The sequence below is a fragment of the Lepus europaeus genome, chromosome 13 (genome assembly GCF_033115175.1).
Source record: "Lepus europaeus isolate LE1 chromosome 13, mLepTim1.pri, whole genome shotgun sequence".
NCBI classification, from domain to species: Eukaryota; Metazoa; Chordata; class Mammalia; order Lagomorpha; family Leporidae; genus Lepus; species Lepus europaeus.
Genome location: NC_084839.1, coordinates 93328659 through 93400747, shown reverse-complemented (window position 1 = coordinate 93400747; position 72089 = coordinate 93328659).

Here is a 72089-nt window from a genome sequence, read left to right as displayed (position 1 = left end):
CACGCAGTTAATTTTGTAAGTCAATATAACTGGATCATGGTGCCCAGGTATTTGGTGAAATGTTATTCTGAATGTCTCTTTGAGTTTCTTTTTGTTTGTTTGTTTTAAATACTATGAGCATCTAATTTGGTGGACTTGAGTGAAAAAAGAGCTCTCCATTTTGTGGATGGGTGTCACTCAATCAGATGAAACCCTGAGTAGAACAAAGACTGACCTCCACAAGGAAGAAGGAATCATGCCAGCTGACGCCTTGGGACTAGGAACCAGACCTTCCTTGGATCTGCAGCCTACCAGCCCATCCTGTAGAATTCAGATTCAACAAGTCTGCACAATCTATGAGCTGACTGTTTAAAACAAACCTGTCTAGACTTGTGTATACACAGCCTATTGGTTCTGTTTCTCCCGGGAACCCTGCCTAATTTGCCTTTTTTTCTAGATAACATTTGAGGAGGCGATTAGACTAAAGAGAGTTAGGAGGGCATGAAGAAGATAATGGAAGAGAAAAGTGTGAGTAAGGAAATTGTTTCTTGGTGCCAAGCAGTCTTTATATCACTTGTCATTCCTTTCTGAAAATAATTATATTTGGCCACTGGCAACTGGACACACATCTCTTCTGTTGAGACTGTCCTTTGTTTTACATGTTAATTAGAACAAAAAGATGAAAAGACAATTGTCATTGTCTTTGAACCTAGGCTGTGGCAGGAATTGTGTGTGTGTGTGTGTGTGAAAGAGAGAGAGAGAGGGAATTATTATTTTAATAAATCCAGAAGGGAGATAGGGGAAGGCAGAAAGAAAGTTGTAAGTTTCATATTTCCAACTTGAAAACCATTGTGGGAAGTATCAATGTCCTTCAAAGGACAGAAAAAAAAAAAAACCAACAAAACACAAACTTGAAAGAGTGCAGGATATGAAAACGAGAGGGTGTGATGAGCTGCTGAGTGGAGAAGCTCAGCACATACAGCGCCCTGGGGAAGGGTGGATAAACAGAGAGAGACAGGAGGCTTCCCTTCCGGGCGCCACAGCAGGGCTGAGACCAGGCTCCGCTCCTGGGGCAGGAGGTTCACGCAGCTTTTCCTTCTGAAAACTTGGGAGGTGGCAGGCAGCTGTCCATCCAGGTCTATTGGGGAGCCACATGTGGAAAGAAAGATAAGCTACAAAAGCACTTTTCAGTGGATCTTCAAGGGTAGCTTAGAGGAGAAACCTGAAGGAAGACATTAAGGATTTCCTGGAAAAAGGCAGGGGTGGTGTTGCAGATTAACTGAAAATCCTGGAGGGTGGAGACACAAATAAAAACACTGGGAGGCGGCTGGAATATTTTGGAAGCAAACTTCACATAGAGGAGGTGCTATGGAGTTGTAGCTAGAATCAAAAGGAGAAATTCTGCTTAAATCTCAAGGTGAATGCCATGTCCAAGGGGCAGCTTAGGGACCTTTTAAGTTAGTTGACTTATATTGAGATGTGATCCCCATGCCCATATTAACAATGTAAGGCAATGGAGGCAAGTATGAAAGATGGCAGTACTGTAACTCAGGAGAGAGTAATGGTTTTGGAGTATATTTCAAAGAATGCTGACATGCTTCGACGAAATTATACATCAACCTGGAAGAAAAAGTGGACGTGTAATAAAAACGAGCGGTGACAGTCTTTCTGAACTCCCCCAAACCATCTAATTCTATGAATAAAATGCGTCCTTATTGATTTTAGAATCCTGGTATTCCCATGCACACAAAAAGGCGGAACAATTGGAGAGCAGGCATGAATACCAAGAGGCTAAACCTGTCGCAAGGGTGAGTTAACACTGGAAGGAAAAAAAGAAATCCAGTTTTTCTGTGCTTACTGATATTTAACATTTTTAAATCTCAAAGTTGCACTGACATTTTATTTTTGAAGCAGCAGAGGTGACTTCAGACTTAGAACACAGGGGTGGAAGATGGCTCTTCCACATCTGGGCTAGTTTCAAATAGAAAAACACATGAGTAGGGATGGCCAAGGACAATCTGTGTTGGGGGGCATGCTTTATGCTGAAGCATCTAGACCAGCACAGGGATGTAATCTACCTTTGTAGACTGGGCAGGAGCGTGCGCAACCTGTCCCGGGAGACCCCTTCCTTCTCATTAAACGTCCTGTGCCAGTGATATCCATAAAATGTGTTTGCTTCGGGGATGAGGAGAGAGCCGCTTCCTGCCTGGTGTAGACATTGCTAGACTGTTACCCCTGGCATACACTGTGCCGCGGTTTTAATTAAAGCATTTGAATGCTGGCAGGTCAGTGTTGTTAGAAGGGATGTCTGATTAATTGCTTACTTCTTTGTCACAGCTATAAATGGGATGTCGTGAGGGTACATGTTAGAATCCAAACAAATGGACTCCGGAGCAATCAGCTCCTTTCACTTCTAGTGTGAGATAGCACAACAGCCAAAATTGCACTGGTCATCAAATGATCCCATTTAAAGATGCTATAGGTTAAAACTGCTCCCTTGTGATGGATGGTGGGCCAGGACAACCCTTGATATGCCTGCCACCAGCCCCAAGGTACAGGCACCATTCAGCAGGTAAGAACTCTGTTCCCAGCCAGCCAAATTAATAAATGTGCAAATTAAAAAGGATGTCAGAGCACTAAAGAAACATCTGCTAACCAAAGTAAAAAAGTAATGATGATGATGATAAATAGAGAGAGACAAAAGGGACTTCTGCTTCAGGCAAATTTCCATCCAGCTGCACCCTTCTGTAAGGAGCAATCAGAGTCACCCAGGAGAATCCCTACTGGTGAGGCATTCAGAATTCTATCTCTCAGCATCCAGGTGATAGACTTTCCGACTATTGACACCTGAGAAATATATGAGCCGACACCAGCAACTGTGCCTGTTCACTTTGGTTCAGGGTATCTCAAATGTAGCATTCTTGACATTTGCAGTCATATGTTTTTTGTTGTGGTGGTGGCTGTCCAGTGCTTAATAGGATGTTAAACCAAACCTCTGTTTCTCATGTACTAGACATCTGCATCCCTACCAGTCTCTACATTAAAAAAAGAAATCATCACTAGGCATTGTCACATGTCTCTTGGGAGGTAGAACTGACCCTGGTTAGGGAATACAACCCTAGATCAACTTGCTAATACACAGTGTGTCCCATTGTCATATGTAGTGCAGGACAAACAGCATTTACAGCGGTGCAAAGGCGGGACTAGCTCGTCAAGGATTTATTTGCAATATTTCTGCATGGGAAGCAATCAGAGTTGAATCGCATCTTGTGAATCATACATTACATGTGATAGTTGACAAGTTCTCATAAGGAATTCAGAACATCCACCTTTTAGAAATGCAAGCTCCTTTGCATATTGGTACACAGTCTCCTATTTGTAATACTTTCTCTATATTCCCTTCTGCAGGAAATTTGGAACAGGAGTCATGATTTTCGCAGTACAATGCACAGTTTTGGTTTTCATGAAGCAATCCATCAATGATGTTTTTCAAGACTTATGGGATGAAAAAAATATGTAGTGGAACACTCAAAGCATTCTAAGGTCTTGCCCATAAACTTCCTATTTAGAAACTATGCAGTAATTGCTAATTGTAACTGTGTTCCAAATCTCTGCAACCAGCTGTCTGTGTTTTCTGCTGTTGTTCAAGAAGCAGGTGAAGTCAATACTAATTTTTGGAATTTACACAAGTCACCTGGGGAGATTCAATGTCGATTATTTGCCATGACAGTTTGCTTTACCTATGTATTCATTTCTTAGAAAATGGATTTTCTTATATCACATTGTTCATAACAGCACAAGTTAGAATTGATATGTGATGATAAGACCATTACTTCACAAAACTAAAGAGGGCAAAATGAACAGCAATGATAGACAAATGTTTGGGATGTTATAAATGTTTCCTTTCCCACTAACAAATCAGTCCTTGGCCATTATTTCTATTTGTAAGGGCTAAGTCTATTAGTCAAATCAATGTAGCACAATATTTTCACAAAAATATACAAGTAGGGGCTGGTGCTGTGGTGCAGTAGGTTAATCTTCCACCTGTGGTGCTGGCATTCCATATGGGCTCCAGTTCTAGTCCTGGCTGTTCCTCTTTTGATGCAGCTCTCTGCTCTGGCCTGGGAAAGCAGTGAAAGATGGCCCAAGTGCTTGGGCCCCTATACTTGAGTGGGAGACCCGGAAGAAGCTACTGGCTCCTGGCTTTGAATCAGCACAGCTCCAGCAGTTGTGGCTAACTGGGGAGTGAGCCAGCAGATAGAAGACCTTTCTCTCTGTCTCACCCTCTTACTGTCTGTAACTCTATCTTGCAAATAAATAAATAAAATCTTAAAATATATATATATGACAAGAACATTAAAAGACTCCTTCGTATAGTCTTCTATCCATTTCCAGCTTATTAAAATATTGAGCATTAAGAATACTTTTGAAAAATTTATTTGAAAGCCAAAATGACAGTAAAATAGAGTTAGAAGGCACACATGTGCACGCATGCGTGAGATAGAGGAGATAGAGAAAGAGAGAGACATTCTTCATCCACTGGCTTACTTTTCATATGGCCACAGCACACAGGTGTAGGCCAGGCTAGAGTAGGAGCCAGGCACTCCATCCTGCTCTCACACATGGGCTCCTGGCCAGCTTCCACTTGCTTTCCAGGTACACTAGCAGGAAGCCAGATCAGTGTGGAGCAGCCAGGACTCAAACAAGGCACGCTGATATGGTATGCCAGTGTTAGAAGAGGTAGCTTAACCTGCTGCAACACAACGCCCACCCCAAGAAGAAAATAGATGGGTTAAAAACCATGGTGAAGCTGGCATTGTGGAATAGTGGGTTAAGCTGCTACCTGCAATGCTGGCCTCCCATATGGGTGCCAGTTTGAGACTTGGCTGGTCCACTTCTGATCCAGCTCCCTGCTAATGTGCCTAGGAAAGGAGCAGAGGATAGTCCAAGTACTTGGGCCCCTGCCACCCACTTGAGAGACCCGGAAGAGGCTCCTGACGCAGCATCAGCCATTGCACCATTTGGGGAATGAATCAATGGATAGCAAACCTCTTTCTCTGTCTCTCCCTCTCTCTAAGTCTCTGTAAGACCTCTCTCTCTCTCTCTCTCTCTCTCTCTCTCTCTGTAACTCTGCCTTTCAAATAAATAAAATAAATTTTTAAGAAAATAAATAAAAATAAAAATCATGGTGAGGGACTGGAGTTGTGGCAAAGCAATTAGGCTGCTACTTGGAATGCTCACATCCCACACTGGAGTGCCAGGATTCAAGTCCTACCTCTGCTTTCCTGCTAATGCATACTTGGAGGCAGTAGATTCAAGCTCAAGTACTTAGGTCCCTGTCACCCACATGGGAGACCCGAATGGAGTTCCTAGCTTCTGGCTTCATGTAGGCCCAGCCCTTGCTATTGTGGGCATTTGGGAAGTGAAGCAGCAGACGGAAAATAGATGGAAGATCTCTCTTTCTCTTTCTTTGTCTTTCTCTCCCTACCCCCATCTTTCAAACAAAGCAAACAAACAAAAAAGCCATGAAAAATGGACACAACAATTCAGATTCAGTCCCCTAGTCCTCACTCCTATGGCCACACATAAGTAAGCTTCAGTAGAAGTCATACTTTAGAAGACTGTAAAACTTAATCAGAGCCTCACAAATCAGAGATTTCCTACAGCAAAAATAGTCCCTCTCCATTGATATGAAACCATTGGTGAAACATATTATAGTTTCTGGATGGATGTAAATATCCACTGTGGATGTCTCGCAGCATATGAAAAAAATCCCCTGATAAAATATGGTACTTACCATACCCATTACAATATGCTTAATCTGATCCCTTGTGTGACCAGTATCACAGCACTCTTTCCTCCCACTTGGCTTAGGGGGTTTTACCCCAACACTTCTCATTTAACTGAACTATCTCAAATTTATCTTATAAGCTGATAGGAAAAACAGCAGATGAAAAGATATGTCAAGGTCCATAATATTTGCAGGCTAACCTCTTGCTCCAGATCAATTGAGCAGTCTACAGAAATTTGCACAAGATTTGAGTAAGCAGCCAGACTTCAGGATATTTGCCCAGATGCAATCTTGTAGTCTTTTTTAATTCATCCAGCCTTAACAGAAACCAGATAGTTCTTGCATCTTGGATTAAAAAGTAGTGAAGGATGCCAATGTATTTATTAGTAAAATTCTGAGGACCCTTTGTATAGTATAGGGATATTAAAATTATACTCATTTTTAAAAGTAGATACATTGAATATTCATCCATGCATATGAGTGTACATTCGGCTGCAAGATCATAACAATCTGGTAGAAATTACTATTCAAAGTGACTACTGAGGGAATCAAAGAGTCATCAGAACTTGAAAGCACCTTGGAAGATCACCTAGGAAATTTCCCCTTTCTTTTCAAAGGGAGAAAAGAACTATCTCCCACTTTTAGAGAGGTTCCCTAGAGAGGAGAACCAACAGGCCTCCAGATCGTCTCAGTGGCCTGGATGATTTGCAGCTGTCGTAACCTAGGACCTCTCCTAGGACACTCATCCCCTTGTCAAGATGCAGGGAAATGCAAGTCTTCTGTGGCTACTGTTGAGTGCTATTTGTGTAAAATACGTACACGGTTAAAAAGCATTTGCTTTGATTGGCTGTATGCCATTACTGAGTGTCCAGAGAGCTGGGCTTTGCAAAGAGCTGGGAAACAGCTGTAGAGATGAGGGTCAGTGACCATGTAACCTTCTATCATGCCAACTGGCCAAGAAAACCATTTTTTGTCTACTGCAATTAAATGATGATGTGAAGCTAAAAGAAAGGTATACTTTTCAGTAAATGGATCCCAGGTCAGATACATGACTTAGGACAGTTGAAGTACGTTCCAACCACAACATCAAATTTGATAGAATGTTCTGCCAAGGGAAAAAAAAGTAATGCATAGCACTCAAGAACAGGTAGCATGTAGCTCACAGTGATACAACAAAAGGGACAATGAACGCAAGGATAGCTGCTTGGGGATTATTAAAATATATAAATTAGAAGACTGGGAAATGAATAGACCTATAGATGAATCATGGACATTTTAAAGGATATGGAAATTATGCTTTTTAGGTAGCTGTGTGACCATACGTTTTGACATGGGTTGCTGTCTTAGCCAGTCTGTTTTTAAAATTTCTGTATAATATCTAAATTTGGGCATTTTATAAAGAAAAGAGGTTTATTAAACTCACAGTTTTGGATGCTGGAATTGCAGACAGCACGGTGTCGGTTCTCATGAGGTGTCCTCTGGCTACGATGCATCATGGTGGTGGCATCACATTGGTGGGACCATGTGCAAGAGAGAGATAGACAATATGACAAGAGAGAAAGCCAGAGAGTGGCTGGGGTCCTATGACATCTATGTTAATCCCTTCCTATGGCAGTGTCCCTAATAACCTAATGACCCCGAAGTAGCTCCCACCTCTCAAATGTCCCATCGCTTCTTAACATCACCACACTGGGGACCAAGCTTCCAGACATGAACCCTTGGGGAAGACATCCAAGTCATATTCAAACCATAGCAGGTGGCCAATTGAATGTGTTGGAAGGAAATCTGAGTCAATGTGTGAATACTTGAGATTGGGCTCTTGCACAATTTTGTGACTTTAAGCAAGTTCTTTTTACCACTCAGCTTCTATCTCAGTGTACTGAACTATGTGAAGCCAGCACTTTTTATCTGCACTTAGTCCCTTCCTTCCTTGCACTGGGCGTGTCTGACTCAGAATGAATGTGCAATCATTAAAAACAGCTGTAGAACAGGCTGTACATCAAAATCCTATCAGTGAAAATCAGGCCTGCAGTGGTGAACCACCAACTAATTTTTAAAAATTCATATGCAGGAATGTATTATAACCTGAATCTCCAAGCACTGTGTTTGGGTAATGTTGATTTATTAGTACAGTAGAATTCCACTAATTAGCACTAATGACAGGGGAACCCATTATGGATTATAGAATTTTGCAAATTAGTGAGTACATGAATAAACAATAAAAACCAGGAGTCCTGCACTGCAAAGTGTCCTTTTCTACTTATTTTGACAGGAAAGTGTTTAATGTTGATTATTTATGATAATTCCTCATCATCCATTGCTAATGTTGGATTTTGTTAAAAGAGGCATTTGTGAGGATTAATGGGATAATGCTTATGAAGCATTTGGGCAAAAGGAGCAACACAACTGCAAACCATTAGAATGATGGTACCTGACGAAGTCATAGAGATAGAGCAAGAAAGCTGAAGTTTTAGTTGAGAAGTGCAGGAGGAAGTTGGATTTTTTTTTTTTTTTTTTTGGTAGGGAAGGTATTGGAATTGTGAACTTACTAGAGAATGAGTAATGCTATCACTCTTGAGTGACTCTCACATGTCTCAAAAAACAGATCTCAGCCTGCATTTTCCGTCTAGGTTTCCAGGTGATTATATGCATTATGTTAGCTATGATGAATGCCCTAAATTTTTGGTGATACCACCTAGCAATAATTTATGTACTAAAATGTTTAATAGACATGAAATTCAGAAATGAAATGGCACAAGGACATTATTTAAATTCTGTCTTCCTCTGGGTTGGAATATTTGATATTTCATATGTATTTATGGGAAATCTCAAGTGTGAGGATAGTGCCCAGAGTTGGGCCACATGAAGATTTAGTCTTGGGAATGCTGGATCTTGTAAGAAGTCATGAGTTAGTGACCATGAGTTAGGACTTGGTATGATAATGTGTGAATAAATACCAAAGCTGCAAGGGAGTTATTCTGCTAACTAAAGAGGTAAAAAAGCATGCAATTAGGAACAAAATTTCAGGTTGCATAGGTCAGGAAATGGGGTTTGAAAGCATGTTGTGGTAGGCTACAAAATTTTGCATCTCTATAAGTAAATACCAACAAATGATGATAATGCTGCTTATAACGAAACATTGCTACAAAAATCATTCAAGGCCGGCACCGTGGCTCACTTGGGTAATCCTCCGCCTGCGGCGCCAGCACACCGGGTTCTAGTACCGGTCTGGGTGCCAGATTCTGTCCCGGTTCCTCCTCTTCCAGTCCAGCTCTCTGCTGTGGCCCGGGAGTGCAGTGAAGGATGGCCCAGGTCCTTGGGCCCTGCACCCGCATGGGAGACCAGGAGGAAGTACCTGGCTCCTGGCTTTGGATTGGTGCAGCGCGCCGGCCGCAATGTGCTGGCCATAGCGGCCACTTGGGGGTGAACCAACGGAAAAAGGAAGACCTTTCTCTCTGTCTCTCTCTTTCTCACTGTCTAACTCTGCCTTCAAAAAAAAAAAAGTGATTCAAATGTAGCTTGACTATGATCACCTCTGTTTGTTTCCTATGCATTCACTGGCATTGGATGCTGCCTACCTACCAGTGGATGATGAAAGCACTGTTTCTCACAGCATGTAGAACCAAGCTGGTCATATCACATTTAGGCCTTTTATGAAGACAGCAGATACACTCATCTCTCTGTTCGTTCATAAACTGGTATTTTGCAAGTTTACCAGCTAGCAGTTTTGATTATCCAGAGGGTAAAGAAGGGAGGAAATATTCAGTTGGGCATTAATGAAGGGATGAGAATCAATATTGAGAACAAAGAATTCAGGGACTAGAAGATTATCTTTCCTTTTTGTTGTTCTTTGAGTTTCTAACAGGAGAGAATGCTTCCCAGAAAGCAGGGAGGGAAGTTTGGTATTCAAATAGATGCATGTATTTTAAAATTGCTCACTGTGGACTGGCTTTGCGGCACAGTGGGTTAAGCTGCTGCCTGCAATGCTGGAATCCCATGAGCGCTGGTTTGAGTTCCAGCTGCTCCACTTCTGACTTAGCTTCTTGCTAATGCACCTGGGAAAGCAGCAAAAAATGACCTAAGTGCTTGGGTCCCTGCAGCCCATGTAAGAGATCTGGATGGAGTTCTAACTCCTGGCTTCAACCTTGCCTGGCCCCAGCCTTGTGGTCATTTGTGGAGTGAATCTAGCAGATGGAAGTCTCTCTCTCTCTTTCTCTGTCTCTCTCCCTCTATCTCTTTAACTTTCCCTTTCAAATAAATAAATAAATCTTGTAAAAAAGTTATCCATTGGTACTTGAACATACAGTTTAGGTAACTGTTTGTTAGATCTAAAAATAGCAGTGAAAATCCTGAATTCTTTTATGGCTTTTATTATGATTTTCATTTTATGGCTTCACATTTTTAAGTGGTTGTCCACACACACACACACACACACACCCCACACATGCACACAGAGCTGTGAAGAGCCCTAGGTTTTTGTATTTCCATACCTCCTGTTGCTTGTGCACACCTTGGATCTAGGGAACAAGAGGGCTTGGCTCCACTCCACGTCTACTCTGACTCTTAAATGAGAATTTCTTTTGATGATGTATGTAACCTTGTTCTAACTCAGTTTTAAAAAGGATATTGATTTGCCAAAATTTTTGCTTCTTTGATGTATTAAAAAATCACCAAAAATATCAAGATATAAAACATAATTAATACTATGCAGAAGGTTAGCTGCATAGATATGTATCTGTATATATGCTTGGGCTCTCATTTACTTTCTAAACTAACCAACCAACCAATCGTCATAGAAATAAAAAAGGATATTAAAAATCATATACGGTTATAGTGTTCTTTAATAAATCACAGCAACCATTCAGCAAAAGTATATGACTTCAGCATTTTTAGGTCCTAAACATTAATTGCTAATATGCATAAAACGTAAATATTAGATATCAACTATTTTTCCAGCTGTCTATCCTAAAAATTATAAATTATTCTTTTTTTTTAAAACTAAGCTTAATGATAAATGGGAACATGTGACCATGGATCCCAAATCCAGCTATATTTAACTCATTAAAGACTTACCAACAATTTTTGCTGCTGTTCTGTATCTGTTTAATGTACTCCCCCCCAAGAAATTAGAAAATTAACAAGAATAAATGGAATCAAAATCCTAAGGGTGTTAACTGAGTCTGATACCAAGGGTTTATGAATGTTAGATAGCATTGGAAAACGGAAGAATTAATTTTGCATCCTTAATATGTTTGTTTCTTGGGCCAATTGCATTTCCTCTCAAACCATTAGTTCTCAACAAAGCACCTAGATACAATCAATTGATAGAGAAGAACACTGCCTCAAAATCTGCAGAGAACTAAAAATAATTTATTAAATTTCACTCATGAATGTGAATGATACATGTCTAGAAAAAGAAATTCTGTATTTCCATCACATGAGCATTTCCTGTTTTTTTTTTTTTTTTTTTTTTTTTTTAGAGATAGAGGACTTCTATCTGCTGGTTTCCTCCTTAAACGTCCACAATGTCTGGTGCTGTACCAGGGCTGAAGCCAGGAGCCAGGAATGCCATCCAGGTTGCTCATGGGTGGCAATTATCCAACGACTTGATCGATCACTAGTGTGTCCCAGAGTCTGCATGAGCAGGAAGCTGGAGTTGGAAACTGGAGCTGGGCATTGAAACCAGGTGCTCTGAGAGGGGATGCTGTGATCTAACCACTAGCTAAATCCTTGCTCCTGCTGGGCATTTTGAAGGGGATTACTTCTGGGCCAATGTTCCTGTTTCAGTGTTTTGCTATAATATTGCTACCTGTGACTTCAACTGGACCCATAGTTCTAAAAGATTCTAATAGGATTCAGTGTTGCCAAAACATGGCGTACTGTCTTAAGTGGGAAACCTGGACACATCAGGAGACTTCACTTTCTATGTACACACACATGCCTACAATCAGGGAGCACACAAATAGATACACACACACCAGGAGGCATCATATAGGGGAGGTATTTACATGTGCCATGTGGTAGACATGGATCAAGAGCATACTGGGAATGTGGAGGCCAGGAACTTCACCACTCCATGTACCTGATTATTTATCTGGAATCTTCCTCCCTAGCCACACTCTTCTCTGGAGTGCTTTGAGCCCAGTTCTCAGATTTGAGGAATTACATATTTGAGCAACACTTGAGCTGCCAAAATAATTGAGTTTCTTCTTTTTCAGGTGTACTTTTCTGTGTGAGCACCAAAAAATGAATTATTATTGCACAGAGTTTTTGGCCTTTTGAAACCTACCACTGTAAAACCAAACACTCGTTTTATTGGGGAGCTGCCAGTGTGCTGAAAGCATGAGTACTGTTTAATTGCAACTTGAATGTTTTGGAATAGGTTAACGCATTCAGGAACCCTTGACTATGAAGTTGTCTTTTGTTTGTTTGTTTCTTGCAGCACACAGAGAATGGACGAAGCCATGCTTAAGTTGGTTTTTTCAGGCCATGCACTTTTGTTGTTAAGCAAAGGTGAAGGTCCAGATGTGACGAAAGTGTACTGTTTTCAACCATGGAGATTGTTGAATGATGATCTGCCTTTACATCTCTCCTCACTCGAGGACCACACTGGAATAACATAATCTCAGGTAGCTCCCTTTTTACTTTTTTTTATTCTAATTCAGGTACTTAATTAGGAATCAGATAGACAGAGAGCACCCACCAGCTGCTTCACTCCCCAAATGCCCCAAATGGCTGGGTCCGGGCCAGGCCAAAGACAGGAGCCAGGAGTGCAATCCAGGTCTTCCACATGGGTGAGAGGAGTCCAATTTCTTGAGCCTTCCACACTACCTCTCTGTCTGTGTTGGCAGGAAGCTGGAGTCAGGAGCCAAAGCAGGGAACAGAACCATGGTACACTGATGTGGGACATGGGCATTCTAACCACCAGGCTAAATGTCCACTCCCGCTGTTGTAATTATTCTCCAGGTTGCTGTTGGGAGCTTTTGCTGGTTGGTTTCCCAGGCCAATACCAAGGAAGGATAACTTCTCTGTGAATAACAGAGTTTGCAATGATTCTAGATAAAGATTTTTTTTTTATCAAATGTTTTCAGAAGAAAAAGAGGAAGTAGAAGGGAGACCTTGCAAATCTTTCAGCTTCTTTGCCCTGCTTTTTGGAGGAAAAACCAGATAGAAGACCATTTATTTTACAGGCACTTGATCATAGCTCTCTCTTCCCCTCCAAGAGTTGGAATAGATTTCCCAGGACAGTAGTGATAACTGAAGATAAAGTATATGTATGCCTACTAGTTTATTTTGTTGCTCATTCATTCCTACCCAAACATGTCAAAAGGGCAAAAGAATGAAAATAATTGTCCCATGTAGGTTTTTAACAGGTTTGTTAATAACAGTACCCATGCAGAAACAATATCTGTAATTTATACACTTGAATAGGTGGCTTTACTTAAAGAATGTGTTCTTGAGTCCCTGAATTTTGGATCATATTTTAAGTGCACCTCAGGATTTTTAAAGTGATTCTGTATTCATACGTTTTTTTAGGTGAAAATACCTCTGCTGAGTTAATATTCGCTAGTTCATATTTTACTACATCTGACTTTTCACACATTATGGTTTTAAAGCAGGGCCCACCTGTCTTGAACCCTCGCAGCTTCTCAGGTATCAAGCCTGGAGGAGGCTGCTCCACATACCTGGGAGAGGTGGGAAACATCTGGCCCATTCCCTCAGCTTCCCATGGATATTTTCCAATTTTCTTCTCCTACTGAGACTTCCCCACACACTCACAGAGATCAATCCACTTCCCTCTCTTTGCGCAGTATATGCACACTTTTATTTGTCCTCTGCCCTTCTTGTATTGGTTATCCCTGATTCCTGAATTAAATAAAATTTCCTACTCCAGGTAGAATGGCTATTATCAAAAAGAGAAACAATAACAAATGCTAGTGAGGAGGTAGAAGAAGGGGAACCCTCACACACTGTTGGTAGAAATACAAATGAATACATCCACCATAGAGAACAGTGTTTGCAGGATCCTCAGAAAACTAAAACTGGATCCACCATATGCCTAGCTAACTCACTTCTGGATGTCTATCTTCAGAAAATGAAATCAATATAAGAAAGCAATACTGGAACTCCCATGATCATTGCAGAACTGCTCATAACTGGTACAATAAGGAGTCAACCCTTGATGTCCATCAACGGATGAATGACTAAAAATTACGTGTTGTGTATACACAGGGGAACATGGCTCAGCCTTGAAAACCAATAAAAATCCTAACATTTGCATGAAAATGGATGGAAGTGGAGATGATTATATGAAGTGAAATAAGCCAGCCACAGAGAGACAAATGCAGTATGTTCCCTATCCCATGTGGAAATTAACAACAAAAAGTGGATCTGAACTTAAAATTGTGGTTACTAGAGACCAGGAAGATGGGGAGAAAAAAAGGGGGAGGTTGCATCCATGGCACCACCACACAGATGGAAGTAATAGGTTCCAGCGTCACACAGCACAGTGGGGTGAATGTGGATCACAATGCAGGATTCCATACCGTGCAGAGAACTGTGGAAGAACTGGCATGCTCCAAATACAGAGGAACGCTGGGAAGGTAGGGATGCTGACTAATGTGATCAGTCTCTGCTGTATGCACGTGTTGAAATACTGCATGATGTTCCCTAACACCTCACAAATATTATATGTGAATCAAAATTATTAAAAATAAAGAAAAGAATGAAAAAAGACTTCTTTTATGAACATGGATTTTGTTTCATCCCTACTTCAGAGTGATTCCACTGGAGCTGGTGGTTAGCAAGTTCTTTTTTTTTTTTTTTTTTTTTTTTATTTGACAGGCCAAGTGGACAGTGAGAGAGAGACAGAGAGAAAGATCTTCCTTTTTCTGTTGGCTCACTCCCAAATGGCCACTGCGGCTGGCGCACCGCGCTGATCCGAAGCCAGGAGCCAGGTGCTTCTCCTGGTCTCCCATGCGGGTGCAGGGCCCAAGCACTTGGGCCATCCTTCACTGCCTTCCCGGGCCATAGCAGAGAGCTAGCCTGGAAGAGGGGCAACTGGGACAGAATCCGGCACCCTGACTGGGACTAGAACCTGCGGTGCTGGTGCCGCAGGCAGAGGATTAGCCTATTGAGCCACGGCGCCAGCCGCAAGTTCTCAACTTGTTGGAATATTATTGTTTTCCAGCCCCCAAAATAGTCTTTGCTTAAACCCATAGGTTTCTAACTGATTAGAAGGGATCCTTGGATGAAGCCTGATTAGCTTACATGTTTCATGTAATTCCCTTTAAAAACATTTTCTCTGCTTCTAAAATGTGGTTCTTTCATCTTTGACCGTTCAGACTCACAGGCCAAATGCGTTCTAGTGGAGAAAATAATGTCAGAGGCCCCACACAGGCCTGCCAGGCCACTCCTCACTGCTCTCCTTTTAATTTTTACAGGGCAGGCTTCAACCCCTTTTAGACACCAAAGAGGTTAATCAAACCTAAGAACGTGCCTTCAGCCACAGGGCAGATCTCCCGGCTACAATCCGAGGTTCAAACCACAGATAACTGTGAAATGCTCTTTTCTCATCAGAAAATTCCCCTGGAGTGAACTTTTTTTGCACATCAAATACTTGTGTCCAACAAAACCCATCTAGAAAGGAAATTTCTCTTGGATTTCTCTGACAATGGTCTTTTTTCCCCCAGTGGTGTATGACCAGGGTTATGAGGCTTAGGACTAGAACTCCCAGCAAGGGTTTTCTTTGCTTACCACTGGGAATACCTAAGTTTTCTGGTATTTTCCAGACATTCTTGATGGGTATCGAGTGTGTTGGAGCCTGCTGCACACACTGATGAGTCTTTCTGCTGCAGGTGGTAGGGGCATCTCTGCAGGCACCTCCCCCCAGTCATCAGCCCAATTGCTGTGTAAAAGCAGCAACCTCAGGGACCCTACAGTGCAGGGCCATGCATAGAACAGGCCTGGCAGCACTGGGAACATTTATTTGCTGCCATGGTAGTTAATCTGTAGTGTTTGTGGGTGGCAAGAACTAAGAGGGGGAGTGAAGACCCAGCGGCTTCCACTAATCCAAGTTCATAAACTGGAACCCGTCTCTGCCGATGTTTGATTGGGCTGTGATAACATGTTTGCCATTGACTGAGTGGCTTAAAAAGCAAACAGACATTTGTGACAGCTGTGGAAGCTGGAAGTCTGAGATCTCATGTCTTTGAGGGTTTGCTGGCGACTCCTTCGTTGCTGTATCCTTACACGACCAAGGAAGCCGGCGCTAATTCTATCATGAGTATGCATGACCTAACTACAGCACAAGGCTCAACCTAACATCAGCACCTGGGGGTTAGGATTTCAATATATGGACCTTAGGGCAACACAAATATTCAGTCTGTAGCACTCAACCCATAAATTCTACCCTTGACCCCCTCAACATAGCTTTTTTTAAGGGATGATCTACCTACACATATGAACCTTTGATATATTCCTCTTGAGAAAACAGATATCTCAACAGAAAGCCTGACTTGGCATCAAAAAATTGCTCAGAGGTGGGGGTTTGACATAATGATCAAGATACCACCTGGGATGCCTGTATCCCATATCAGAGTGCCTGCTTTGTTTCTGATTCCAGTTCCCTGCTATTGTATATTCTGGAAGGTAGCAGATGCTGACTCAAGTAGTTGGTTCTCTACCACCCTCGTAGGAGGCTAGGATTCAGTTTTGTGCTGCTGGATTTGGCTTGGCCCAGCCCTGGCTGTCATGAGCATTTGGGGGAGTGCACCAGCAAGTTCTTCCTCTGCCTTTCTCTTACCTCTCTGACTCTTCCTTTCAAATAAAATATTGTGTTTTTAAAGTGCTGTCCACAGTCATGTTTTATCACCTCTTCTCCAGCACTTATAATAAAGTGAATTCCTCCCTTCTTGAATATGGTCAGCACAATGCCTTGCAGAGAACAAAAGGCTGCAGGTAGTGGGAGTTAAGTACTACCTCTGGTAACAGGGCAGGTGCTACTCTTATTCCCACTCTACAGAGGGTTGCAGATGAAGACAGGTCCAGAGCAGAAAATGAACCTGCCTAGGAATCTCCAGCTTTGAGTGATGGAGCATGGATTTGGTCCAGCTCTCTCACCACTCTGTCCACTGGACAGTGCTACCTTGAGTCCCCCAGCACTGGCCAAAGAAACATTCCTACAACATGTCACTCAAGTACCTGTTATTTGTACACCACTTACAGGACATGCAAGGGACACACATGTTGAGTGGGACAATTCTTGCCTCTCAGGAGCTATAGTCAGATGAGAGGAAAAGACCCAAACAATGGAAACACAGGGCAGGGTTTAGTAAGTGCCAATGAGTGATACCCACATAAAATAATGATTTAAAACAGTGATGTGTCCAAACAGAGAAAGTATGGCAAGATTGCTTGTGAGAAAAATTCTGAATGGCAATCAGAATTTTGAGGAGGGGGGCTTGGGTAATGGAATTCAGACAGAGGGAGCTGCATAGGAAAGAACAGAGGCACTGGAAGCATTGATGAGTTGCCTTTTTGACTCCATGAGTTCTGCATTCACAGATGGAATCAACAGCACATTGAAAAAAATGCACTGAACATGAACACTTTTTTTCTTGTCATAATTGCTTGAATAATACAGTATAACAAGTGTTTATAAGTCATATAGAGAGGATACAAAGCATACAGGAGGATGTGGATGTGCATAGATTCTATGGAAATATTACGCATCTGAAACTTGAGAATCTTCAAATTATGGCATCCAGGAGGACTCATAGAACTAATTCCTCCCATACCAAACAGAAATGGTTGTGTGTGTGTGTGTGTGTGCTGTAGAATGGAATTTAAACAAAGAAGATGGCAGTGTAGCTAGAAGGATAGACTGAGGTCTGGACTGGGTGGGCCCTTAATACCCAGCTAAGATGAAACTGAGGATCTGAGACAAGAAGGGAAGGTAGAAGTGCAGGAGGTTTTGAGGTTGAATCTCAACATTTGGCAATGGTTTGGACGTGGGAGAGTGGCAAGTGTGGTCGCTGGATGCCTGGGGGACTGTGATGGCAGTGGCAGAAATGAAAGATGCAGGAGTAGATTCTGGTTTGTCAGTGTGGTTGTGAGCTGTTGAAGTTGGCTCTTAACAGGATATCTGTGAGGCCACGCTGTGGCCTGAAGCACTGACATCCCATATGGGTATCGGTTCAATTCCCGGCTGCTCCACTTCCTATTCAGCTCTCTCTTGCTATGGCCTGGGAAAGCAGTAGAAGATGGCCCAAGTCCTTGGGCCCCTGCACCCACATGGGAGACCTGGAAGAAGCTCCTGGTTCCTGGCTTCAGATGGGTGCAGCTCCGACCGTTGTGGCCATCTGGGGAGTGAACCAGCAGATGGAAGACTTTCTCTCTCTCTCTCTCTCTCTCTGTGCCTCTCCTCTCTGTGTAACTCTGACTTTCAAATAAAAATAAATAAATCTTAAAAAAAATAGGATATCTGTGTGAGGGGGTCAAGCATTTGTTGGAATGTGGATGAGGTTTTTTGAAGATGTGCTGGCCCTGAGAGAAGACTTTTCTTTTGGGAATCCATTGTCTAAGACTGAGATTGACAGCCTGGGAGAGAGTCTGTATTGGATGAGTATAGATTACATCACCAAGGCAAAAAATGATGTTGAGCAGCAGACATTTGAGAAAGAGCTGTTTTTCCTGAACTCCTGTATCCAGCCATTTTCTGTCTCCATTAAAAAATATCAGAGGATGAGTAAAGAGAAGAGGCTTTCCTAGCTCATAGTCATGGAGTTTCAAGGGCAGGACAACAGCGTCTGCTCAGCTCTGGTGAGGGCCTCATAGCTGTCTCACACGAGGTGAATATCATGGTCAGAGTGCATGCCAGAGTGAGAGACAGCATGATGAAACAGGAAGCTAGAGGGATTCAAGGGTCAACTGATTCTTTTCACAATAGCCTGCTATTTTGGGAACTAGCCAAGGAAATTAACCAAGGACACACAAGAATTAGGTTACTGTTTTCTGAGAGTTGCACCCTCAATGGCCTAACCACCTTCTAGTAGGCTTCACCTCCTAATGATTTCAGAATCTCCAAACACCTCCACAGTGGGGACCAAACTTCCAGAACACTAACTTTTGGGGGACATGAACCATAGAGGCTTCTTTGTCTACATAAATCCATAGACTCCCCAAACAATGCAATTACCCTAAATTCCCTCTCTGGGAGTTTCATAACCAAGGAAGACTGACTCATCACTGGGCATGAGAAGCTATTTCCACATCAAAACAGACATCATCATAAAACCATAGTATCTCCTGTTTATTCACCTAATGTTTCATTTATTTTTTCCTTAGAGTCATGAATTTTCCTGTAAATGTCATTCTTTCTCTAGTCTTCCCCTATTAGAATGGCAAATAAGTCCCCAATTCTAGTCACTGCCAGCCTTAGTTTTCTGTGAACTCTGTACATGTACATAAATAAGAACAACGACCTCAAAGACTGAATATAAGAATACTGAAGGAAATTTAAACATGGATTTATTATACTTGTTTGAAGGGCAAAGACAGAGAGAGAAAGAGAAAGAGAAAGAGGAAGAGAAAGAGAAAGAGAAAGAGAGAGAGAGAGAGAGAAAGAGAGAGAGAGAGAGAAAGGTTGACTGATTCCACTCCTATCCTCTGGCTCATGCTCCAAATCCCCACAACTGCTGGGGTTTGGCCAGGCTGAAGCTGGGAATTAGAAACTCAGAACTAGTGCCCCATATTGGTGGCAGGTACCTAAGTACTTGAGCCATCACCTTTTGCCAGGAGGAGCTGGAATAGCAAGTAGAGCCAAGATTTAAACCCCTGACACTCCAACATACTGTGTGGGCATTCCCAGCGCTGTCTTAAGTACCGCACCAAACACCCATCCCAGGATGTTTTTTCTCTTCATGATATCATCATTTAATGAAATAGAGGAGGACTGAGACCAGAATCTTTGAGAGCACTCATAGAGAGTTGTTCAGAAGAAAAAAACTTGGAGGAGACTGCTGGAATGGTTAGAAACAGAGGCAGAGACTCAGGGGGTGCAGGAAATGAAGCATTTTATGATGTATGGACAGAAGTACTGGCAGATATCACAGGAAGGCTGGAGGGACTCCTATTGTGTAGTCCTTATTCACTACATTGCACCATGCTTGTAAAACATCATCTCATTTAATCCCAAGAGCAATGTGGCCCCAAAGAGGGGCCATATCCTTACTTTTCAGGTTTAGGGAGGGCGAATTACCTTGCTGAGGTCATTCCATTGTGGGGGAAAGAGCCTAGTTGATATTCTGGGGTGTCTGGGTGAACACCCTTGCCTTTGTGGTAGATATTATGTTGTCTGTTTCTCCAAACCAGAGCAAAATTGTAAAAACTGTGCACAATTTCTAGACAATCTTTTTTTCCTAAGACAGGGACCAGACATCTATGGCTAGTGGGACAAATCTGGCTCACTGCTATTACAATAAATAAAGCTTTATTGACACACAACCATGCCCATTCCTTCATGTATTATTGGTGGCTACTTGCTCAATACAACTACAGAGTTGAATGGTCATGAAGGAGACACATAAAGTATATAAGTTTACTGTCGGCCTTTCCCAGAAACTTTGTTGACCCATGCCTAACTTGCAAAGTTACATAAAAATTATGGATTATGAATGCTAATTCTGTTTAACATAATTCTCCAAGATGGTCAAATAGCGGTGCCTGGTATTTGTCTCTTTTTCCATAGAGAAGGAGCAACATAACAAGTAGAAAACTTAATTTTAAGGGGAATGCCTCACAGAGAGCAGCACTGGAGCTCTGGAAGAGAGATTGGGGGATGTCTGAGGACACAGACACCTGGAATGGCAAGACACGTAGAGGAACTGAGCACATGGGCATCCACGACCCTAGCCCCACAACCAGGGGATTCCCTATTGCAGGACCCGGCAGACCCCGTCTCTGCAGATGCTGGATATTTGCAATCTTAGTTACAGAAAGCATTCTCTGTTGTCACAGGCTTGGAACCCAGAAACACGAGCTACCTGGAAGATACACGGTAGCTTTGCTTCACAGAAGGAACTCACATGGCCTGCTCCCCGACCTCCAGAGTGTAGAATGAAGTAGTATGATGTTTGAATCCAAATTGCCCAAGAAGACAGAAGCATCTGAATAGATTCATCTGTGAGGCCCCACCTTCATCCTATCACATTAGAAAAAGGACTATAGTCAGACCAGCACCATGGCTCACTTGGCTAATCCTCCGCCTGTGGTGCCGGCACCCCAGGTTCTAGTCCCGTTTGGGGTGCTGGGTACTAGTCCCAGTTGCTCCTCTTCCAGTCCAGTTCTCTGCTGTGGCCAGGAGGGCAGCAGAGGATGGCCCAAGTGCTTGGGTCCCTGCACCCGCATGGGAGACCGGGAGGAAGTACCCGGCTCCTGGCTTCAGATCAGCGCAGCACTGCCATAGCAACCCTTAGGGGAGTGAACCAATGGAAGGAAGACCTGTTTCTCTCTCACTGTCTATAACTCTCTCTCTTTCTCTCACTGTGTAACTCTGCCTGGCGACAAAAAAAAAAAAAAAAAAAAAAAAAAAAAAAAAAAAAGGACTACAGTCTTACAAACTCAATTGGACCCAGCAGCAATGTTGACTCCATCACTTCAGCCCAAGAAGTCCTGCACTACATGGTTCTACTGGTTCTACTTAGCAGAGTGAGTTCAGGAAGAAGCTCCTGGCTCCTGGTTTGGATCGGCACAGTTCTGGCTGTTGCGGTCATCTGGGGAGTGAACCAGAGGATGGGATACCTCGCTCTTTCTCTCTCTGCTTCTCCTCTCTCTGTGTAACTCTGACTGACTTTCAAATAAGTAAATAAATCTTTAAAAAACACACTAGAAAGCCTTAACAACAGACTAGATAAAGCAAAAGAAAGAAATATTTGAATTTGAAGACAAGAATTTTGAAATATTTTAGTCAGATAAAAAAATGAAAAAATCTAAAAGAATGAAGATAATTAATTGGACCATAGTTAAGCAAATAAATATTCAAGTTTTGGGAATTTTTGTGAAACAAAATGGAAGTAAAGGAATGGGAAAATCTAGTCAGAAAAATAATAGCTGAAAACTCCCAAAGCAGAGATATATGGATATCTAAGTACAAGAAGTCCATAGAAACCCAAACAGAAATGACCAGAAAAGATCTTCACCATGAAAGATTATACTTAAATTCTCAAAAGCATAAAGGAAAGACAGAATCCTTAAATTGACAAGAGAAAAAATATGCAATTCATTTTTTGAGGGAACTCCTATTAGATTAACTCAGATTTTTCCACAGAAACTTTATAGACAAGGAGGAAATGGAATAATATATTTCAAATTCTGAAAGTAACTGCCAACTTTTTCATAAGTGGAAGAGAAATGGGGACTTCCCAAGAAAAGCAAAAATTGAAAGAATTCATCATTATAGACCAAACTCACAGAATATGCTTAAGGAATACAGAAAAACAAAGAATCTACCATCATGAATACATGTGAAAGCAAAAAAATGCATCAGTAAAATAAAAAAAGTTTATTAAAAATAAACAAAACAATTTTAAAATGGCAGAACTAAAAATTACTTATCAATAATAACTATGAATGTAAATTGACTAAATTTACCAAATTAAAAGACATAGGCTGGCTGAATAGATAACAAACAAGACCCACAATATGCTGCCTGCAAGAAATTCACTTTCCCAGTAAAGATATTCAAAGACTTAAAGTGAAAGGATTGAGAAATGTGATTGATGCAAAAAGAAATCCCAAATGAGCAGCAGCACCTATAGTTATATCAGACAAATAGACTTTAGGACAAGAACTGTAAAAATAGGCAAAGAAGAAAACAGTATAATGTGGACTATGTCAATACAACAAGATATCACAACTGTAAATGTATACTTCCCAAATGCTAGGCCAGCCAATTTTATAAAACAAATATTTTAAGATATTTTTTAAGATATAGGGAGAGAAATAAGCTCCAAGGGAGTAATAATGGGGGACTTCTGCAGTCCACTTTCATCAAGGGATAAATCATTCAGACAAAAATCAACAAACAGTGGAATTAAATCACACTGTAGATCAAATGTCCTTAACCAGTATTTATAGTACATGTCATCAAACAGCTGAAGAACGCACCCTACTTTCATCAGCGCATGGAAGATTCTCTAAGATAGACTATCTATTAGGCCACAAAACAAGTATCAACATATTTTAAAAAATCAAAATTATATCTTATGTCTTTTCTGAGCACAATGGAATAAAACCAGAAATGAACAAGGGAAAAAAATCCTGTAGTAACTGTACAAATACATGGAGACTGACGAACATGTTTCTGAATGAACTATGAATCATTACAGAAATGAAAATTTAAAAATTTTGTGAAATTAATGAAAATGGAAATACATACATGAAAATTTATCAGACATAGCCTGGTACCAAAAGAATGTCTGTAGCAAGAACTATGTTCCCTGCTATGGCCTGGGAAAGCAGTAGAAGATGGCCCAAGTCCTTGGGTCCCTACACCCATGTGGGAGACACAGAAAAAGCTCCTGGGTCCTGGCTTTGGATTGGTGCAGCTCTGGCTATTGTGGTCAGTTGAGGAGTGAACCAGCAGATGAAAGACCTCTTTCTCTCTCTCCCTCTCTTCCTTTCCTTCTCTCTCTATATAACTCTGACTTTCAAATAAATAAATAAATCTTAAAAAAACACAAAATTTGAGGCATCACAAGATTTTATTTTAAGACATACTACAGGGCTATTGTTACAGTATGGCATTGACATAAAATGGCCACATAGTAAATGGAAAAATTAGAGATCCCAGAGATTTATTCAGGCATCTACAGTGAACTGATTATCAACAAAGTCACCAAAAACATACACTGGAGAAAGAAGGATCTCTTCAATAATGGTTCTGGGAAAATGGGTATTCATGTGTAGAAGACTGAGTCTTACCCTCTCTCATTTCTTACCTCATACAAAAACCAGCTCAAAATGGACCAGAAATCTAAATGTAAATACATATAATTGTATTAAATCTAAAGTTTAATACCTAAAATTGCTAGAAGAAAACATAAACAAAACCTAGGAAAAACCAAATCAAAACCACAATGAGAAACCATTATACTCTAGTTAGAATGGCTATTGTCAAAAGATAATAGTGGCAGGCGTCTTGGCTCACTTGGCTAATCCTCCACCTGTGGCACTAGCAACCTGGTTTCTAGGCCTGGTTGGGGCACTGGATTCTGTCCTGGTTGCTCCTCTTGTAGTCCAGTTCTCTGCTGTGGCCAGGAGGGCCACGGAGGATGGCCCAAGTGCTTGGGTCCTGCACCCGTTGGGAGACCAGGAGGAAGCACCTGGTTCCTGGCTTTGGATCGGCACAGTGAGCCGGCCATGGCAGCCATTTAGGGGGTGAACCAACAGAAAAAGGAAGACCTTTCTCTTTGTCTCTCTCTCACTGTCTAACTCTGCCTGTCCAAAAAAAAAGACAATAGTAACAAATACTGGCAAGGATCTGGAGAAAGGAAAATCTCTATATACTGCTGGTGGGAATGAAAATTAGTACAAATGTTACGGAAAACAGCACAGAGATTCCTCAAAAAATTAAGAGTAGAAGTACCATACCAACTATGCCACCTCATATATAAGAAGTGAAATAGGGACCGGCGCCGTGGCTCACTTGGTTAATCCTCTGCCTGCGGCCCCGGCATCCCATATGGGCACCGGGTTCTATTCCTGGTTGCTCCTCTTCCAATCCAGCTCTCTGCTGTGGCCTGGGAAGGCAGTGGAGGATGGCCTAAGTGCTTGGGCACCTGTATCTGCATGGGAGACCAGGAAGAAGCACTTGGCTCCTGGCTTCGGATCGGCGCAGTACCGGCCGTAGCAGCCATTTTGGGGGTGAACCAGTGGAAGGAAGACCTTTCTCTCTGTCTCTCTCTCTCACTGTCTACAACTCTACCTGTCAAATAAAAAAAATAACTTAAAAAAAGAAGTGAAATGAAATATATGTACATTCATATTAAGGAAATACATATACAAAGGGAGTGAAATCAGCAATATGAAAGTGGTACCTACACTCCTGTGTTCATTACGGTAGTATTCACAACAGCCAAAGGTAGAGAATCAACATAGGTGCCCATTAATGGATGAGTGCATAAAGAAAATGTGGTATATATACATGTTGGGATATTATTCAACTATAAAAAACAATGGAATCTTGAAATTTGCAGCAAAATGGTTGGAACTAGATGGCATTGTGTTTAGAGAAATAAGCTAGTCAGAAAAAGAAAACCAGCACATATTATTTCCTACTTGCAGAAGTGTAATGATAGGAGGAGTGAGTAGAGGCTGCGAAGGGTATGGGAGGTCGGATAATGGATCCTGAAACACAGCCATATAAATTAGCAAGTTCTAGTCTTCCATGAGATGAGTGTATAATGTGCATCTTGTATAAACAATGAAGGAGAGGAGCTGATGGGCTCCAAACATGAAGAAAAGACAAGGAAATGGAATGGTTAGTTGCCTGTATTAATGGGTTTATACTATGTATATGTGTTGAAATATTGCACTATACATCACAAAAATGTGCAATTATTACATGCTGATCAAAAATTCTAGCTGAACAGTAAGATACTTGTTTTATAATGAAAATATACCTACAGAGAAAATCAGATACAGTACCAAAATGATTTCCATCTCTCTAGGAGTAACACCTGCCACTCCAAACTGTACTTAATTGGGCTGCTATTTCTTATTTTCAGAGATTTAGAAGAAACAGAAGATGACAATCTTTGCATCTTTTAAGGAAACAAGAAACATAGGTTGAGTGGGGAGGTAGCAAAATAAGGGGCATAATACTTAAATACAATAATCTCCAAGGACTATGAATTTAGCACACTAGGGGCACCAGCTAATTTGGTCCCCCATCCATGCGCCAGGACCCCAGGGCCTTGAGGAAGGACATCTGTCTCTATTCTGCTCTGTCTGGCAAGACCTCGGGCTCCTTGGAGGCGAGGCGTGTCCCTTGGGCTGGCAGCCTCCCTGGTGTTGGTAGCACAGCAGGCTGTCAGAGGTGGCAGTCCTGCTGGGGCACATCTGTCCCTCTCAAAATTCACACTGCTAATATCTCACTCTGGTGACAAATGCAAATTGGGTTGCTTCGTCCAAACATGTCAGCCTCATTAGCAGGTGCATAGCAATTGGCACAAGGCACCAGCCTCCTGGTTTCTTCTGTTCTTACCTCCAAGATGCTCAACCTTCAGGGTTGATGATGGGACATCTCGTTGTGGGGAGCAAGCAGGAAAACCCTTTCTGAAAAAAAGAGAAGTCTATGGTTGCTAGGGGATGTTTAACTGAGTTTATTCCCTGTAAAGCAAATGGGCTTGGTCAAAAATAAAGCAAAACCAGGCAAAAATATACCTTGAACTTGAAGAAAACTTGTGACATTCACTGTCCCTTCAGGCCACAATGGCCTATACAATTACAACTCTGGAGATGAGAAAGAAGCAGATATGGATTTTTTTTTTGTTTGCTTAAATGCAGTCTTGTTGATTAAGAATGATTTTTTAAATGAATAATATCATCAAATCACTAAAATGCTGCCTTTTCCTTCCATTTAATTGAATCTACACCTTTAATTAATTTTTCTGTTACAACAGGAATTTGAAAGTGCAGGGTGATTTTGAGTTTCTTAAATGTTTAACAGGGTTATTGTGATAACAAAAGCCTGGAAATTCAGTTGAGGACAATATCTTTCTCCTTATTAAACGTCCCACGTTCCTGTGTCCCAGAAAGATTTGGATTGTCTTCGTTGTAATAGAAATCCTTTTTAAAGTCTTTTTTTGATACCAATAATGTGCTTGTTTAATAACTTGTAACGGAATAAGAACACTATTATTTAATAATGACAAGTGATTTCTACTTTGCATTTATTTGATTGAATATACATTTTTGCAATGTCAAATAAGTAATTTTTCTTGCTAACAACTCCTGTTTAATGATTTTAAAGTCTGTTATAAAGTGGTATCAATCTTGGCTGGATACTGTGTTTGGGACACTGAATATGAACCTTTTGGATTCAAGGTCAGTTTTTAATATCATCTTGAGTATGGAAAATTTTGAATTCCCTCCCAACTTTGTTTTTCAGAAAAACAAAAATAACTAGAATTTCTAGTCATTCTACTAAAACACATCTTTGCTCTGCCTAAGGCTCTACAAAATAATGAATGAGAAAAAGTTAATGCAGCAATTGAATATATAATTCTCTTATAGTTTGCTTTGTGCTTTATTTTCATAATATCAAATAAAGCTATTTGGCCAATTATTTTGATGGTCAAAGTATAGATATTTGATACTAGTGACAAACATTTAAATTTTCATGCTTGTTTCATGTATATTTACTTGGTGTTTAGTTCATTCTATATATGCTTAGGGTTTCATTTTAAGGATTAAAAATTATATTTGTATTTATTTGAGGGGCAGGGAGACAGTGAGAGAGAGAGAGAGAGAGAGAGAGAGACATCATTGCATGTGAGAGAGAGAGAGAGAGAGCACTTGAGCACTCACATCTGGTTGTTCACTCTCCACATGCTCTCAGTGACTGGGACTGGCCAAGGCTGAAGCAAGAGCCAGGAACTTAATCCAGGTCTCCCTTGCAGGTAGCAAGAATCTATCACTTGAGCCATCACTTGTTGCCTCCCAAGGTCTACATTAGCAGAAAGCTGTAGTCAGGGACCAGAGGTGGGGCTTGAATCCAGTTACCCTGATAAGATATGTGCAATTTAAATGAGAGACCAAATGACTTCCCTTCTTTAAATATTTTTTTAAAAGACTTTTTATTTATTTATTTTTTTTTGACAGGCAGAGTGGACAGCGAGAGAGTGAGACAGAGAGAAAGGTCTTCCTTTACCGTTGATTCAACCTCCAATGGCCACTGCAGCCGGCGCACCGCGCTGATCTGAAGCCAGGAGCCAGGTGCTTCTCCTGGTCTCCCATGCGGGTGCAAGGCCCAAGCACTTGGGCCATCCTCCTCTGCACTCTCGTGCCACAGCAGAGAGCTGGACTGGAAGAGGGGCAACTGGGACAGGACCGGCGCCCCGACCAGGACTAGAACCCGTTGTGCCGGCGCTGCAGGTGGAGGATTAGCCTATTGAGCTGTGGCGCCGGCCTAAAAGACTTCTTACTTTTTAACAGTAGCACAAATCTACAGACTTCAAGAGCTAATTGATAAAAGAAAGTAAAGCGTCAGTTTGAGGCAGCAATTGGGATAGAGGTTGCAATACCACTTGGGACACTGCTTCCCATATCAGGTTGCCTGCCTGCAAGTCCCTATTCCTTTCCCAACTCTAGCTTCTTGCTAATGCATATGTTGGGAAGCAGCAAGTGATGACTCCAGTATTAGAGTCTATACCACTCATGTGGCAGATCTGGGAAGAGTTCTGAACTCTTGGCTTTGGACTGGCCCAGCTTTGGTTGTGGCAGGCATTTGAAGAGTGAACCAGAGGATGAGCCATCTCTATGTCTAACCATCTGTCTGTCTCTTTCTTTGTCTCTGTCTCTTTGCCTTTCAAATAAATTAAATAAATAAATAAGAATTGGGACTGCGATTGTGCCACAGTCAGTTTAGTTTCAATACCAGCGTCCTATATGCACATGGGTTTAAGTCGCAGCTGCTCAACTTCCAGAGCAGCTCCCTACCACCCATGTGGGCAATGCAATGGAGTTCCAGGCTTCTGGCTTCAGCCTGGTCCAGCCCTGGCCACTGGAGCATTTGGCAAATGAGTCAGTGAATGGAAGATCTCTCTCTCTCTCTCTGTAACTCTGCCTTTCAAATAAACAAATCTTTAGAAAAGCTTTGAGAAGAAATAAAAATTTAAAAAAAGTTCATTTTGGTGAATGCAAGTTTGAAATTCTTTTTTTCATAATATGTATATTCTATAACCTTTTTGAATACCATGTTTATATATGTATATTGCAGTATATATGTTTATTATATATGTACATATTATATACTATAAATACATATATTATATATGTATATATTATATATTATAAATGTATATATTATATATAATATATGTATATTGCAGAGGACATATCAGGTCATTATGTTGTCTTCTCTTTTTTTAAACTTTTATTTAGTAAATATAAATTTCCAAAGTACAGCTTATGGATTACAATGGCTTTGTCTTCTCTTTAAAGGGACAAAACTGCCCAGGTTTAGGGCTCACAGAACCCCATGCTGTATGCCTGTTTTGGGAAGATGAAACCAAATAGAGAGAGAAGAGAGGAGTCAGAACAATAGAGATGTAGCAATCCAGAATCTTTTTTTTTTTTAAGGAAAAGAGTTTATTGGGGGAAACCTGACAAGCTGGAGGGAAGGGGCAAAGAAGAAGTGGGAGAAAGAGACAGAGACAGAGTTTAGGAGATGGAGAGGAAGAGAGGAGGAGAAGAGAGGAGAGGAGAGGACAGGAGAGGAGAGGACAGGAGAGGAGAGGAGAGGAGAGGAGAGCCAGGAGAGGAGAGAGAGTGTGAGCAGGAGAGAGGAGCTGAGAGAGAGGAGAGGAGCAGAGAGCATAGAGAGTGAGAGAGAGAGCAAGAGAGGGCCATGTGTTCAGGAACAGGTCCTTTTAAAACTTTGGCAGAGGGTGGCCAGGGAAGTAGGAGCAGCGAATCCCATTAGGATGGGGGTGGAGCTTGACACCGGTGGTTGGGCCATGTGGCCACCTGGCTTTCAGCAATGGCAGTGGGGAGCTAGAGCCTAGGATGGTGTCAGGGTGTAGATCACACTATAGATAAGACTGCACCATTTTCCTAACATTTCTCCCTTTTGTTTTTTATAAAGCAGGAGTTGTATGCGATTACATTAGTCCCAAAACTCCAGGAGGGGTAGAGGGACGATGATCTGTTTTTAGAGCTACTTCCTGCTGACATGGGGTGATGAGATACTCTTCGCTGGCATGGGGCGATGTCTCAAGCTGCTGTCTCCTGGGTGGGGAGCCAAGCACATCCCTGTAGCAGCAGCAGCATTTGGTTGACCACCTGGTTGCTGAAGGCCTTGGATTGTTCCATTATCACCTGCTGTAAACACTTAAGCAGACACTGTAGTATACAAGTCAGGGTAAGAATAGCAACCAATGATCCTAAGAGTGGCATTAACCTGGTAATGAGAGGATTTCCTAGAGGACAGGAAATGAGGAGGGGTCTCTGGACCCTTGTGAGGACAGTTTGATGGATATGGTTTAAAGCTGGTCCCAACCAAGACTGGGAGAAAGGCCACTCAACTTTTGTTGGTAGAGGGGTTTGTCTGTAGAGAAATTCTGAACAATCATACAACATTAAGTGGAGGAGAGGACCATCAGTACACACAGGTTGGGAGTAGAGCCTTTGATGTTAGAGTAGAGGCTATGACTATAAAGGAATGAAGCCCAAGTGGGCTAGACAGGGTCTAGAACAAAGGGCAGAGTCATTATTAGAGGAGCTAAGAAAGGTGCTAAGCCAAATAGAACCTGGCAGAAGGGGCCTGATAACAATCAGGTTGGCTTTAAGGCCTTGTCAGTTAAGAGGCCCAGACCTATCTATCTCTTCACCTGGGGTACATCCTAAGGGAGGTGTGAACTTCCTTGGGGAAGGCACCCTGTTGACTTCCATTACCTAGCTGGCCTGGGAGGAGAGCTGGCTAGGTAAAGGCAGGTGGCATCTCTAACAGGAAATTTACAGTTCTGCCTGCAATGTTACTGACCCTACTTGGCTGTCCCCTCTGCAGTGGTGGTCACTTTGGAAGCTGAGCCGAGTGAAGGGCTTTTCAGCTTAGAACTAATAAGATCTGTGGCTCTGACCTGTGCATCCTTCGACTCCAGCATTCCATTTCCAGTGATCCAACTCTTGCCTGGCAGAGCTGCCAGGGCTCTTCACAAGCTGACTTCTGCTGAAGCCCAGGCTTACCACATTGATAGCCATTGCAGTGGACTGGTCTACAATGGGTCTCTTTGAGGGCAGATCACTGTGCAGAGCAGCCTTTAATTGGTCTGCCACCTAGGTTTACATTGCTTCTGATGCTTAGCTCTCTTTTCCTCCTGGTTATTGTTAAAGCAGACCAGAGGCAATCCAGAATCTTGACAATAGTCTGGGATGGTCTGAGGAGCCACTGTGGCCTCATGGGCCTCACAGGCTCCAGGGCTCCCCTGTCCACCACACTGCACTCACCACCACCTTCACAACAAGCTACCAGCGCTTCATCTTTTTTCTTCTTTTCAAAATATTTTGTTTATTTATTTCCACTTTATTTGAAATGAACAGAGATTTTCCATCCATTGGTTCACTCTCCAAATGTCCACAACAGCCAGAGATGGGCCAGGCCAAAGTCAGGGGATGGAACTAAATGTCTGTCTCCAACAGGGGTGGCAAGGACCCAAGTACTTGAGCCATCATTGCTGCCTCCCAGGGTGTGCATTAGCAGGAAGTTGGACTCAGAACTGGATTCAGGACTTTAGTCCAGGCATCCCACATTGTGTCTTAATGACTGCACAAAGTTTCTGCCACTTTCCTTTTCTTTTTAAAGCATTTAGCTTCTCAGGGTAGCAGACACTGTGACTGCCTTCCTCCTTTCCAGATGAGGTACCTGCAGACTGCCTTAGCTGCTCCTTTTCCTTCTCTGCATTGGACCATGCACCTGCCTATGCCAGCTCCTAAATTCCAAATTCAAAAAATAACTCCTTTTTTGGCGAACTCAAAAGGCTTCCATAGCCTTGGCAACTCATGACTAGAGCCTAGGGAGATTACTGACACCATAAACAAGAGTATCAATTGTTAAATCAACAACAGGACTCACTGTGCACCTACTCCCCATGTAGGATCTCTGTCCTTAATGTGTTGTACTATGTGAATTAACGGTATAACTAGTACTCAAACAGTACTTTACACTTTGTGTTTCTGTGTGGGTGCCAACTGTTGAAATCTTTACTTAGTATATACTAAATTGATCTTCTGTATATAAAGATAATTGAAAATGAATCTTGATGTGAATGGGATGGGAGAGGGAGTGGGAGATGGGAGGGCTGCAGGTGGGAGGGAAGTTATGGGGGGAAAAAGCCACTGCAATCCAAAAGCTGTACTTTGGAAATTTATATTTATTAAATAAAAGTTTAAAAAAAAAGAAAAAAAAATAACTCCTCCTTGGGACTGTGAAGTGCCAAGTCTTCTCATCAGCAGCTGCCTGCTCTAGACCAGTCACAGCAGAAATCTGAAGACATTCCAAGGGTGGGGACAGTTCTCAGGATCTGCTTCCTGCAGTCAGCTTCTCACTTGCAGCCTATCCCCTCCATGGGATTCTTCTCAGGTGAGAGAATACAGTCTAGAGGTGGGCACTGGGCAGGAGGTGGTGACCAGAGGCTGGGGGCACAGCCCTCCATGGGTGAAACATGGACAATGGCTGTATTAACCAGTTTCTCATCCCCATATCAAGATATCTGACAGAAGCTCCTTCGAATGAAGGAGGTTTATTTTGGCTTGCAGTTTTAGGGGTTCATAGTTCAAGACTGGTCAAACCCCACTGGTTCTGGCATTCTATGTAGCTAAAGAAGGACAATGGTGGGGTGTGGAGCAGGTGCCAAGGATCACTTAATGAACCAGGAAGTAGGGCAAACAGCTGGGCTCAACTTGCTGCAACCAGCCCTTTCAAGGAAACTGCGTATTGATAGCACAGCATAAGTGACCAAAGGACCTTGCCCTAGGCCTACATTCCAAATACAACAATTGGGTTGAGTTTCCATCCTGTTAGAACCATCAGTTAATAACTTTAGGGTTTAAATGTCTACTTGAGCTCTGGAACCAAATCGTGTTCACTTACTGTCATAAGTAAATGAAGCTCATGTCATTTCTTAAAGGGGAAGAGGAGAAAGGGGCAGGAGTGCTCTGAGAGATGACCCTTTTTTTGTGTGTAGATAACTTGTATTCGGGATCTGCAACACCTGTGTGGAAAGCTATGTCCACCTTTGAATGCCACAGGTCTAACTCAACTGATGGAACAGCATTAGCACCCCAAGAATTTCCTCAAAAGCCACAGAAAGTTTGACTATGTACTTAGAACCACAGGGGAACAGTTCTGAGCCAGTTTCATAACTTGAGGTCAAATGTCTTCCTTTTTAAAAACCCTTAATTTTACCTAACCCAATTTCTTGGATGTTTGTTGGAATAGTTGGGCTGCTGTACATGCCTCTTCTAAGGAGGTGAATATTTGCTGGAGTAGCACAGGGAGTTATGTCTTTGGAAAGACTGTGGGTGTTAAATTATTTCAGGTGCTCCATTCAGAATAAAGAGCACTTCAATATCGGAAAGCTGTAAATGGATTTTTTGGTGCAAATATGGGGGGGAAATCAGTCATTTGGAATTAATCTGCTAAAATGTGGGATTTGTAGGCATTCAGCATGTGTAGAGGTTGCAAACTTAAATGTCTTCTGAGAGGATGCATGACAGCTGGCTGTGGTGGGTGGCCATGCCTGAGCTGCAGGCTGCAGGCTCCACTGAGGGCCAACAGATGCCATTAGCTTTAACATACCATGGTGGCTCTAAGCCACCCACCTGGACGTCCAACCCACCCATTTATGGGAAGGAACAGAGGCCCAGGGTCATCCTGTAAACTGGCCTAGGGTGACTCAGTTCATCAACCAGAGAGCCAAGAAAAACCTGGAGCTTCTGACTCCTAGCCCAAAATTCTTTCCATTGCCACTGCCAAGTTCCCACAAGGAGGAAATAGAGTTGAAAGTTTTGTACGTGGTCATCGTTCTTCTCTTCTCAAATCTGAAATTATTGGAGCCTCTTCTTCTCCCATGTGTAAAATGGGCATAACGTTTTTACCCACATGGTTGGAGCAAGGATTAAGTGAGATAACATATGTTGAAGAACAAAACAAAGCTGAGTCATGGGAGTACAGCTGACAACGAGCTTTCCTTTCCTGCTCCCTCTCTTGCCTTTCTTCCTGTCTTCCTTGCTACTTTCCTCCCCTATTTTTCCTTCCTCTTCTCCTCTCTTCCTTTGACTTTCTCTTTACTTCCCTCACCTACTTTCTTCTCCTCTCATTTTCTAAACTTGAATTGTAGTTCCAGAAATAGTAGAATTGCCTTTTATGTGCACCAAACTTTCAGTACATTTTGACTGTTGTGACATGTGCTGATGGTAAGCTGTGGGGGCAAAAGCTGTGGCACATTGTAGGCCAGGAGAGGCCTCCATCCTACTGCTGTTTACATGCTTCCTTTTATGGACAGTGGTTCTGAATCTGTGCTTCACACAGTCTTTCCGTCAATGATAATAGGTTACCCTCAACACATATGCCAAAGGGCTGCCAGGGTCTGTGGAATAGCCTGCTGATTCTGTGCAAAACCAACTGAAGCATTTGTGCGCTGAAAACGCGAACTTGGCCTCCTCAGCTCCAGGCTTCATTCGGTTAATTGACGTCTTTCTTCTGTTTTTTAAATTTAAGACTACTCCTTTTAATTTTATTTATTTATTCATTTATTTGAAAGGGAGGGTGGAAGACAGAGAGAGAGAGAAAGAGAAATACCCTACCTTCTTGTTTGCTCCCCAAATCTCTGCAAAATCAGGCCTGATCCAGGCCAAATCTGGGATCCAGGAACTGAATCCGGATCTCCTATATGGGTGGCAAGAACTTAACTACTTGAGTCATCACTCGAAGGCCCCATCCCCCCAAGGGTACACATTTGCAGAAGGCTGGAACCAGGACTTCAACCCAGGCACTCTGACTTGGAATGTGGGAGTCCCATGTGGTTTCCAACCACTGTGTCATATGCCTATCCCTGTTTACTTCTTTTTCATGTATGATGCTAAACCTTGGGGTTTGATACTGGAAGGAAAACAAGCAGAGGGTCATGTCTCTTTGTCGTTGGAGTGGGGGCTCCTCTTATCTCTTATGCAGGGACAACGTGCTGCCAACCTCTGGAGAAGCCTCAAATAGTCAGGATGAGAGGTCTCTGTGGCCCCTATTTCTCTCTTCCTGCAACAGCTGCCCCGGAACAAGGGGGTGTGGCAGGACACATCCAATTGCTCCTGGGGGAAGATCCCTCTGTAGGTTTCTGTTGATGTCCCCACTGGTCTCTGCTTGGTCATTCAATCCTCAACCTCTCTGATTTATTCTGTAGGAGTCAGTGTTGGCTGTGGCTGGGGAAGGCTCTTGTCATCTTGCATTGTTTGTCATTCTGTCTCCTTTTTGGGAAAACTCCAATTTCAGTCCCAGTATTATTTATCTTGCCAAAACATATGTTAAAAATTTCAGGGAATTACTCAAAGTAATACAAATATCAAGAAATACATTTACATAGCCCTTTTTCTTTGTCAGTGCTTCACAAACTTAAGCCATTCAATTATCTCAGATTTTTGGAGGTAGCTACTATCATATCACCATTCTCTGTTACACTTGAGGAAATGTAAGTGTTGAGTGGCCAAGAATTGCCAACAGTCACATGTTTGGTTAAGGGTGGGGTCCACATTTGAGAACCTGTGTAGCTTGGCTCCATAACCTGACCATTAAACCCTCTGCCATATTATCTTCACCAATGGTGTCAGAGCACTTGAGGTGTATGTGTGCTGTGCCCGATTTTTGTACTCTGCAACTTACATCTCTCCTTATGTCAATGATATCATATGGACAACTGCTACTGTGTGTCATTCCTCCTGCCCCTACCATGGCACTCTTAGTCTGTTCAGGCTGCTATAACAAAAATACTTTAAACTGAGTGACCAAGCATCAATAGAAATTTGAGTCTTACAGTTCTGGAGATTGGGAAGTCCAAGATCAAGGTGCTGAGGGTGGTCTCTGGTTCATAGATACAGCTTCTTGCTGTTCCCTCACATGGTGGAGGTGAGTGAAGCCCCCTGGGATCTCTTCTTATGATGGCATTGATTGCATGCTCATGAACTAATCACCTCTGAAAGACACATCTAATACCAACACCTTGGGGGCTAGAATTTCAACATGGGAATTCTGAGGTGGGCAGCACAAATATTCAGGTTCTAGCACAGTCTCTGTTCTTGCCTCAGAATCTCTGTTAAAGTAGCACACCCAGTAGCCTCTATAAAATAGTTGCAAGTCCTATGTGAAATGAAGTGTATTTGCCACCCATAGAATATCAGAAATTACTATTTTTATACTTTGACCTACTTATATTTGAAGGAAATTTGAAATATTATACCTGAACTCTGACTAAAACAATGGTTTTTGAATGTATATGTTGGCAACGGTGTGTGTGTGTGTGTGCGCATGTGCGCACCTGGGATCTCCAAAGGGTTATGCCCTTTGAGAGTGCTCATTCCAAGGTTCCATTAAGGGTAGTTTCCCTTCCAGTGGATTTCATCATGCTGGGATGTACCTGTGGCTTGGCATGCACCAGGAACTCTACAGGTGACTAATGATGACATGGCCCCTTTGTTCCTGACAGTCATCATTGTGAGCAAGTAACATATTGGGTTCCCGAATATGATCACCAAAGTTGAGTCAAACCTAGCTCTATGTTTAACCTGGAGTTACTGGTAAGAAAGAATTCATCATTTGGGGTTGCAGATTTGGATAATTATTAATACATGAAATTCTTGGTCCCAACATCAGGAGATGTTTTAGATAGCTTCACAACCACAGTACCAAATCCATCCTCCATGACTCGACTCCTTTGTCCACTCTCTCTTTTCTTTGTCTTCCCCATCCATCTATTACTCAGGGTTACCCTTCTTTCCCCTTATCTTTTCATTTCAGGTTCTTCGCTTCTCCATGTAATTAAAAAGAAATCCATGAGCAGATGAGAAACACTTTCTTATTTTGCTGCTTTTTAAAAACTTAGAAGGGTGTGTGTATGAATAATTTTATGTTTTTATGCATATGAAATTGAGGAAGATAGAATAAGTCTAGGAGAATATTCGGGTAGTGGGAGAGAGAGAGAGGTAAACAGGATCTGTAGAAATTCTATCCACAAAATAGACATTTTTCAAATTTTAATGAGGAAATACAGTTTCTATTCTTAAGTTCAAAGCTAAATAAGGAGTAGATGTCGTAATATTTGCCAGATTTTACATTTATTAAAAGCCAGGATAGACAGGAATAATAGCATAACTCAATATTTATGATGCAGCAGCTTCTACATAAATATTAAAATGAGGCAGTTATCATCAGAACTATTTGTTGTTTATATTTGCTTTCAAATTTTAATGAACACAAATGCTACTTATGTGGTAAAGTTCAATACCTGAGAAAATAACTCATTTGTCCATTAATGAATCTAGTCAAAGAACTGTCATGAGGGAAAGTCATCTTTTAAAAGAAATAATAATTTAAGGAGACATGAAAAAAGACTTCCATTTCTGGGAAGACAGAGTGAATGTACTTTCTCCTATTCCTTCTGCTAAGAGTAACTACAAATCATGGATGCTATAGATGGAAAAATCAAGAATTCTGCAAGGTGGAGAGTTGGACTATGTAAGAACTGTGGGAGCTGATAAGTGACATGTCAGTGACGTCGTGGTTGTCTTTTGTGCCTCAAATGTCCCAGAGTAAGTACTAGAGATGCCAGCCGCCTGGAAATGCCAATGAGTGCAGGCAAGAAAAGGACCAGCTAAGGGGCAACCTGGCCCAGCCAAACAAAAAATGTTTGAAAATATACATTGCTATTCCAGATAAACATCTCAGGAAAATGGTGACCTCCCCACTCCTGTTAATCAAGTTTGAGTAGGGGTAGTCTAGACTTCCACCTTCCCAAAGGGTTTAGCAAGGTGCTCCACTCCCCATCCAGTTCCTATTCACTAGACTAGGACAAGAGGATCCAAGACTTTCATTCTACAGGTGGTAATGGTCGCTGCCCCAACTTTCACCTCCTTGTGAGAGCCTTCACCTCCAATGCCTCAGCAGCGAGGAGTTGCCTTCCATTCTGGGGAGATGTGAGACCAGGCCTGGTGGAACATCAAGACTTTTACTGACACCCAGCAGTAGCAAGGCTATTTATTCTTTCACTTCATGTGGGGAGTAACAAACAGGCACCCCTGCCCCTCCCAGAAGGGTTGCATCAAGAGAGTCTAGTGGGTGGACTCCCCAGGAATAAAACTCTTCCCAGTAGTAGAAGGGAGCCCTCACAACCTGAGGTGTCAAACTCAAGTCAAGTCATGAAGCTGCAGCTCCTTACCCACCTGATGCTAATGAAGCAATGCTCTTCTTTCCTCACCAGAGTAGGGTGAGAGAAGGGCTGGTAAAGTATGATTTAGCTATCCTATCACATACTACTCCTCAAAGGTGTTAATCTAAGATCACTTGTGTAAGTATCAGAAATATTATAAGTTGTAAGAGAAGAGAAAAATCAGCATTCACTAACACGGGGATGATAGAGATGCTAAAATTATTTAACTGAGGTTTGAAAGTAGCCATATAAAATGCTTCAGTGAGGAATTACAAACATACTTGATAAAAGTGACAAATAAAAAGTCTCAGCAAAAGAAGACATAAAGAAAAATCAAGTGAATATTTTAGAAGTGAAAAATATTATAACTTAAATTAAAGAAATCAGCAGCAAATGAAATAGACAGAAGTAAGAGTTTTTGGTAGAAAAGTAGATATATTCAAGCTCAGAAATAGAGAAAATAGAGTTGACTGGGAGAATTCAGAACCTCATTGAAATACGTAATTGTAATAAAAGACTTAACATTTGTGTCACTGAAGCACCAGAAAAGAAAAAAAAATAGGTGATACTATTAGACTTTGATGGTCTAATTGATCTATTGATACAGCAATATCTAAAGCTACCACAAAATAAAAAGGTTAAATTTAAAACTGTTAGGTAGGAAGTCAGTTATGAGCTTATGTGTGTGTGACAGGCCTAAAGAGAAGACATCTATATGCATCTGCATCTCAAAGTCATCCTAACAATGTTCCAGGGGAAGCCCAGATTTTCGCATCCTGCCTGCCCTGCCCCCTTCTACCTGGTAACCTGCCAGGTGGAGGCCCTCACCCCTCCTGCTAAATCTTCCACAATCTCCCAGGTGCAGCTCAGCATCTGCATCTCAAACACCCTGCCCCTTCCTCAGGTCTGATAACATTTGCATCCATAAAGTCCTTTGTTTCAGACCTTCCACAGGAAGAAGCTTCTTAACATTTACATCCATTAAGTCTTTCTTTCCAGGTTGAAGCATGTGAAGACAAAGACCCATCTCCTTAAAACCCCCAGCCTCAACTAGACTGGGCGCTCAGCTCTCTGTATCTTTGCTGAGCCGCCCACCTGGCCTGGCCGGGTGTACTCTCCACTCACCCATGCAGCCCCGCTCTCCCCCAGTCTGAGGGACTGGGCACTCTCTCTCAGGCCCTGTCTGGAGAGGTGCCCATCCGTCCTTACAGATGTTCCTTCTTAATAAACCTTGCTATTTTACCTCCCACTACTCTCTGTCTCACGCCTGAATTCTTTCTTGCGCGAAGACAAGAACCCTGCAATTTCTCCGGTAACAAAACTACTATAGATAGATCAAAACGAGATTCTAAAATGGCTGAAGTTATCCACAGGGAAGTAGAGAAAAGCAAATACAGAAATAAAAACAGAGGGATGGGCATTTCACACCATGATGACAATGTTGCTTGGAACTTAGACCCCACACAGAGTGCCTGAGTTTGAATGCTGGCTCTGATTCTGATCCATCTTTATGCTAATGTATACCCTAGGAGCCAGCAGGTACTTGAGGCAGCTCAAGTACTTGGATCACTGCCATCCACAGAGGAGATCCAGATTGAGTTCAAGATTACTGGCTTCTACCTGGTCCAACCCTAGCTGTTGCTGGCATTTGAAGAGTAGGAAAACCAATGGAAAATTCTGTCTCTCTGCCTTTCAAATAAAAAAGTCAATAAAAATTTTTAAGGATTTGTTTATTTGAAAGGCAGAGTTAGAGAGGTGGGGGGGAGAGAGAAAAAAAGAGAGATGTTTCATCTCCCCCAAAACGGCAGCAATGCCTGGAGTTGAGCAGATCTGAAGCCAGGAGTCAGGAGCCTCCTCCAGACCTCTCACGTTGCTACAGGGGCTCAAGCACTTGGGCCATCCTTCGCTGCTTTCCCAAGCCATCAGCTGGGAGCTGGATCAGAAGTGGAACTGCCTGGACAGGACTCCAATCAGTGCCCCTGTGGGATGCTGGCACTGCAGACAATGGCTTTACCCATTACACCACAGCACCATCCCCAAAAGTAAATAAATTTTTTAAAGATTTATTTATTTACTTGAAAGTCAGAGTTACACAGAGAGAAGGAAAGGCAGAGAAAGAGAGGTTTCCATCTGCTGGTTTACTCCCCAGATGGCCACAATGACCAGAACTGTACCCATCCAAAGCTAGGAGCCAGGAGCTTCCTCCAGGTCTTCCAAACAGGTGCAGGGGCCCAAGGACTTGGGCCATCTTCTACTGCTTTCTCAGGCTATAGCAGAGAGCTGGATTGGAAGCAGAGCAGCCAGGACTTGAACCAGCGCCCATATGGGATGCCAGAACTGCAGGCAGCAGCTGTACCTGCTACACCACAGTGCTGGCCCCAAAAGTAAATAAATTTTTAAAAAGAATTGAAACATAGAGAACAAACAGAAAACAGAACATAAAATTGTAGACTTAAATTTTACTGTATCAATAAATACATTAAAATGTAAATGCTCTAATTACACAAATTAAAAAAACAACAGAGGTCATCATCCTGAACAACAACAAAAAAAAAGCCAACTCTGTCTTTTACAGGAAATTGTTCTACATCAAATATAATAGCACATGGAAATTGAATTAAAAGGGTGGAGATGTACCACACAAGCCTTAATCAAGGAAAGTAAACATAGATAAGCTAATAGAGAAAGCAAATTTCAGAGCAAGGAAATTTACTAGGGTGAGAGATGTACATTGTATAATGATTAAAATGATTAAGTACCAACCCACCTAGAAGAAGGCATAGCAATACTGAATATATATATCTCAAAGAACAGAACCATTAAATATATGAAGCAAAATGGGTAGAAGTACACCTGAAGAATTATAGTCGCAGACTTCAAAACCTTCTCTGAACAATTGCTACAACTAGAAAAATTATGAATGACATAGAAAAATTCAATGAAACTGTAAGTCAGTAGGATCCAATGGACATTTATAGAACATTTCACACAGCAGGAATAGAATAAGCAAACAAAGAGTCTTCACAAAGTTCAGGGAAAATATACATGAATTATAATATTTATAAAATTATATATGAAATACTGCATATGAATTTTAAAATTTTTGGTACCAAAAGCCTTTTCTTTTAATTCCACTTTCCACATTTTGAAGTACTCTTATATTTCTCAAGTACCCTGCCATATATATTCATGTTGTGTAGACCATAGCCTGAACTACCAATCACAAAAAGTTAAAAGAATCAAAATTATAAAGAATGTGTTCACCCACAGAGAAATCAAACTAGAAATCAATATCAGGAAAGTTTCTAAACACCTTGAAACTTCAAGTAATCCATGAACCATAGAAGAAGTCTCCAGGGAAATAAACCAAACAAAAGATGAAAATTAAAATACAACAAAAAATTGTGGGATACAGCTTAAGTGATGTGGAAAAGGAAATTTATAGTAGTAAATAAACTAGAAAAGATGAAAAGTATCAAAGCAATAGAGAAATCCCACCCCAAAAATCAGAAAAATAAGAGCAGAACAGGGCACAGAAAGCAGAGTAAGGAAATAACAAAGATAAAAACAGAAATAAATGTGATACAAACACTAAAACAAAACTGGTTCTTTAGAAACAGCAACACCAACGTACGGCATACAACTTTATTGAATGCATTTATTAGTTCTAAGAGGATTTTAAAAAGTTCATAGTGGGGCCAGCGCTGTGGCTCAGCGGGTTAATGCCCTGGCCTGAAGCACCAGCATCCCATATGGGCGCCGGTTTGAGACCCGGGTGCTCCACTTCTGATCCAGCTCTCTGCTGTGGCCTGGGAAAGCAGTAGAAGATGGCCCAAGTCCTTGGGAGACCCACGTGGGAGACTGGGAGGAAGCTCCTGGCTCCTGGCTTCAGATCGGCACAGCTCCAGCTGTTGTAACCAATTGGGAAGTGAATCATCAGATGGAAGACCTCTTTCTCTGCCTCTCCTCTCTCTGTGTAACTCTGACTTTCAAATAAAAATAAACAAATCTTTAAAAAATGTATTGATTTAGTTATTTATTTAAGAGCTGGAAATAGAGATGATGGAGATGATAGAGATAGAGATAGAGATAGAGATAGAGATAGAGATAGACAAAGACATAAAGACATGGAGAAAGAGATGGATCAAGAGGACCCATACACTGGTTCACTCCCCAAATTCTCACAATGGCTCTTGTGTAGGGCTGGAGCAAGGAGCCAGGAACTCGATGCAGATCTCCCGTGTGGTCCCTTTAATCATCACCTGCTGCACCCTAGTGTGCACAGTAGCAGGAAATTTGAACTGGGAGTGGAGCTAGGTCTCAAACCTAGGTACTCTGACACAGGATGTAGGCTTCTTAACAAGTTACTGGTTACTAGTTCAAAAGCACAAAAGTTGAGCTTAACCTTTTAATTCTATTTCTCCATTAACATATATATATATATTTTAATTTTAAAAAAAAATTATTTCAAAGAGAGAAAGTGAAAGAGAGACAAAGAGAGTGAAAGATGAGGGAATGAGCCCCAGTCTGTGGGGTCACTCCCCAAATGCCCACAACAGCCTGGGTTGGACTAAGGCAAGAGCCAGCAGCCAAGAACACAGTTCAGTCTCTCACATGGGTGGCATGTAACCAATTACCTGAGCCATCACTGCGGCTGCTCAGAGTCTGCAATGGAAGGGAGTTGGAGTCAGATGTGCAAGGGCGTAGTACCTGCTGAGCTAAATGCTTGGTCCCTTTAAAAATCTTTTAATACTTTTTATTATTTATTTGAAGGCAGAGAAAGAAAGAGAGCTATAAACTTTCAAAATTACCATCATAGATCATCATGTCATCTGCAGACAGGAACTGTTTTTTTTTTTTTTATCTTTCTTCCAGATATGTATGCATTTTATTTCTTTTCATTGCCTTATTGTGCAGGCTAGACTTCCAGTATTATGTTGAATAGCAGTGATGAGATCAGACATACTGTTTTGTTTCAGGCAAAAGCATTTAGTCTTTCACCACTAAGCATTACTTTAGCTGTAGATTTTTATAGATACTTATTGAGGTAAGGAAGTCCTTTACTTCTATTTTTTTGAGAATTTTTGTCATATGTGATGTTGGATATGTTAAATACTTTTTTCTGCAACAATTAGTATGAACATGAGACCATTTTTCTTTAGCATTTTAATGCAGGAGATTACATTGGTTGAGTTTTTGAATATGGAACATACCTGCCATTCCTGGAATAAACCACATTTCATCATTGTGATACAGTGGGTTAAGCTGCTGCTGGCAACACCAGAATTTCATATTCCAATGTTGGGTTGAGTCCTGGCTACCATGCTTCCAATTCAGCTTCCTGCTAATGTGCCTGGGAAGGCAGCAGCAGAAGGCCCAAGTACTTGGGCTCCTGTCACCATATGGCCAGGACGGAGTTATTGGCCCCTGACTGGCCCAAACCTGTCCATTGCAGCCATTTGGAGAGTAAGCCAGTAGATGGAAGATCTCTGTCTCTCCCTCTCTGTGTAACTTTGTATTCTAAATAAATAAATAATATATCTTTTTTAAAAATCATGGCATATACTGTTAAAATCCAATATTTCAAAAACCCAGTAGCAGGTGTTTGGTGTAGTAGTTAAGACACCACATCTGGCTGCCTGTATTCTAAATTGGAGTGCCTGCTTTTGAGTCCTGGCTCTGCTTCTGATTTCTGCTTCTTGTGAATTTGCACTCTCAGAGGCAACAGGTGATGGCTCAAGAAATTAGGTTCCCACAACCTGCATCTGGGACCTGGATCGAGTTCTGGGCTCTTGACCAAGTTTGGGTTATTGCACGCATTTGTAGAATGAACCAGTGGATTTCTGTCTGTCCCTATCATTCTTTCTGTGTTTCTCTGCCTTTAAAATAGAATTAAAATGAGTAAGTAACATATTAAAAAAACACAATTAGAAAATGGGGTAAAGTCACCAATATTCATTTCAACAAAGAAGATACATAGTTGGAAAATAAGTACATACAAAGATGTTCAATATCATTAGCCATTAAAGAAACATAAATTTAGACCAAAATGAGGTATCACTATGTATCTGTAAGAGCAGCTAAAAGAAAACTAGTGAAAATATCAAATGCTGGGGAAGATGCAGAGAAAATGGATCTCTCATACATTGCCAGTAGGAATGTAAAATGATATGATGACTCCAGGAAATAGAAAGTTTCTTTAAAAATGAAAATACATTTAGCATATTACCCAGCAATTGCAGTCCTTGACATTTTTTTCCAGAGAAAAAGAACATTTAGTTCATAGAAAATAGCAAGCATGAATATTCATAACAGTTACGATATCCTCAAACAAGAAATCACCAAAATGTTTCTCAATAACCAGTATCCATATGGGCACCCGTTCCAGTCAAAGCTGTACCACTTCTGGCCAGCGCCGTGGCTCAATAGGCTAATCCTCCACCTTGCGGCGCCGGCACACTGGGTTCTAGTCCCAGTCGGGGCTCTGGATTCTGTCCTGGTTGCCCCTCTCCCAGACCAGCTCTCTGCTGTGGCCCAGGAGTGCAGTAGAGGATGGCCCAAGTGCTTGGGCCCTGCACCCCTTGGGAAACCAGGATAAGCACCTGGCTCCTGCCTTTGGATCAGCGCGGTGCACCGGCCGCAGCGCGCCAGCTGCGGCGGCTATTGGAGGGTGAACCAACAGCAAAGGAAGACCTTTCTCTCTGTCTCTCTCTCTCACTGTCCACTCTGCCTGTCAAAAAATAAAATAAGTAAGTAAATAAATAAATAAATAAAATTAAAAAAAAAAAAAAAAGCTGTACCACTTCCAATCCAGCTCCCTGCTAATGAGCTTGGAAAAGTAGAGGAGAATGGCCCAAGTACCTCTCCCACCTATGTGTGAGACCTGGATGTAGTTCCAATTCCTGGTTTCAGCCTGGTCTAGCCCTGGCTTTTGTGGCCTTTTGGGGAGTGAACTATAGATGTCAGATCTCTCTCTCTCTGTCTCTCCCTCTCTCTCTCTCTGTAACTATGACTTTCAGATACATGAATGAATGAATGAATGAATGAATAAATAAATCTATTTTTAAAAAGGAACTGGAACTCATAAACTATGGTAGTATATTATTCTTAACCATTTGTTCAACAAAGATATAAAACAAAATTTTACCAAACATTCTTTTCAGAAAAACTGACACAAACAGGCATTTATTTTTTGGTTTATGTTTTTTGACTAAAAAATTGCTTATAGCCCTTGCCTATAAAAAGTTTTTTACTTTTTATTTGTTGAACATTACTAGTGGAGCATTAAACCTTTGACTAAATATAAACTAAAAAGTATGTTGTCTCAAAAATGAAAAACAAACAAAAATGAAAAAAAATTAGAATATTTAAAATAGAAGATTCCAAGATGGCTTAATAGGGAAAGGACATACTGCTTTAGCTGTGGGGAAAATAGTAGCAAAGAAGTAGAGGAAGTGCATTCCCAGAGGAGAACTGGAGAGAAACCTGCAGTGGAAATTCTATAGAAGGAAGAGGGACACTGTGGATCAGTATGAAAGGTAGGGACACACAGCAACGAGTGCAGACACAACACACAATCCTTGTAGCTGAGAGCCAGAGGAAGCCTCAGCTTTGGAGAGAAAGGTGAGAGCAGATTGCAGCAGCCCCTGTCACTGGTGATATTGCTGGAAGGAGAGCCTTGCAGATTACAGCCTTTGAATCCAGGCTGGAGTTCTAATAGGGAACAAGGTATCTGTCTAATCAGTGAGAAATGGTCACATTACTTTCTCGCCATCCCCCCACAAAGGCTCCCTGCAACTGTCAGGGAGATAGTGCAATTTTGACACCAGTAGTGGCTGTGGTGGCTCTTCTGCCTGTGCCTGGCAATCAGTGGAGAGAAGGTGCCATTTTGACACCAGTAGCAGCTGTGGCAGCTTTTGTGCAGGTCTGTGATCTGGGAATTTTATTAGAGGGAAAAATGCATATTCTCCCCTGGATTTTGAGTCAGGCTGAAAAGGTAGACAGGGGGTTGGGCACCCAAGGAAAACTGTGAGGTGTCCCTAGCCTCTCAACATATCATAGGCTCCAAGGCTAAAGCCACCAAGTTGGAGAACCTACAGGCAACTGACTCAGGAATCATCTCTGCTCTCTCCGTGGATGGAACAGGCTAGCAGGTTAGAGCTGAGCCTCTGCACCCCATGACTATGGGACCCTTGTGTGTTGAGACTGATGGGAACTCTGACTACATGAGAGGGCCCAGGGTGTAGCTGGGTCTCTGGGAAATCACTGTGTGCAGTACCAGAGGCTCAGAGTTCCCTGATTGCAGCAGGATCCACACTCACACTGAGGACTGCACAGATTCTTTGTTGTGGTTCATGCAGCAGTATCGGTGAGTGTTGTACCTACTGTGGGCTAACTGTAGGCATTAATTACCTTGGAAGAGAGGAGGTGAGGGTATGATTATAATAACAGAGATGATCATACCCTCCACCTGCTGGCAATAGAGGAGATCTATCACACCCAAGTTGGGTGTCACCCGGGATACTTGCCCCACCCTGGAGCACTGACCAGAACTCCCTATCATATCCAGCACATACCTTTGGGTATTCACCGAAAGAGCAGACGCTCAAGTAAGTCACAGAGGTATAATTCAAAGATAAATGCCATCAGAGGAAAACAAACAAACAAACAACCACAAGTGTTTCCACAATTGCCAAAAAATAAACACAGAAATTCAAGAAACAAGAATAAGGAAGACAACGTAACTCCCCCAAAGGAACACACAACACTTCAATATTATAATGTGAAGATGAAGAGATTGATGAAATGCTTGAAACAGAATTCAAAAGATCAGTTACAGATTACTCAGATGCATTGAGAAGTAAATTCACAAATTAAAGAAATCCATACGTGACATGAATGAAAAATTCTCCCATGCAATTCAGATTTTGAAGAGAAATCAAAATGAGATAATAGAAATGAAGAATACTATAAGTCAAATAAAAATACAGTGGAAAGCCTTAACAACAAACTTGGTAAGGCAGAAGAAAGAATATTCAAGTAGGAAAGGCAAATCTTTGGAAATTTGAAAAATTAGAAACAATGTTGAAGATTTATGGAATATGCTATCAAATGATGCAACAAACTGGTATTAGGAGTTACTGGAGGTGTGGAAAGAGAGAATGGATTAAGAGGCTGATTCAGTGTAATAATTACAGAAAACTTCCCTAATTTGGAGAAGGAAAGGGACAGCTAAGTAAATGAAGCACATAGAACTCTTTACAGACATGACCAGAAAGGACACCACGACACATTGTAGTCAAACTTTCCACAATAAAACATAAAGAAAAGATCCTAAAATGTGCAAAAGAGAAATGCCAGGTTACTTTCAGAGGATCACCATTTAGACTCACAGCTGACTTCCCATCACTACAGGCTAGGAGAGAATGGAGAGACATAATCCAAGTCTTAAGAGAAACTGTCAACCCAGCATATTGTACCCTGCAAGCTCTCATTTATAAATGAAGGGGAAATAAAGACCTTCCATAACAAACTGATATTGAAAAAATTTGTCACCACTCATCCAGCCTCACAAATGATGTTTAAAGTATTTGCTACACACAGAAACACAGAAAGATAGTCATCATTAGGGAAGAAGGTGAAGGCAGAAAGCCTCAGTAAAGGTACAAAGTAAATCCATAGCAAACAACAGGAATACATTTTGGAAAAATGGCAGGACTACATCGTTACTTATCAATAGTAACTTTGAATGTAAATAGCCCAAACTCTCCAATTAAAAGATACAAAATGGCTGAATGTATTTTTAAAAAGATCCATTTATTTGCTGCCTACAAGAAACAGCTTATCATTAAGGATACATGCAGACTGAAAGTGAAAGAATGAAAAAAAATTATTCCATGCTAACAAAAAGCAAAAATGAGCAGGTATAGCCATCCTAATATCAGAAAAAAATAGACTTTGGCACAAAAGCTGTTAAAAGAGACATGATTCTCTCTATATAGGGGAACCAAAAGACTCTATAAAGAGACTATTGGAACTCATAAGAGAGTTTGGTAAAGCTTCAGGATATAAAATCAACACACAAAAATCAATAAGCTTTGTATGCAGACAATGCCATGCCTGAGAAAGAACTTCTAAGATGAATCCTTTTCACAATAGCTACAAAAAATATCTTGGAATATAGTTAACTAAAGAAGTGAAAGATCTCTATAATGAAAATTACAAAACATTCAAGAAAAAAATAGAAGAACATAACAAATGGAAAATATTCCATGTTTATGGATTGGAAAAATCAATATCATTAAAATGTCTGTACTACTGAAAGCTATTTAGATATTCAATGTGATCCCAATTAATATAACAATGAGATTCTTCTCAGATCTAGAAAAACGATGCCAAAATTCACATGGAAACACAAGGAACCACGAATGCCTAAAGCAATCTTATATAACAAAAACAAAACTGATGCATCACAATGTCAGATTTCAAGACATACTACAGGACAGTTATAATAAAAATAGTCTGGTATTGGCACAAGAATAGACATGTAGACCAATGGTACAGAATAGAATCAATCCATGCCTCTACAATCTAATAATCTTTGACAAAGGAGTTAGTCAATCCCTGTAGAAGGGACAGTCTCTTCAACAAATGGTGCTGGGAAAATTGGATCTCCTGGTGCAAAATTATGAAATAAGACCCCTACTTTACATCTTATATAAGAATCAACTCAAAATGAATCAAAGATCTAAATGTATGACCTGATATCATCAAATTACAAGAGGATAACATTGGAAAAATGTCTGTAAAACATTGTCATAGACAAAAACTTCTTAGAAAAGACCCCCAATGCCAGATGCACAAGCAATCATAGACAAAATACATAAATGGGTTACATCAAGCTGAGACGTTTCTGCACTGCAAAGGAACCACTCAGCAAAATGGAGTGACCACTGGCAGAATGGGAGAAAATATTTGCAAACTGCACAATTGATAAAGGGTTAACAACCAGAATCTATAAAGAGCTCAAAAAATTCAACAACAAATCAAACAATACAGTTAAGAAATGAGCAAAGGACTTGAACAGGTATTTTTCAAAAAAGGAAATTCAAATGGCCAACAGACACTTGAAAATATGCTCAGTATCATTAGCAATCAGAGAAATACACATCAAAACCACAATGAAGTTTCACCTCATCCCAGTTAAAATGACTCTCAGGGGGGCCAGCACCGTGGCTCACTTGGTTAATCCTCCAACTGTGGCGCAGGCATCCCATATGGATGCTGGGTTCTAGTTCAGGTTGCTCCTCTTCCAGTCCAGCTCTCTGTTGTGGCCCAGGAGGGCAGTAGAGGGTGGCCCAAGTACTTGGGCCTCTGTACCCCCATGGGAGACCAGGAAGAGCACCTGGCTCCTGGCTTTGGATGGGTAAAGCACTGGCTGTAGCAGCTATTTGGGGAGTGAACCAATGGAAGGAAGACCTTTCTCTCTGTCTCTCTCTAACTATAACTCTACCAGTCAAATAAATAAAAAACAAATGACTCTCATACAGAAACAGAAATCAATAAACAAGAAATGCTGGTGAGGATGTGGAGAAAAAGGTCTCCTAATCCACTGTTGGTGGGTATGTAAACTAGGACAGCCATTGTGGAAGACAATATGGAGATAACTCAGAAAGCCGAAAACAGATATAGTGTATGGCCTAGCCATCCCACTCCTGGGAATTTACCCAAACAAAATGAAATCAGCAGATGAAAGAGTTATCTGTACCCCCATGTTTACTACAGCTCAATTCACAATAGCTAATATATGGAATCAACCCAGGTGTCCATCAATTGATGACTGGATGAAAATTATGGTGTATATATATATATATATATATATATATAGATAGATAGATAGATAGATATAGTGTGGGTTACCACTCAGCCATAAAAATGAATGAGATTCTGTCTTTTGCAACAAAATAGATGCAACTGGACACCATTATACTTAGTGAAAGGAGCCAGTTGAAAAAAGACAAATAGCACATATTTTCCCTGTTCTGTAGTAATTAATAGAATATAAAAAATGTGATATATAGGAGTGAAATTCACATTTTCAGACTCGATGATTATTTGCAGCCCTTGTCTCTACTGTTGAGGAACAATGTTTTTTTTCTTCTTACTATTTGCTGAACTCTTTACTTAGTATAGTGTTAATCTTATGAGTATAAAGTAAACTCAATAGGTCATTGTGAAAATTAAGAGAGGGAATAAGAGCAGAAGAAGGAAGAATTGTGGGCTTTGGTGGGGAGGGGGGGGTAAGGAGGGTTGGGTGGGAAGTATCACTATGTTCCTAAATCTGTGTGTATGAAATTTGTTTACCTTAAATAAATTTTAAATGAAAAGAATCTTTAAAATAAAAGAAAAGAGAAATGGACATTTGATCTAGAGGTTAATATACTTACGTTACACCAGGTAGTGCCTGTGTTCCACTCCTGGTTATGCTCTTGACTTCAGCTTCCCGCTAATAGGGATCCTGGGAGGTAGCAGGTGAGGGTTCATGTTGTAGGGTTCATGCCACACATGTGGGAAATGTGAACTGAGTTTCCAGCACAGCCCGGCCATTGCAGACACTTGGGAGAGTGAATGAGCTGATAGGAGTGTAGGAACATGCACTCTCTCTCTCTCTCTGCCTCTCAAAAATAAATAAACTGTTAGAAAGAGAAGAACAGGAGAAATTGAGCTTAATCTATATTTTTTCACTTGGCATTATCACCATGGATTGTAATTGAGAGTCAGAAATCACCCAGTTCTTGGTTTGTTGATTTCTCCCCCATTTGAGGATTATGAGTACGTGTGAGTAGGAGTGGGTTTGCATGTGAGTGAAAATGTGGGGGCTTGTCAATTTGCTGACATTTTATTGCAGGTTCTGAACATTCATTTTCCATTTAATGTTGCTTCTCTTTTGATTTCACAGCAGCTCCAGCTACCAGAACATTCTGTGGAGACCTGCTCAAAGACAGGAAGAGAATTGTATCAGCCTCTGGCTAAATGCTCTAAGGGAACGAACTTCCAGAAATGAGAGGCACAGACATTGGATAAAACACTTTTGGAACTAGTACAAGTACAAAATAAGGAATCAGAAAACCAGCCCTATATCTGATCATTGGTTTGTCTATATGTAAGGATTCACTAAAGACATTGACATGCTGGTGGCGTCTAAAACACACCCGTATTAAAAAGTCTTTTCAAAGTGTGGCTCCAAGGCAAGCCTTCCTCTCTTATTCTGATTTCTTCACAGCTACTCTGAAGCCCAGAATTAGATGACTGTAGCATCTTATGCCAACTTGGCCATCTCTGAGAACAGCAGCCTCAGCTCAGGTTTCTGACCGTATGAGAGGTAATACACTTCTCCCTGAGTGGGGAAGGTCTTTTAGATCATGCCACACTCACTTTGACACTTATTCTTCTCTCCTCCTTCCAGCCACATGGCCTGTCCCTTTGTCCACATGCTAGAGATCACCCAAAGTTCATGGAAAAAGCTGTGCGTGCCTCGGATAATTTGTTTCTGTCTCCACTGTCACCTCCCCCACTACATAAATGAAACGCAGGTCCAGAGGGCCGCACCTTCACACGCATGTTGTAGTCTTCAGACTTTTCCACATGGGACTCTGACTTTATATTTAATCTGTGACTTTTAAAAATGCAGCAGGATGGGGCCAGCGCTATAGTATAGTAGTTTAAGCCCCACCCACAATATAGACATCCTGTAAGGGCACTGGATCGTGTTCTGGCTGCTCCTCTTCCAATCCAGTTCTCTGCTGTGGCCTAGGAAAGCAGTAGAAAATGGACCAAGTCTTTGGGCTCTTGCACCTGTATGGGAGCCCCAGGAGAAGCTGCTGGCTCCTGGCTTCAGATCAGCCCAGCTCTGGCTGTTGTAGCCATTTGGGGAGTGAACCAGCAGATGGAAGACATCTCTCTCTGTCTCCCCCCCCCCCAAGTAACTCTGCCTCTCAAATAAATAAATCTTAAAAAAACAATGCAATAAGTTCTCTCCTCCTGACTGAATAGAATTAGCACTGAGGGCCACTGTCATACAGAGCAGACGGCATAGGAAGGATAAGCAAAGGAAGACAAAGCAATTAGAATTGCTAACCACTGTGGTAATGATGATTATCGGCACGATCACACTTCCACAGCCATGCGATGCCTGCAACCTCCCGGAAAATTAACCCTACCCAGACTAACCAGTATACACTTTAAAAAATTATTGTTGTTATCAAGGACATGTCATGCTTGGGAATATATCTGTGCCACCGAAAGAGATATGGCATCTTTAAATTACGGGCAGCATAGATCAAGAGCTGGAGCTCTGCCAAGGTAAAAGTTGTAAAAGTGGATTGATTTTCTCTACAGCTTGCTAAGGGCTCCCCAGAGCCAGGATGCAGTGTTCAAATATAATAATTGATAGCCTGAAAAAATATTTCTGATAAGTGTGTCGAGGTAACCCAGAGCCCTGCCTGAGATGAAGCGAGTCTTTGTGCTACCGCAAACGCCACAACTGACTGAGGCGACCCAGATCTGCAGCTCGGCCATCAGTCTCTGATTAGAGCCACGGGCTTGCTGCTCCTGGTCCCCCCTCCCCGCCCCGCCTCCCCACCACCACCCTCTCTTGCCTGGACTGCAGCTTCCTCCAGCTGCAGAGAAAACGGTCTTGGGCTTCACATGGGGCGTTTGTTAAATGCTGTTGTGGAGAAGTAATTATCCAACAATCAGACCTGTATGTGTGTGCGGGGGGGAAATCGCATTCGTTACTAGCACCTTGCTAATCCCAGGGGGCAGAGGGGTTCACGCTAATCTGACCCTTTTTCAGGCTTGCCTTGGTGAGCTGACCACCCCAAGCTGTGAGTGTGTATGTCTAAATTGCTTGGGATTCAATTGAACACATTAAAATTTAAAAAGGATTTAACTGAAATTTTTCAATAGCTTCTGAGAGGGGGCATAATTTATTAGCTCGGAGTAAATTAAAATCTCAAGCAGGGGTAAAGACTTCGAAGATTGCTTTAATACATTTTATATGCTTTCAAAAGAAATGTTCTTTTAAATGGCCCCAAAATCAGCTAATTTTGTCCTATTTAGCAAATTACCTCCTAAGGCCACAATGTTGAAAAACTTAACAATTATTATTATTTTTTTTAGGGAAAAAGGAAGAGGGGTGAAAAAAAATTCATACACCTTCCATAACAGCCAACCAAACTGTAAATTGCTGTGCCTTTTATATGCCACAGTTAGGATTTATTTTTCCGTACGTAATTCAAAAGTCAGTGAAACATTTGTGTTCCCTTCTGCCAGGCCACACAGGGGCCTTTTTGCCACATGGCGACTGCAGGCTTGGGAGGTTGGAAGGTTAATGGAGGGGCATTGGAAGGCTGAGTCCCATGTGCTGTGCTGATAATTTACACCATTATCACAGGCTGTGTTCACCTGTGGAGTAGCAGGGCCAGCAAGGTGAGTTGAACTTGTTGCCTGTTCAGCCCAGAGGCATCCCTACCTGACAGATTTCTTGCTTTGAATTATCTGTGTAATAAAAGAGCCCTTCCCAGCTTCGGCTGACATCCTGAAATGGAGAGAGGAAGGCTTAGGTCTCCTCAGTTCGTTCTTTCCTTCACTCTCTTCCCCCTGCAGGTCAGCGGTATTTTGGGGTTTAGCTTTCGAAGGATTTGCTTAATGTGCAAAGTACATCTCCTTGCCTGTGTCTTTTCCTCCAATTGGAACGTCTATTCCAGTTTCCCCAGGAGCATCGTGTACATCAATTTCATTCAGAATGGGGGGACACTGGCAACTTTCAGGTCATTTCAGATATGAACCAGTTTGAAGGCATAGCTATGATCAGTCTAGAGGTCATTTCCAGGCAAAGTGTGTGCAGCACTTACACACACACACACACACACACACCACATGGCCACTTCAAAAAGTTCCTGGAAGTTGGAATAAAACGATGTTTATTTTGGAGCAGAATAATTTGAAATTGAGGTATACATGGGTTCTCCAAAAAAGCTCTTGAAAAGAGAGTATTATGAAAAAGCAATGCCCAGATTTCAATTTTTTGGCATCAAAATAAACTTATAGAATTCCATTTTTTCCATGACCTTTTTGAAATGCTCTCATGTGTACACAATCTAATTAAAGATGAGATGGGGGCAATAAAAAGAAAATGAAGAAATAAAAGAAGGGCGAACCAGCCTGCCTGAGAAGTTTATTCTTTCCAATCAAGAATTAATCATTCCAGTATCAACACTTTATTTGGGGAACATATGCCCTGAGGGGTAGGCCATAAAAACATACTCTGCACACAGCTCTGACTTCTAGATTCTTATTGCACAGTCTAAAAAGTACCTTCTTCTAGGCAGAGACCCATCCAGGATATAAACAGTAGCCCCAGCCTCTTGATTTTAGACCAATATAAGGTCTGAAAAGACCATCTTGTAGAAACAAGAACAAGTGATTTTTATGGTTAGCTGACTCAAAGGGCACTTGATAATTCGCGCAGTTTAAGGATAAGGGAATAAATCATACAGGTCTCAAGATTAACAAACTTTCCTCTACTTTTAAGATTTATTTATTTATTTGAAAGCAGAGTTACAGAGAGGCAGAGGCAGAGAGAAAGAGAGGTATTTTCCAACTACCGGTTCACACTCCCCAGATGGTCATAATGGCCTTAGCTTCGTCAATCCAAAGCCAGGAGCCAGGAGCTTCCCCTGGGTCTCCCACTTGGGTGCAGGGGCCCAAGCACTTGAGCCATCATCCACTGCTTTTCCAGACCATAGCAGAGCATAGTGGAGCAGCCGGGACTTGAACTGGTGCCCATATGGGATGCCGGCACTGCAGGCGATGGCTTTTCCTGTTTCGCCGCAGCACCAGCAACAAACTCTTCTTGATGTTCTGGAAATCCAGCACGTGAGAGACTTGATGTGCCAAAATCATCCATTTCTCCTTAAAATGTCAGGGATTGCCTTATAATGAAAGGTGATTAACTTGAGGCTTCTAATCTTTATTATTTCTGTTTTGTAGTTCATGACTATCTGTTAACTTTTCCTTCTCTTTTTTGAATTTATTTTTCTTCTATGACTCTAATTTATTAAATTTGGCATGTAACTCCTTCATTTTTATTATACTAACTAGTTTATACTATGTCATGCTTTTAATTTTACTTTTAATTTTTATTAATATAAAGAGTACAGATTTCATAGGTACAATTCTAAGAAGATAACCATACTTTCCTAACTTCCTTTCTCCCTCTCTTCATCCCCCTTCTCCCTCCCTCCCTCCCTCCCTCCCTTCCTCTCTCTTTTTCTATTTCTTTTGTTTAATTTTTGTAAAAACGTAATTTCAAACCACTCTATAATCACAAGCTTAATGCTCCACTAACCATAATATTCAACAAGTAAAAAGTAGAAAGACCACAGTTCCATAGGAGTATAGACAAGGGCTTAAGACAACAATTAAATCACAGGATGTCCATTTCGTTACCATACTATATTTTTGTAATCTACATTAACTACCACATATCAGAGAATACACATGATATTTGCCTTTTAACTAATCATAATGACTTCTGGTTCATGCATATTGTAGCAAAAGAAAGGATTTTATTCTTTTGTATGGTTGAGTTGTAATCCTGTGTGTGTGTGTGTGTTTGTGTACATCACATGCCATGTTTTTGCATTTTCCTTTATTTTTTTCTTTTTTTTGATGTTGTTAGTTTGATAGCAATTCTTTATTTCATTATCTTATTTCCTTCCAAGATTAGAAAGTGACTTAAGTCTTATTTTTGGATTTTTCTTAAAGTTATACAATGGACAGATTGACTAGGAAGCTAAACTTGAGTATAAAGGATAAACTTGGGCTCATTTTCATCTTCCAATCCCAACAATGTGGCTCACGTGTGTTTGTGTCATTTAAAAATTTCTAAATGGTGTTGCATGTTGTTCTTAGAGGGGAATTAATATAAGCTTCACTAATTACATAAGCTTCTGGTCCCAGGGAACCTGACTAGGTGAGCTGCACAAGCATTTGCTGTGATGAAATATAGGTTTCTCAACATTTCTAGTGCCTCCCAGAGGATCGCAACCTTTTCATTTATAACTTATCTCCTGTCTTCTGTGCTGTTATGGATAAGCACTTTAATGTTTGCTTTTAAATTTTTCCAAATTAGATATATTTTTAATGTTAATAAGTTAATTTAGGTTGATTTATAAATATTTACTTATTCTTATACCCATTTTAAAAATATCAGTGTTTCTGTGTTTTACTTTTTTCCCTTTTGAGTTTTTTCAAATATGTTTTTCAGTATTTTTTGAGTAATAGTTTGTGAATGCTGTATTCTCCAAATGTCGATTTCAAACCATCTTTATTTGATACTCACGTGTATATAACAGTTTAACTACACAGGGATTGTCAAGCTATTCTATTTTTTTTTTTTTTGTTTCCTCTCCTATTTGTAAAGAAATACTTTCAGTCAGCACTCCGTGTGTTTGCTTTGAGAAACACTAATTACTTTTAAGATGTTCTCTTTGTTTTCTAATTTTATTATAAATGATCTAAATGTGAAATGCTTTTCATTTTTTAATTTTGTAAAGATTATTTATTTGAAAGGCAGAATGACAAAGAGAGAGGGAGGAAGGAGATTTTCCACGTGCTGGTCCACTCCCCAGATGGCCATAACAGTCAGGGTTGGGCCTGGCTAAAACCAGGAGTCAGGAACTCCATCCTGATCTCCCCAGTGGGTGGCAGGACCTCAAGGACTTGGGCCGTCGTCCGCTGCTTCCCAAGCACATCAGCAGGGAACAGGATCAGAAGTAAGCAGCCAGGACTCGAGCCAGGCACTCCAATATGGGGCGTGGACCACAAGTGCTGGCCCATTATGCTGGTTCCCTCATGTTTACTTACTTAGGAAGTGGGTTCCTTTTTTCCATCCAAGTACTAACCAGGCTCAGGGCCAACATAGTGGTGTAGCGCGTAAAGCCTCTGCCTGCAGTGCCGGCATTCAATATGGGCACTGCTTCGAGTCCAGCTCTCTGCTATGGCCTGGGAAAGCAGCAGATGATGGCCCAAGTCCTTGGGCCCCTGCACCCGTGTGGAAGACCTGGAGGAAGCTCCTGGCTCCTGGCTTCAGATCAGCACAGCTCCAGCCATTGCGGCTAATTGGGGAGTGAACCAGCGGATGGAAGACCCCCCTCTCTCTCTCTCTCTGCCTCTCCTTCTCTCTCTGTGTAACTGTGACTTTCAAGTAAATAAATAAGTCTTTTAAAAACAAACAAACAACAAAGCAAAAAAAAGTACTAATCAGGCCTGATACTGCTTAACTTTTGAGATCAGGAAAGAGCGGGCATGTTCCGGGTGGTACGGCCGTAGACAGTGGGGTGACTTTTTAAGCGAGACTTCAAGATTTTCTTCAATTGTGAAAATTTACCATTTTCTTTTGAAATAGGCTTTTTTTAAGATTTACTAGAATCCTTACTACATTTATATGGAATATCGTCTCTGTTATTTTAATTTCTTTAAAATTTTACCTTTCTATTTGTGAATGCATTCTGAGTTATTCTCTCAATTTTCCCATTCAGTCCTTTTGCCCACTTTGTCTGATCTGCTAATTGATTCCATGCAATGTTTTTTAAAAATATCAGTAACAACAATTTTGCCATGTTACTGCAGTCTCTCATACTCAGATCTCCCATACTCAGTCTCCCATAGATACTCAGATATTTAGAGCTGCTTCAAATTTGTGCCACTGCAAAGCATTTCTTCCAAAAAGCTAGGAATAGTGGCTCTATGTGATGAGGAACTAGTACATGATTTTAAACAAAAGTGATGTAGGTGCCAATATTTACTAAAGATTCACAATTTACACACTCATACACACCCATTACACATTTTAAATGTGGCAGATGTTGTGTGATGTATTTATGTATTTTGTTGCATTATCTGATTTATACTGACAAAACATTATAATGTGGACATTACTGTCATTAAGTGTGAATAAGCCTTTTTATTTATTTTTTTTAACCAATGAGGACACCCAATTAGAAGGCAGATAATTTTCCAAAAATAACTTGATCAGAAAGTTTGGCAGTAGGATTTTAACTTAAACACTCTACATCTGGAGTCCATGCTGTAGACACAGACATGACGATGATGGTGAAGAGAGGTTGACACTTATTAACTGCATGCTATATCCCAGGAAATTATGCATTTCATTGATTAACGAATCTACATCTTCACAAAATTCCCATGAGCCAGTAATTATTTTTGCTCCCAGTTCGTAGAAGAAAAAACTTGGGGCCACGGGCTATCAGCCTTATCATTTGTAAATGGTTGGTTTGGATTTGGAAGTCACGCAGTTAGAGTCTAGAGCTCACACTCAGAAATTATGCTCAGAGTCGGAGAGAGATGAAAGATTACTTAGCTATGTGCTCAGGTTGTCTAGTTAGGGAATAAATAGGGTTTGAGCTGCAGGGGTTGTGATGAGAATGGAGGAGTGGCAGGTATGAAAGTCCTGACAGAGTTAACATAAAAACACTTGGCTTTGTGTGAGTCCGGGAGAGGAAGAGCCTGTGGGTCAGGACAGACCTGAGGATGACCCCCTGACATCCGGATGCTGTTGGGTACTAATGGTTTTACCCAAAATGGTAGTTCATGAATAAGAACAGTGTTGGTTGCTTTATAAGAGATATATTAAACTGAAAAGTTTTGTTGAATTCAGCTACTACTACTACTACTACTATTTTTTAAAGATCCATTCATTTATTCGAAAGGCAGAACTACAGAGAGGCAGAGGCAGAGAGAGAGAGAGGTCTTCCATACTCTGGTTCATTCCCTGATTGGCCACAATGGCCGGAGCTGCGCCGATCCAAAGCCAGGAGCCAGGAGTTTCTTCCAGGTCTCCCATGGGGGTGCAGAGTCCCAAGAACTTGGGCTATTTTCTACTGCTTTCCCAGGCCATAGCAAAGAGCTGGATCAGAAGTGGAGCAGCCAGGACTCGAACCTGCACCTACCTGGGATGATGGCACCGCAGGCAGCAGCTTCACCCACTATGCCACAGCACCAGCCCTGAATTCAGCTATTATTTTGATAAAATTGAATGAAAGATTTTCCAGCGAACTAATTCAAGAATATTTGTGGTAACTCTATGTAAAATGAATTTCCTGCAAAGTGAATGCTCATCCCTCTGTTCTATTTCTTTATTTTATCTGAGATGCAAATTTAAGAGAGAAAGAGGAAATGAAAGAGAAAGAAAGAGAAAGCCTACTACCATCAGCTGTTTCAGTCCCCAAACATGAACAACAGCCAGAACTGGGCCAGGACACAGAGCCAGGAGCCCGGAACTAAATCCAGGTGTCCTTTGTGGGTGGCGAGTACTGACTCCGCTATTTAAGACATCGCTGCTGCCTCCCAGGCTACATTAGCAGGAAGCTGGAACTGGGAGATAGACCTGTGACTCGCACTCGGGTGCTCTTATATGGGAGGCAGGCATTTTAACCTGCGGTTTACTCACACTGAAGGCTACCTCACCAATCTTCTGTCTCACAAAATCTCATTCAATTATGTATTTCTCAGGGATATAGAATTGCGTGCCAATTTAGCAAGTCATTCACAAAATCCACTTGGTAGAGACCATGCATGTATGGAGAATTATGCTTGTTGTCCTTTCTAGGTGAAGTTAACTTCCATCAACCTCGAGGTTCTCATACAGCAGTTGCTACTGGAGTCATAATAGATTCGTGGTGCTCTAGCCAAATCCTTTTGCTTGGCTCCTCCCTCTGCTCACAGCCATACATTTTCCAGACAGGTGGCCTGTGTTGGGAATAGTCTGGGTACAGGAACAAGACAAAAGCTAAGTGGCCCACATGGGCACTGAACCCCTCACCTTCACCTCATTAGCACAGTGCTCTGACCATCTGAGCTTACCCGCCACCGACTAATGATGTGTGCATGGAGGCGCAGCCACATCAATCACATTTTCCAAAGCAAAACTCACTATCCTGAAAGTAACCAGAAGGATCATCCATTTAGATCTGATCACTGAGGGAACACAAAGCTATCCTAATGGATGGTGGCTGTATTTCTTTTCTATAAGCCATACATTCATCACCCCTTGGTCCTAAAAAGATTTGAAGATGCCTAGGAATTTGTTAGTTAATTTGCACTGTTAAGAATGTTCGTTTTCTTCCTTGTTGACTGCTATAGCCAGCACTGTGCAAACTGTGATTCTGTTATGTCAGGCAGCAAAGACCTAGAGTTCCCCCAGGTAGGAATTCTTAATGTTTTCTCATAGATAGGGTTTTAGGGGTCATCTTCACGCTCCCAAAAATTTAGGTTAAAAAAAAGTGTGTGTGCATGTTTGTGCATATGCACAAATGCATTTCTTTTCTTTTTTCCTGTTTAGAGAATATTCATACTTTTCTTTAGCTGAAGATCTGTGTCTTTGGGATTTGTGCCATGGCACAGCAGGTTATCACTTGCAACACCAAAATCCTGTATCAGAGCCCTTGTTCAAGTCTCAACTTTTCTGCTTCCATTCCAGCTCTCTGTTAATGTGCCTCAGAAAGCAGTGGAACATGGCACAAGTACTTAGGTCCTTGCCACCCACATGGAAAATCTGCATAGAGCTCCAGGATCCTGACTTCAGCCTGGACAGCCTTGAGGCCATTTGGGGAATGAAGCGGCAGATGGAAGATGTCTCTCTTTCTCTTGCCTCTCTCTGTTACTCTGCCTTTCAAATAAATAATAAAATAAATCTTTAAAAATATGTGGCTTTAAATCATAAAGGCAATAAAGGAAGGATGAAGGAAAAAGAGCATATTTTCCAAATGCCTACTCTATGTAAAAGGTCACTTGTCACATTATTATTATTTTAATTTATTTTAAAGGCAGAGAGACAGGGATAGAAACAAAGAAATGTCTTTCATCTGCTGGTTCATTCTTGAATGCCCACAACAGTTGGGACTGAGCCAGGCTGAAGCCACGAGCCTGGAACCCAATATGGCTCTCCCACATAGATGGCAATGACCCAAGTTCTTGAGCTGTCACTGCTGCCTCCTACATTAGGTAGAATCAGAAGAAGAGGTGCGACTACAGCCCGGGCACTATGATGTGGGTTGCTGGTGTCCCAATTGGCATCTTAACCACTGTGTCAGTGCTTATTATTTTTAAAGAAATATGAAAGAGAAAATCGACATAGTGACAAAAATTTAAGAACCCTTGGATGGCTGAGCATGAAGGTGTTCTTGTTTGGCAGGAAGCAACTCTGTTTCCTGGAGAATATCATCCCTCTGACCAGCCACTGACGCAGAGATGTAGTGAGACCACAACCGATGCCCTGAGAGATTGTGTCTGGTTGGTGAATAATTGTTGCTCATTTAGTCAAAGAAGTCTACTTTGAAAGGAAAGGAATGGGAAATAATCCGAAGACTCCCATCTTCCTCTGATACATATTCTGGAAGTTTCTCAGAGACACTGAAGGGTAGGAATATGTGAATAATGAGACATCAGAATAGACAGTCTATACTGCAAGAAAATAAGAATGAGAAAGGAAATGAGAATGCTTTTGCTTCCAGCAAGTTTTCAACAGGATGGTCTTGGGCTCTTTCTTTATCTGTTTACCTAGAACCTATTTAGCTATCACCTGTCATCTATTTCTCTATCACCTATCATTATCTATGTATCCTCTATGTATCATGATCTAATATCATTTCTTACAGATGGTCTTATGCTATTGTTCTACCTCTACTAAGGGTGGGCAAGTAATATTAGGAGAAGTTTAAACACCCAGGGTCATGCAGCCACAGATCTTGGCACCAGTGTTTGAACCTAGATTGCCAGGGTCCAGGACGTGGGTCAGCAAACTGGTCCTCAGGCCACATCCAGCGTGCCGCATACTTTTGCAAATCACATTTCAGTGGAACCGAGCCACACTCATTTGTTCCCATGTTGTCTCTGGTTGCATTTTTGCTCCAATGGCCAAGGCAAACAGTTGTGATAGAGGCTGTCACAACCACACAGAACTGAAGCCTATTTTTAAGATGAAAACTCAGTGTCCCTTGTTTACAATGATTAAGAATTTAAAGACAGTGACAGCTGAGAATTAAACCAAGCACAGTGGGTCCTGGTGTGACTGTGTAAATAATCGTGTGACCATGAAGTCAATACTGGGTTCACAAAGTCTGAACTCTATGGCACGTAGTAGGAAAATGTTGCTGAATTCCTGTGTTTTTCATTTCTGCCTGTGATAAAGCTTCTCTTTTCCACAAATGAGAAGATGTATGGGATTTCTCACAAATCTAGATGGTCCAGATGTGTCTAATATAAAACCATCCTTTAACTAGATATTCTGTTCAAGTTTTTGGTGCTAAAATACCCTTTTCTTTAAGATTTATTTTATTTATTTGAAAGACAGAGTTACAGAGAGAGAGGTCTTCCATCTGCTGGTTAACTCTCCAGATGGCCGCAATGGCCAGAGCTGCGCCCATTCAAAGCCAGGAGCTAGGAGCTTCTTCCGGGTCTCCCATGCAGGTGCAGGGGTCCAAGCACTGGGCCATCCTCTACTGCTTTCCCAGGCCATAGCAGAGGGTTGGATCGGAAGAGGAGCAGCTGGGACTAGAACCCCATATAGGATGTTGGCACTTCAGGCCAGGGCTTTAGCCCACTGCACCACAGCGTCAGCCCCAAAATAAACTTTTAATGAAAAGGTAAGGAAGAGTAGGTGGTAGACATTTGTCTTACATCCTTAATTAGCAAAAAAAATGATTACTTTATGCCAATAATCTAATTAAAGAGTTACCAGTACAACAGTCACAAGAGGTACATAATACTAAATGGATGGACAGAAAAAAAAAAAAAACATGGCATTGCACATACAGCACAATATCTCACGTGCATAGTAAATGCACACTCACTCTACTTCAAATATGTGAACTATATATCCATATGTATCAGAGACATTTACCAAACTTTGTGGCATAGGGAAGGAGGTGGCATTGAGCAGAAAATTATGGAATTAGAAAGAGAAGGCCTTGCACAAGGTAATTTTCAAAATACATCTTTAATTGAGAATCCAATTAATTGAACTGAACTTTCTTTCTTTTTTTTTTTTTTTTTTTTTAGTGGGAGGTAAAATAGCAAGGTTTATTAAGAAGGAACATCTGTAAGGACGGATGGGCACCTCTCCAGACAGGACCTGAGAGAGAGTGCCCAGTCCCTCAGACTGGGGGAGGGGGGGGCTGCTGCATGGGTGAGTGGAGAGTACACCTGGCCAGGCCAGGCCAGGCCAGGCGGGCAACTCAGCAAAGATGCAGAGAGCTGAGCACGCAGTCCAGTTGAGGCTGGGGGTTTTAAGGAGATGGGTCTTGCTTCCCCACCTCTGCTCCTCTTGGAACAAAGGGCTTTTTGGATGTAAATAGAAAAACTTCTCTTAAAGGTCTGAAACAAAGGACTTTATGGATGCAAATGTTATCAGACCTGAGGAAGGGAGCAGGGTGTTTGAGATGCAGATACTGGGCTGCACCTGGGAGATGGTGGAAGATTTATCAGGCAGGAAGCAGGAGGGGTGAGGGCCTCCACCTGGCAGGTTATCAGGTAAAAGGGGGCAGGGCAGGCAGGATGCGAAATCTGGGCTTCCCCTGAAACATTGTTAGGATGACTTTGAGATGCAGATGCATATAGATGTCTTCTGTTTAGGCCTGTCACACACACATAAGCTCATAACTGAACTGAACTTTCATCATCTGAGGTTCAAAACACAAACCATTCTTGCACTGACATTGAAACATTATCTCAGGAAGTGCACCCCTAAGGCTCTGTATAGTCCTCTGGGATGGACAGGCCTCCTCATAGCCACTATTTCTCAGAGCATCACAAATACAGCATTTGAGATACGTTTTGTGGTTGGCAAAGCACTTCTCTTTCATTAGCTTTTTGAGTTCCAGCTGCACCCTAGGATCATTGATATTTTTATCACCAGCTGATAGACAAGCAACCTGAAACTCAGAAATAGTAAGGTCATTGACAAGTCAATAAAAAATACGACAGACACTAGACTCAGAGCCAGGCTTTATGGATTTCATTCATAGGCTTTTCCCAGTCTCCATGAGATGATTAGAACATCTGTCCCGCCCAAACTCAGTTTAGTCCCAAGTCTTATGAAATGGCGCTAAGAGGTTATAAACTTAATCCAATATGATGGCTGTAAGTGAGGTCCTTGGGAAGGGGTTGGATTGGGTTGAGTTGTTAGGTGCAGCCTTCTTAGTGGGGCCCTTTGCAGCTTTGTGAGAGACCACACAGACGACACTTGAGCTTCCAGTCCCTCATCATGTGATGCTCTGTATGCCACCTCAAGACTGCTACCACCAGACAATGAGACAATCTTGGACTTGAACTTCCAGAACCATGAGCCAAAGTCAACCTCTTTTCTTCATTAAGCTAGGCTATCTTTTTATCATTGCACTGAAAAACTGCTTGAAGTTGTACAGGCTAAAGAATGTCATACTTCAGAAGTGACAGCCAGATGAGGAAATGTTTACTTTTACAAATATTATGTTGGTGGTGTCTTTGAATACAGTTGCAAAGGAGTAAGAAATTCATCCCTTAGGGTCTCTGCCTTTATACTCTCCTTTACTGCTGTTTGACTCATTCTCATACCTGGCTTTATCAAATTCTAGGGTTAAATGTGTCCCTTGGAGGTGATTCTAATTTTACTATGATGTAGGACACAAGTAAAAAAGAAATTCTAAAAATATGACATTCATGCTTTGAATGACCTGATTCTGATTCTCTAAGTCTCCTTGTGTCTTCCGCCCAACAGTCTTGCAAATCGACCATTCTTGCTTGTAGCCCTCCTGTTGCATTTGCACTAGAGTCCTTTCTTCTCAAGAATCCCGCTCTGTTCTTTAAGACTGTTATCAAGTGCTCTGCCCTTCCCCAGGCTATTGAAACCAAGATCCTTTTGCATTTTGTCATAGATACTTCATAACATGTTAATCACTTTTGTTTCTCACTCCCTTGGCACTTGATACTCTCCTGTCTCCCACTTACATGGCCTCTCTGGATGCCTGCAGTGACAGTTTACAGCACTGACTCTCAACGTGTAGTCCCTGGACTGGCAGCATTAGCACCATCAGATCACGTATTTGAAATACAGATTTCTGGGCTCTACCCTGAACCTTCCATGTCAGCAACTCTGAGGTTGGGACCTCCACAGTTTTGTTTAGAAAGGGGATTCCAGTGCATGTAAAAGTTTAAAAATTATTTTTCAATATTCCATTTTTCTCTTCTGTTGTGCGCAGAAGCATTTTTTGTCCCCACTTATTTGAGTGCGTTCAATAGCTTGCATTGGCCAATAGGATGCTAATTAATGTGAGCCTTAATATGCCGGGAGAGCCCAGAAGATTCATCAGCTTCCTGTTTCAAGTTCCACTTGCTAAAAACTACACATTGTGAAAGAAAAACTATCTATTTCAAAAATATGCATTGATAGAGCCATTTCTAAGGAAACTACCATTTTTATTATCACAAATTATTTTGTTTCTTTCTCCCTCCCTCTCCTCAGTGTTAAAAAGACACAGCAAGCTTGCAAATGCAGATGCTCATAAGTTGTTTGAAACATGAACATTTTTATTTGTTTCCTCCCCAAGCAGCATTGTAATTATACATTCTTTGCTTCAAAATCTGTGAAGTGAAAGCTTAGGGTGAATTTCTCTGAAAGGCATTGCCCTGGAGAATTAGACTTATGTGCACACATCCAATCCTAGAGCTTTCACTAAGCAGGCCATCAATAGCAACACAACCTCTTCCTCAGCTCCTACTTCTAGGGTATTTCCTGTCATTTTATTCTCTTTGAGTTAGAGCTCTTTCATGTTTATCACCTGTTCTTTACCTAGTCATGATAATATGAGATACTATAAAAATTTCGTAGAAAATGCATATTATGAAAAAACTATGCATGGGTTTTGATATGTGTTGTGCCAAAACAAATTAATCTTTGAATCCTACTTTTCCATGGATGTTTTGAAGTATATTCATATTTATACATTTCACAGCTTGAAAAATACTTTCGTATACTGAATTTACATAATTTGATTTTGATTTTAAAACTAGCCTTTAAGATAGGTAAAGAGATTTTATTTATTCATTTTATAGCTGGAGAAACTGAGATTTGGCTGGTCATTTAACGACCACTGAAAAGCAATGTAACCATCTAATATAGAACCCAAACTGGCCTTGGTGACTGCATCTGAGCTCAGAGTAAATTTCGTAATTCTACATTGAACATCTCATAGTTAGCAGGTAGCAGCTGAGCAGAATGACTAGAAGGAGGTTCCTGGGTTGGATACCTGGGTTCAAATCCTCCCTGTTAAGTGACTTTATTGTTCTCAGCCTCATTTTCTGATATTTAAAATGGGATCACAGTAGCATCTTCCTCCTAAGGTTGGTGTGAGGATTTAATGGCATAAGATATATTAAATACTTATTAAAAGTCATGGCCAGGAGGCTGGAGCCGCGGCTCACTTGGCTAATCTTCCGCCTGCGGCGCCGGCATCCCGGGTTCTAGTCCTGGTTGCTCCTCTTCCAGTCCAGCTCTCTGCTGTGGCCAGGGAAATCAGTGGAAAATGGGACAAGTGCTTGGGCCCTGCACCTGCATGGGAGACCAGGAGGAAGCACCTGGCTCCTGGCTTCGGATCAGCGCAGTACACCTGGTGTAGAGGCCATTTGGGGGTGAACCAACAGAAGGAAGACCTCTCTCTCTCTCTCTCTCTCTCTCTCTCTCTCTCTCATTATCACTCTCTAACTCTGCCTGTCAAAAAAAAAAATGTCATGGCCAGGGCAATGCCAGCATCCCACATGGGCACCAGTTCATGTCCTGGCTGCTCCAATCCAGCTACCTGCTTATGGCCTGGGGAAAGCAGCAAAAGATGGCCCAAGTGCTCGGGACCCTACTATCTAAATGGGAGTCATGGAAGAAGCTCCTGAGTCCTGGCTTCTGCCTGGACCAGCCCCAACCCCAGCTATTGCAGCCATCCGTGGAGTGAGCTAGTGAACAGAAGATCTTTCTCTATCTCTGTTTCTCCCTCTCTCTCTATAACTCTGACTTTCAAATAAATAAGTCTTTAAAAAAATCATGGCCTGGCAAATTCAAAGATCAGAGACCCTCTCAAATGAAATATCTGTTACCCTACATAAAATGTGTGTGTGTGTGTGTGTCTGTAAGAGGTAATAGAGGTTTATTAGGCTAGCTAATGAAGTTATTTTTCTAAGTAAAGTTGAGATGTTTCCACTGTCTTTTACCTTAAATCTGAGCAATGTCAATCATTAACTAATACATTTCTTATAAGTATGCTGGATGGTTTCATAGATTTTAATTCGGTTTTCCAATCTTGAATGAAAAAATGAAACAATAATTTTTTATGTAGGATCTCTGTCTTTAATGTGCTGTACATTGCTATTTAATGCTATAATTAGTAACCCAATGGTAGTTTTTTCACTTTATGTTGCTATATGGGCAAAATGTTGAAATCTTTACCTAATATATACTAAACTGATCTTCTGTATATAAAGAGAATTGAAAATGAATCTTTACATGAATGGAAGGGGAAAGGGAGTGGGAAAGGGGAGGGTTGCGGGCGGGAGGGAAGTTATGGGAGGGGGGAAGCCATTGTAACCCATAAGCTATACTTTGGAAATTTATATTCATTAAATAAAAGTTTAATAAAAAAATAAAAATAATTTTTAAAAAATACAATAATTTTGATAGAATTTTGGGCATTGTGACAGTAAGTTAAACAGCCACTTGGCATGCCCACATCCTGTATTAAAGAGATGGTTTGATTCCCTGCATTTGCACTTTGGATCCAGCTTCCTGCTGATGCATTCTGGGAGGCAGTAGATGATGGCTAAAGTGCTTGGATTCCAGCCACCCACATAGAAGATCAGGATCAGTTTCAGAATCCTAGCTTTGGCCTGGTCCAGCCATTGCTGTTGCAGGCATCTGGGGAGTGAACCAGCAGATGGACGATTTCTCTCTCATGCTCTCTCACTCTTTCAGCTTTTCAAGTAAGATGAAAATAAACAAGTAAACATTTTTTAAAAATTGGGGCAATATACATGATAAATAAAATTTATAATCTTAATCATTTTATTTAAAAATGTATTATTTTCATATTTATTTACTTTAAAGAGAGAATGACAGAGAAGAGAATCACACATACAAACACACACAGAGAGAGAGAAAGAGAGAGAGAGAGAGAGAATCTTCCATCTGCTGGTTCACTCCCCAAATGAACATAATGACTGGAGCTGCACCAGGCCAAAGCCAATAACCAGAAACTCCATCCAGGTCTCCCACATGAGTAGGAGGGATCCAAGTACTTGGGCCATTTTTTAATTGCCTTCCCAGGTACTGTAGCAGAAAGCTGATTCAGAAGCAGAAAGCTGGACTTGAACCAGAGCTCCTACATGGGATACCAGCATTGCAAACAACAGGTTAATCTGCTGTACTACAACACCAGTAATCTGTTTAAAATATACATTTCAGTGGTAATAAGTAATTGATACCATTGTACTACTATTTCATCATCCATCTTCAAAAATTTTTCATCTTAAAAAACTGAAATAATATCTCCATTAAACATTAAATCCCCATTCCCTTCTGCTCACAATCATCATTGTACTTTTTGCCTCCACAGTAAGTGTGACTACCCCAAGGACTTCATGGAAGTGGACTTAGCTAATATTTGTTCTTTTGTGACTAGTTTATCTCATAAGCATAATGTCATTAAGATTAATCCATGTTGCATCATGTATCAGAATTTCCTTCTTTTTTGAGGCTGAATAGTACTCCATTATATGGATATAGCATATATTATTTACCCACCCATTTGTCAATAGACACTTAGGTTGCTTCCAACATTTAGATGTGATTAGTACTGTTCTTCATATAAATGTATAAGGAAGTAAACAATTCTTATTCAAAGCTGTTTTCTTTGAGAAACGAATAAAGAAGGGCCGTTTATGTAGAAAATAGTTTACACAGGCATGCTAAATTTGAATTAAGTAATTGTGTCTAGTTAGCTAATGGAGACATATGTAGACATACCCTTGGATATCTTGGGATAGGTCAGGCAAGCGAACAGAAGTCTGAACATTATGAACATAAAGGAAACTTACAGAATCTAAAAGGAAGTGAAATGTAGCAGGGAGAGGGTGGTGTTGGAGGTGACTCCTGAAGCGAGGCTGACCCATTCTTTAGACAAAACTACAGAAAGTTTAAGTCAGCAAGATCTTCTTGGTTGAGAAGAATATGAAGGCAGAGAGTGGAGAGCACATGGACTGAAGAAATACTTCAGAACCAGTGCTTCTCGAGGACAGTCTACAAAGGAGCTGAACTGGTAGAATACAGAGCACCATTCACACATAGGACAGTAGGCATTATGAAATCTTGGAATGAAAATACAGCTCTTTCGAAAAAAATAAAAACTTGAGAAGTCATCAGGAGGCATTTATTTACTTCCAACAAACAACACAAGGTATCCTCAAAGTATTTTCAAACTTGTCCACAACAGTAATGCTAGTATCCCATGTTCTTTTGGAATCTTGCCACACTCAGATCAGAAAGCAGAGTTTAATTTCCCTCTCTTTGAATCTGATTAAGCTGGTGACTCACTTGTAACCGGGAGAATGAAATGGGAGTGATATTGCATGACTCCGAAGAGTTCAGAAAAGGCATTGCAGTTCTAGTCTTGCTTCTGACACTTGATCTCAAAGTCTTGAGCTGTTATATAAATCGTCCTCTTATCCCCCAACAGCCATGACGTGAGGAAGCCCGACTAGCCAGAAGAAGCACCACTTTGAGAGGCCCTGAGTCTTCAAGGGACAAGGATTCTCAGAAAGTCCCTATCTGTACCATGTTCAGTAATCACATGAGAGATTCTGAGGCAGAGCTGCTAAGCATAGGAGTCAGGAAGGAGCCCCTTTCTAATTTCTAATACCAGAGTACTATTTTGGGGTCAGGCACTAGTTTATGTACTATTGTGTAGTGGTTTGAAAATAGAAGTCTTTGTTCTTATGAAATTTACAGGTGAGTTGGAAAATAACAATAATTTGAATAAACACCTATCAAAGAGACAAGATGGAATGACCAAGAACAATGGTAGAGTAAATTATTGAAAAACCAGCATGGCTAGAACTTTCTTGGTATTTGGGGGTGAGAGGGAAAAGGACATGGTTCCTTCTGCACTTCCTTGATGTGGGATAGGAAAGGAAATGAGGAGGGGGAAGTACCAGGAAAGAAAAAGTAAGAAGGAAAGAATGAAATGTAATGCTTCCCTGAGGACAATTCTATCTTCAACTATGGAAAGTAGTTTTTAGCCAGTCCTAGAAATGAGCAAAATGCTGTTACAGTCATCCCCCTTTTGGGGGCACTCAGGGGTCATGCTTCCATTCAGGTACTGATTCTTAAGCAGTGGGCAGGACCAACCCTGGCTGTGGGTGTTCTGTGACCAGAACAAAGGGCAAAATACGTGAATAACGCTCCCCCCTCCCCGTATAATTTATAGTATTTTAATTCTCCTACTTGTCTTCGCTTATGAATTTCTCATAGAATTATTTAATGGTGTGAGTTCAATGGGCAATTTAAAAACCTACTTAACTTACCATTTCTTTCCTCAGCCATGCGGCGAGAAGTGCTGCACACCATACTGCCGAGGTGGCAGCCCGGACGTGGCTGAGTGGAAATTCACCCAACATCAGACAATTAATACTTAAGCAGGCTCCAACTCCCTCTCCCCAAACCCCAATAACCATGACAGAAATGCTTGGGAGTTTCACAGATCAAAGGAAGAGTGAATCACGTTAAAGCAACGGCATCAAATATATCCTGTGCCCAGTTGATCGCCCCCTGTGTCTCTAGACATCCTCCAATGTGAAGGAAATAGATTTTACAGGGCAAGTGCAATAAACGCAAAGGAGCAAAGGATGTAATCTTAAATTGAGTCAGTAGTCTGGAAAGAGAGACATGAAGAATATGCCCAGTAGCATTGGAGAAACTTGTTACTGTAATAAGCTCAGGAATCACTTGTACAGATCGCTGACATTAGTGAATATATATTAGTAAATTAGGGTTACTATGAATATTCAAGATTCTTCTGAATGGATCCACCACAATGGCTGGCAATAGACAACTTGTGAGGCAGAGGATAGAGTGGGTGGGAGTAAGAGGCTGAACGAGCAGCTACTAAGAATCCTAGGCTGGCAGATACGTATATGATTGCTTCCCACTAGCTCTGCTCCCGGGATATTTTCCTATCAGAGCAGTGGCAAACCTGATAGATAGTGAGGGAGTCCCACCCACAGGTGAAATATCCCACTCCTTCCAGGCAAGGGTGAGCATCTCATCATATCTTATGGCAAATCAATTTCAGAGCATTTGTTTCTTGCGTCAGGCAAACCAGTAGGTCACAGTTTCAAAGCCAAGTTTGTAATAACTGAAAGGCATTCCCTCATCTGGGAGAGATGACAGACAACCTCTGCATAGCCTCATATGAAATGAAGCGTCTGTCTTCATGCAGTTCTTCATAGAGGAACTGCCTGCATCACTCAGCTGATGCTGACAGTGTAAGGAAAGAAGAGGTTGACACACATGCTGGATATTCCCTTCTCATCTTGACATATGGAGATGGTGGGGATGTGTTTGGTCACATAGATGGAAAGCCACAGACATCAGAATCATCAGCGAAGCTTTTACACAAGCATGGAATTCAATCTGGAGAGAGAGGGAAGAGAGACTCAAATTAGTAACCAAACATGCCTCTGTTTCCTGATGCTTATTCAGACAGAGGCTCAGTGGCTGGAAATTATTGAAATGAGGCAGATGTCAAGGGATGGTGCAAATACAGCCACTTCCCAGCAGACGCAATGGTGCACCTGCAGCTGCAGCATCCATGTCAAGTCTCCACATTGTGAAGAATCCCGAGTACCTGCGGGTGCAACTTTCCTCTGCGGGGCCAAGTTGAGCAAATGCTCTGTGACCTACTTGAGGATAACCTTGTCCAGTCTGTACCTCCCTTCCTTCCCCCACAGCAGAAACTTCTTTTCAGAGT